Source organism: Nomia melanderi, chromosome 1 (assembly GCF_051020985.1).
Source record: "Nomia melanderi isolate GNS246 chromosome 1, iyNomMela1, whole genome shotgun sequence".
Taxonomy (NCBI): Eukaryota; Metazoa; Arthropoda; class Insecta; order Hymenoptera; family Halictidae; genus Nomia; species Nomia melanderi.
In genome coordinates, this window is record NC_134999.1 from 29,444,661 (window position 1) to 29,516,749 (window position 72,089).

General features: G+C 38.1%; 1 protein-coding gene across 1 annotated transcript; it reads right to left on the reverse strand.

Moving 5' to 3' along the window:
- Nucleotides 1-23,459: 23,459 nt before the first annotated feature.
- On the reverse strand, nt 23,460-28,476 carry LOC116428569 (uncharacterized). Its single transcript, XM_031980357.2, has 2 exons — nt 27,542-28,476; nt 23,460-24,439 (listed from the first exon to the last, which is right to left on the reverse strand). The coding sequence occupies exons 1-2, from the start codon at nt 28,474-28,476 to the stop codon at nt 24,094-24,096; spliced, it is 1,281 nt and encodes a 426-aa protein (XP_031836217.2). The 3' UTR covers nt 23,460-24,093.
- Nucleotides 28,477-72,089: the final 43,613 nt, after the last annotated feature.

Genomic DNA, 72,089 nt, shown 5'->3' on the forward strand with positions numbered 1-72,089 from the left:
GCACGCGGCACACCCCCGTATGCACGCCACTCCGCTCCACGGGATTCCTGCGGGATTCCGTCTCTCCGCATCTACCTTTTTCCTTCCCTCGGCCCTCCTCTCTTCCTCCTGTCTTCCTACTCTGTTGGCCCGGCACCGGGTGACCGGGCTCACCGAAATCACCGTCCATCGAGCTGATTTCATTATGAATGCTTCTTTATCGTGTTGTCGGTATTGTTGTTAATAAGACAGCCTCTTGGTCTTCTGGGCCTCGGGGCCGCTCTTCGGAAATTTACGAGCGAGGAATTTGTACGCCGTGGAATACGAGTCGTATTCGATTATTAATTCCTTCCTCCTTCTAATCCGAATGACCCGTGTCGCAGCCAGACGTTTGTTGGATTGTTTCGAATAAATATTTATCTGGGATAATTAGCTGGATGAATTCTTGTGAACGTAGCTTTGGAGGTAATTGTTTTTGGTATTTGGGGTATTTTGTGCTTCTTTGAATAGTTCGGTTTTGTGAGGTGACTTTGATTGTTCGCTGAATTTCTGGTTTAGGAATTGAGATGGTGGGTTTGTTAGGGATGACGGAGTGAATGACAGTTTGAATGATTTGGTATTGTTGGAAGGAATTATGTGTACCTTCTGCGATCTTGTGTAGTTTGAGAAAACGAAGTTGGATATTAATTGAATTGTCTCAATGGAATTTGTCGCGATGTCAATTAATCCAGTGAAGTCTTGTTACTTAAACTCATTATTTGGATTGTGGAACTCTATTAATTCGATAAATACTCCAAATAATTTTTATTTGGTAATCTACTCGTTCAAGTAGTTAGCTACAATACTCGAATGTATTTTTATTTATTTTTGCATATGTAATAACCCCTTGTGAACTATAACCTCAATATGTAGTACAAAAATTAGCCGTTGATTTTTTCGAAAACGGATAGTCAAATAAAAATATATATTTTACACTCGGAATCTACTTTTTCATATAAAATCGTGCTCTTCCAATTTTACTATATTCGCAACCACCCTGTAAAAGAGTCATCTAAATATAAACTCACTTAATAATTTCATTATCTATTTCAAATTATACAAAGTAATTAACTTCTTCAGGGCCGATTTATTTTTGAGAACAGACAAAGATGATTTTAATTACCATTTGACTGCCGTTTATTTTGTCCAAATTGATACGAATCAACGAAAAACAACAAGTGTCCATCCGATGGACGTCAATGTTAACTCTCTGCACTGGAGAGGCACCTTTCAGTCGCCGCCTGATTCGACGCAGCAAACTTGTAAAATTTTAAATTCAATATTAAACCTTGTGTAACGTATCAACACGTAAAACATCGAAATGAAATAGTTCTGTCTCTTAACTTAGATAATCAATTGTGTTAGTTGCGAAAAAAAATCGTTAATATTTATTCAGAAAGTGATGAATATTTGTAATGAAAAATATTGTCGAGCGCAAAGGGTTAAACTAACATCAAATGTATACATATATACCGGTATCCTTGAAGAGGTTAAACTACATTTCCTATTTTCATTTACAATCTTTTTCAGTGTAGTACTTCTATCAATAAATAACTATAATACCGATCGAAGTCCTAGGAAGGGTTAAACCACCAGTTACAGTACACCCTGTGCATGACACAGGAAACTTTCCGACTTCGTGTAAGTGGAAACTATCCTTCTGCCGTTGCTCTCCTCATGCTCCGTCTCCATTTTCTTTCTCCCATGTGATGCAGTAAAAACAGGCGAAACGAGTCATTGGCAGTCGGCACGCATATAATTTCACCTATAACTTCCGCCTTGTACCTGATGGGCCCTGGTACCCCGATAGAGGCGACGGGATCTCTTTCTCTCCGTCTCTTTCTCTCTCCCTCCTCTCGTACACCCACGAGACGAGGCAACAGCTCGCCATTAAGGGACACGGATATTTCATCTGCGCAGTCATCGCATATTTCGATTTCTTCCCTGTCATCCGGCCGGCTCGTACGGGTCACTTCAAAGGAGCTGCGTTCGAGCCCGTACAATATACCTATGTACCCCACCCCGTCCACTTCGGGGTGTTCCCCCGTCCGCGTCGTTATTTTTCTTCGACTCGGTGCTTCGATGATTTTCTAGCGGGCAGCGGGGGAGAACGAAATTTACATCGATCGATATTTTCTGGGGTACACGCTGGAGTCGTTCCCTGTGCCGTGGTTAACCCATTTGCATCATTAAACGGAATCATCCGCACACAATAACTGTTGCTTATCACTAAGAGCGCAATATTTCGCACGCGATTACTTTTAGTTTTCTATGTGTTACTCGGCTATATCGGTCGGAGCGGATTAATTTCAGTCGAAAGCTTGAAAGACTTTCAGTTGAGCATCTCTGATTTATAAAGTAAGCTTCACGTTTAGAGCGAACATTCAAATGGGTTAGTCTAGAATATTTCTGTAACGAGTATAGAGGAAGTTTCTCAAAGTTTCTTTTATTGAAGCAGATTAATTTCAATCAAAAGCTTGAAGGACATGCAAATGAGTTAATTCAATGGATATACGGAATAGGATGAAAAGTACAACATTTTGAATGTTTCATGTATTTTTAAAATTGTCTACACTCTGTGCATTGAACTTTTTCTACCTTAAATGGATAACAATTCGTGATATAGTTGTTAGTTTTCAACAATACAACAATTAGGTGTTAGTACTTTATTAGAGGAAATTTTAAACAGGAAATTATAAATAAAGAAATATTGAAGAATATCGAGTTGATTTTTAATTTTCGGGGAACAACGTAGAGTAGACCGAATCAGATGAAAATAAGAATATTGGCTATATTTGTTACGTTGTTATAGAAATAAGCATGCTGATTGTCCATATTCTTTCGTACACCTTCCCTACACTTAATCGAATAACTTTAATTATTTCAAACCGTTGTTTGCCACCAGCACGTGATAGAATCGAAGCGAATGTAACTATTTCGTAGTATATTTTGGGGTGAATTTGGAGCGAATCGGATACTTCTCAGTTTTTTGCGTATAAAACGAAGGTGTTTATACTTTTGAAAATCTTTTTTACTGATATTGGAGTTGAATGAAAAAATAGATACAAGAATAACATAGACAGAACAGAAAGTGTTAACAGGAAACCATTCCAAGCAGAAAGGCAGGAATTATGTATAATAAATAATAATAATAAATTATTAGTCTGTTATTTAGTAATGTCTGGTTGATGAGCACTATTTTATTGTTGATAGTTTGCGTTTTGCATAGGAAAAATGATCTCTTTGCTTTTCCATTATGTACCTACGCTCCGAAATGTGATTTGACTTGTTCACGGTCATGTCCATTTGTGCGCCAAATGAATGTATCTACCCACATCTTGTAGCCCATCGGGATCTTATTTAAACCTTATTTAAAATATAATATACACATTGTCACGATTTTACTATTTTGTATTATATATGTCCATATATTCAGAATACAGGAATTTGAGAGTTTTCTGTGATCCGATTCGTATTAGTGATGGCTTCAAACGTGTTTACAGTAATTTTAGTTCATTCAATCTTACATCATTTCCTCCAATATAAATCATAGATTTGAAAAGAAATTTAACGTTTCTTATTTAATTAAAAATCCAACATACCAAAGAAAAACTTAAATATCATGTAAGATTTCAATCATGTTCTAAAAGTTATCTAATACAAAAGGTCTGCTACCATAACTTTATGAATTGAAATTAGAGTTAAACATTTTTATCTAAAACACGAGATAACAAATAATGAAATATAAAAACGTTCTTCTTATTTGTAATCAAAATAGTCTTTAAATTAGTAATGTAGACTCGAAATAGATTACATGCTATTTATGAAATATAGACTAATCGATTACATAATATATTACTATTCAAGTGATGTAATGGATATTTTCTTAAAATCACAAGAAACAATATTTCTGATGTGCTATCCTTGTCGTGTAAAGACTGAAACTTTACTAACTTCGTTCGGTCTGGTCTGAAGTCAGTATTTTATAAGAGTAAAAGGATATGTCGAATAAAAGTCGCCCATGCAAAAACTTGTTAAAACGTGTTGGGTCTCACTGCGATTGTTTCTCCAAAATACTGGTGTCAGAAGCGATTCACGGATCGACTTAAAGACTTCGTGAAACCCGATGCCTCGTCTCTATTCATTTCTTTCATTCGACACTGAACTCTCTCTCTCTCTCTCTCTCTCTCTCTCTCTCTCTCTCTCTCTCTCTCTCTCTCTCTCTCTCTCTCTCTCTCTCTCTCTCTCTCACACTCTTTCTTTCTCTTTCGGATTCCGAAACGCATCATGATTATATAAATCCCTCGAGGAATTTTAAAGTAGACACCTACGTCGGGAAGCGGAAAGTGTGAACATGCCTGTGAGACAACTGGTCAACTCGACTACTTTTTAATTATTAGTCATCATTCGTCTTCGCATGTCCGCGCTAAATTATATCCCTACAGATTTATTTATAAAAGCGAGAACTGCGTACAAATTTATTAGTCTTCAGTTGAATAAAAGTGAATCATCCTCTGGATTCTTATTTATATCTTATTTTAGTCCTGTGCTATTGTTGAGTGATCGTCGAGTTGCAAGATTTATGGATTCATAATAAAAAATATAGTAAAAATCTTCAGTTTAATTGGAACCCAATGGGACTTTTGTTTAGATAAACAAGTTTCTATTTAGGAAATTTCAATTTCTATAGAGTGATTCAGGAAAATTTACGTTTATGTATATATTTGCCGTTTTACTAAATATTTTCTATGAAAATTGTACAATGCTTGTATAAGATAGAAATATAGAAATAAGTAAAAGTTATAACCTTGTAAAATTCTGAAAACATTATTATCTGTCGATTATTTCTTCATTATTAATCTACTCACAATTCTGCCTTATTTTCTTCAATGGTGGCAAAGAACTATTTCTATAATTTACTGACGATATTTTCAATATAAATTTCCCTCGAGATCTAAATATAATTGTATTCAATATTAATTACAAATTTCAAAAAATGAACTTAACTTCTTGAACTCTTCTTATAATATCATTAACAAACTTCCAATTCAAACTCACTACAGTATTTCAATTAACACAATTCAAGACTTAAAGAAATTTGAACCCATTGACCTACAATGTTGTATCAGACTCGCGATGAAGGTTTATAACTAAATTTAACAAATCTAAATGTTATTTATTTCGTTCAAACATAGATGAAATATTACTTTTCTATTATCAATTATTAATCTTTGGTATAAACGTAGACACAAAATAAACATCAAAATCTTTTATTTTCCTAATAAATTATTAGCAATAAGTTGTATCATCAAATAAATCATAGAGCAAAGGATTAAACAAAGTTAACACATTGTTGATCGGCAATTTTACGCAGAAGCTATGCTCATGTCAGTTATTATTCCCTAATTAAGTATGAAAGTGAAACAATCTCAATAATCTTCAATATACTTTATTTGTACATAACAAATTGGAATGAAACTTTGGACTGATCTTCTACATAACTTTTAATATTTTGCATTTATTCTATATTACCCTTCGTTTCAAAAACTGAAATAGCTAATGCAACTACAAACACGAGATAACTCGTGACCGGTCATGAACTTTTGGGCATGAAAACAGGAATAAACCCTTTAAATTCGATATTTTCAATGTTGTTGGGAGTAAACTTGCATGTATTTTTAAGGAAATGATTTAAAGTAATTTGCAGTGGTAGAATTCAACGTTTAATATTTATTTTATTTATCATTATTCTAATAAGATGTCATTTTTCTACTCGAGAGGCGACTTCCAATCGACAGATGATTTGATACAGCAAAATTATAAATTTTGGTATTTAGCATTAACTTTTGTATACTGCAAAATAGCTTTGTTACCTAATTTATGTATGATTTCTTGTTAAATTCGTTTCAAAGAATCTTGTTTCCATCTAATTAAGGAGTGTAGAATATTTCAAGTAAAAAACTTTCGAATGCAAAGGCTTGAAGTGTGCTTCTTTTCCAAACAATTTCCACCGTTCTATAACAAATTTGTATTGTCATTTCCAGCATGACACATAAGTGGAAAGTGGTAACTCGTGACCGGTTAACAATGCATTAACAAATCTTCCTCGATAGCGTTCCTTAACCTATAAAACCGACAAGAAAACCTCCCCAGTATTATTTTCGACTGCATTACCCCGCGACACCCTGTACAGCAGCGTATCGGGCCGCATTCCGATTCGCCCATCCGCGTACAAGTTACAAATCCATGTCGTTTACATCTAAATATCAGTTACACGTCACGGGAGGGACTCGTCATGCGGCTAGGATAGACGACCGTTCGATCGGCGTCCGGATTCACACCTCGCCGTCTCAGGTTTCTCGTAAACGCCTAAAATCTTGGCTGGAGGCCTTCAATTTTTCCGGGTAACTGGAATCGGCCTCGATAACCGTAAAATCCGTGTCCGTCCGGTTCCCCGTATCGACCACCGCGAAAACCATCGCGTCCCTCTTTACGAGGACATACCCTTTAACGTCCCTCCCCTTTGATCGTTCGTCGGGTAATCGGGGCATATTTACGCACTGAGTCGCGCGTCCAAAGATGGCCGCTTGGACGCTTCCAACGGTGCCCAGGCATCCCTTCTAACGAGTAATTTCGACCTTAGAACGACGAAGCGCCACGTCGGAATTTATTCAACAGGTTTACGAAGTGATGACGCGCCGGAACATCCATAATGGTGGCTCGCGGTAACCGCGCGCGTTCGCCTTCTCGTCGCGCGATTATAATATAAATAAGAATTTATCGGCACCGTCGCGGCGTTAGGTTAAAAGGTTTACGTTTATTAATTCCGCTAATCCTCCGGTGAACGCGGGCCCAGGAAGAGCCACGGTTTTAGAGGGCGAGACGTGTCGTCGTTGCCTTCTTAAAGAGACAACTTCTTCCTACCTTTCTTCTTCTTTTCTTTATTCTTCTTCTTCTTCTACTATTTTTCTTTTCTTATTATACTTTTTCTTTTTCTTCTTCTTCTTCTTCTATTATTTTTTTCTTCTTCTTCTTCTTCTTCTTCTTCTCATCTTCCTCTTTTTCTGCTGTCCTTCAATCGGCGACTTTTCGTCTCCTTCTTCTAAAGCGGATCCATTCACCCCCCCTGTTTTGTGCTCGCTGATCATTCACTTCTCCCGGGACGTTAATGCTATTTGGCAGTAGCTCGATAAAATATGAGACGAGGGCATATAATAGAGTGGGTTTTTGTTAGTCGGATGTTGCGCGGATTAAGGGGAAATAATGCGCGTGATTGACGTGAGATTAAGTGGGATTAACCCCTTGCGGTGTCGCGATGGGGACGCGGTGTTTTGCGTAAGGCATGCCGACTGATTCGAGCAAACAGGTTGATTCGAAGAGTTTTTGGTTTGTCTCTTTGATGAGAGATCGTGTGATTTGTATTCTGATAGATCAGTGTTATAAATTATTAACATATTATTGACCGGCAATTTTACACAGAAACTATTCAATGTCACCGATTATTATGTAATTAAATATGAAAGTGAAGTGAAACAATCTAAATAAACTTCAATATACTTTATTTGTACATAATGCATTGAAATGAAATTTTTGGACGTATTAATTACAAAAATTGTTTTCATGCCCCGACGTTGATCTTTCAATTTTTGAAACGCGGGGCAATATACAATACTACAAAAGCAAAATATTCAAAATTATAGAAAAGATGTCTAAAGTTTCATTTCAATTCATTATATACAAATAAAGTATATTGGAGTTTAGTTAGATTGTTTCACGTTCATATTTAACACAAGGTTTATGAAAATTTATCACGCACTTCATATCATTGTTCTTAGAAAGATTTATGTTCGTTCACTTCGATCTTAGAAATTATAAATTTAAAAGTAGACAATTCAGATACATATCCGTGTAATTGCATCGATCAAAATTAATGTGAATATTTACCAAATAATATTTGTAAAATTGAATATGCATCAAACTAACATGTTCAGTAAACCTAGTGTTAATTACGGAATAACAATAGATGACATGAGATAGCTTCTACATAAAATTACAAGTCAACAATACGTTAAGATCTCGATATACAATATAGCTTTCCACAAAATGACCGGTTCTCCAATTCGATTAAAAACTCTGTGTTCTTTCGTCCATTTAACTTTATCTCAGTTCTTATATCGTCAAATCAATCAGTTTTAATTTTCATCTTTCCTTTCACTTCTATTTTCACTAAGAAAAATTTATAATTCAATTTGCTTACCGTTATATTATAGCTAGTTATTTCATCGATTACAGTAGGAACAGATGTATACAAAATACCAGTACGTTTAGTGTTAAATACCTTTCGCCCAACAATTTCTGGTAGTATACATCATGCGACGTTATCACAGCCGAAGGTAATAAACGACTCGGTAGTGTTGACCGTCGAGCAGGGTCCCCGAAAGGGTTCCACGATTTTAATTAATAAGGGCACATATACCTGACCGTAAGATAAAGCGTCTGGGCGATGAATCAACGCTGTAAATTATCGGCCGGTGTTATCTGGATGTACTATTGGCTGTTCGGGTACCTGCTCTCATCCACGATCCCCTAACCATTCACACGTAGAATTACGTTATCTCGAGGTTCCTTGGGAGGCGAAAGATACATCCCGAGTAGTACTCGGATACAGGTAGATAGATCGTCGTACGGGTACGTAGAGGCGCGCGTAAAACGATCGAGAGAACCGGCAGGATCGCATAAACTCTCGAGATTTAAGCGGCCCGAGGGCTCTCAGACGAGGAAACCATCTTCCACTTCGACCACCATGGCTACGCTCTTAGGCCGCTCTTCGGCTATGGTTAACAATGTTTCACCTGAAAGGTGAGCTAAATGTCACGGGGCCCGTGACCGTAATGCTTTTAAGCGGAGATATTGAAAATGAAATCGTGAAAATAGTATTTCAATTACGGCGCGCCGAGGATGCTGCTTTATTCGTGGGAGTTCCTCGCGACCCGTCGCGACGGGTCGTCGAGCGATTGGCGACGGGCAAATGGGGTGAGAGGGAAAGAATGTGATAGAAGGCACACAGAGGTTTATTAGGAAGTACGTTGTAACGTGTCCCGTTCGAATGAGACGGTTTTACTCCTTACTTGGACGTTACTGCCCGTGGAAGTCTGAGTTATTGGACTCTTGGAGAAAGGAATGCATTTGCAGTCGCGTGGAATTATTCGAGAAATAGTTTATGGAATTTTAAATACGTTTGTGAAGGTTTCATTCGGTTCCAGCGGTGCTTGGAATATTTTCACTTTACCTGGAGAGTATTCGTTTGATTCGAATGTGGATCAGTGATGTGCGGGGGCGGAGAAATATCGATTTCTGTATTAGTTTATAAATTTTCATTGGTGGAAGGGTAGAAAAAATGTTTGGAGATTCTTTTGAAAATTTTTTTTCGACTGGGTTAACCTGTCTTGTAACGTGTTAGACATCTGGTGAAGATTTTGAGATGAATTCAACGGGCATAAATATTACTCGGCTCTTTTGAATTTGAATTAAATAATATTCTTCTAACATCAATAATTATGCTTTAGAGCGAACGTAGACGTAGAATATGTTTAGAATTTTTTACTTTTTTCAATGAATTATCAATGGCAAAGTATTTGTGTCGATCATAGTTAACACTAGGACTAGGATATCTTAACCAGTTAACTGCGTTCGACGAGTATTTATACCTGACACTTTGAAACGTAAAATGGTATTAATATTTCAACGTTGAATTATCTATTTTTTTAGATAAATGTGTAATTCTTGTTCGGTTTTGCTTTAGTTTCTCGTTAGAATGTATTATAGATGCATTTGCTCTGCGTTCGACGAGTTTACTATTATTTGAGTCTATTTTATTATTTGATTTTATGAGAGGTTTTTCAAACTAGATTCCACAACTAACTAGTTTAGAGCATTGAATATTCAAAATGATCTTGAAAATAAGTAGTTTCACTTAACTATTATAATGAATGCCTGAAGAAACTGAAAATAACCTATTGTTACAATTTTTATAGGGATTATATATTAATCTTGTTAAAAGCTTGGCAATTCTAGTGTTAAGAGACAAATTATAGAGCAAGGGGTTAAATAAACGAAGAAAAACGGAGAATGTTAACACTGGAACTACTACGGGTCAAATTGACTCACTTTTGAATGTTTATTTTGCAAGTATGTAAATTATGAAGCCGTTATTGTGAAAGATTTTAAATTAATTCTGATTCTGCATCTTGATTCTGCATATTTCTACAGATACACGCCAGGAAACACTTTAAATCTCAATAAACGTCATGTTCTACTTTTTATAAAAAATTGTCATTCTAATTGCTCAATAGTTTTAGTGTTAAATCAAATTTTTAATCTCGGCATTTCACCGTTAACGGTACGTTTAGTATTAACACCAGATTTACGGACATTTCTACAATTTATTCTATTGTTCTCAGAAAAATTGATATTCGCTCATTCAGATCCTACAACCGAGAGCTGTAAGAATAGACAATTAGCATAAATATTCATGTAACTGGAACAATCAAAATCGATGAAAATATTTGTCAAATAGTACATATAAAATCCAATATGCGTCGAATTGACGCATTCCGTAAATCTAGCGTTAACGAAGGAACGCCTCGAAATACCGAGTCTCCTCTGGAATACGCTAATAGTAAAAATGATTTGATCAAGCACGTTTTCGAAGTTATCACGAGGTTGCACGTATAAAAGCCGGAGAGGGTTAAAGGATCCCGTGCACCGCGGACGGCTCCTTCGTAAAAAGACAATGGTTCGTGGCCGGTTGAGCCTCTTAAGTGAGTTTATGCACAGGACGAGCCGCTTGTCACGGTGAATATATTCACTGTACTGACTTAAGAGGTTAACTATGCCCGGCGATATTTCAATAGGAGGCGAAGCAAATATCATGTTCCAGCCCAATCTCGCGATGGGGCAGCGAGAGAATAAACTGTAAAAGGTGTAAATCAATGAAGTAATGTAACGAGTAGAGGCGGAGGGATATATTGGTAACGTAATAAGTAGTCGGATCGTATGTACGTCGGCAACGAGCGTAAGGGTCCCTCCACACTATTCTTGTTTCTGTGCCCAGTGGAGTTTACTGACGTTCAAACGGGGAATTCGTTACATAGAATCCAACGATAGGTTGAGGATAAATACAGAATGGTGAAATTGACGATTATCAGCGGATAATTGATTTCATTCAGTTATAACGTGTACTTGGATGTATAAATAGCAATGAGATAAATAGTTTTGATATGGGTCGGTGGAATGTTGTATTTGCATTCAATTTTGTGGTATAAATTTTGAAGGTATTGCATCAGTCTTTTGTGATACATTTAAAAAGTAGAAGATTAAATGGTAAAATGTCCTTTCAAGATAGATTAATAGTTCTTTATTTTTTTCAAAGGATCGACGTTGTACTGAGAATTGGGTATCGGAATATTGTATTAAGAACTGAGTTAGAAAATTTATAGTAAAATAGAGTTTTATTTCATATTATAACAAGGCGTTATCAAATTTATGGAATCCATCAAAGTACTAATTGTTAAATTTCACAAACTTTATTTAAAGCTTTGCACCGATTTCAATTGGTACAACTATACAAACACGTATTCGATCCATTACAAAATTATATAAATAAACTATAATTTTATATGTATATAATTCATATTTAATTCAATTTATACAATTACATATCAAATAATATGATACATTTAATATAAATTAAATTAAATTTTAATTTAATTTCACATAATTCAATATTCATTTATAGATACAACACCTATTCTCCTAGTAACAATACACTAATTATAAGATTACGCAATAAACATCCACGAATGAGTCACTCAGAAGCCAATGCGATTAAGTCCATTTTTCGACATTCTCCGATTTTTCTAAATTTCAATGGAATAAATAATATTCTTTACAGTCATTAAAGGATTTACTCGTTTCTTCGTTTTTTTCTAGGCGAAAAAGCCCTCGTCTTCATAGCTTCTGAATATACTGCATAATAATTTCGCAACCCAAAACATTAACTTTCTTAATTTTTCTTTTCTGGCGACTTAACCGCGACAGGTTCTGAGCGACTCAAATCTTCATCGAAGCTCCGCAGGAAACTGCAAACCAGCAAAAGGAAGACAGCAACCGCGATAGTGTGAACCGAGCCTAAGGGCAGCTAGAACAGCCGTACACGCAGATGCGTGAAATAATAAAATAATGAAACATAGCGAACCGGGGGTATATATCGGTAATATAATAAGTAGTCGGATCGTGTGCGCGACTGTGAAAGGGTAGAGGGGAACGGTTCGGAGGAACCCTCCGCGATTTTACAGTCGTTTTGTACCGATATTACAGCAGTCCTCTGTTATCTTAAAGACGTAATATCGTAATAACATGCGAGTGTATTTTTTCCCCGGCGAACGAATTCCTTTTCGAGAAATCCGCGCGCCTCTGGCATGCGCGAGGGTGGTTCGTTTGTCTCCCGCGGGATTTTTGAAATTACGCATACCCGTGTAATTTGAAACTGCATCGGTACATGTTGCAAAATACTTGAGGCTTTCTGCGTTTCAGCTCTGTGCTAGAAATTTTATTCCCGGCAGGGCCATGAAAAGATTCGGTTTCGCAGATAAACTTCGCTGTCTTTGGATGCTGGTAAACAACAGAAGAGAGAAGTTGCGCTGCTTAGTAACGGGGCACGAATCTTAGCGAAAATTGTTTGCTGCTCGTGTAAGCACCTCGGCTTATGATGTTCCGACATGGGAGATAATTTGATTCCATGTGAAATGTAAGACAACAGTGTTACGGTATTTGTTTTCTTCTGGCGGCGGAATGTCGTGTGGATGTGGATCTCTGTTAATTGGAATTTGACACTGAAGGATTGGCAGACGTTACTGTTCCTTTTCTAGTGGTTCTGTTAATGTGAAAGTCAATTGATTGGATAATATTCGAATGGATTTGTTTAGTGTCATTCTTGTAGGATATTGGTATTCGATCATTTTAGTAGGCTTCAACATGGATGAAGATGGATAATACAGTTATAAAAGTGTAAATTAAAATCTTTCATTTTAATGACTTAGGTTAATAAGTGTCTGTTTTTATTATTTAGTTGAATAATACTTTACAGTGTAATGTATAAAGAAGTGTAAAATTATTGAAAATTGCGAATGATTATGTACGGAAATATAGACACCCAGTTTTATGGATTAATTTATCGACATTACAATTTTGAAGAAATGTCTTTACTTTGTTAGATTCGAATCATCCTTTTTTAAACATTTTATTATAAAGTACTTATTCGAAATAATTTATTTAAAATAAAAATATATAGAATTACAATTCATGAGTCCAAGTACTTAAAGATAAACATTGATCTAATACAATTCATAAATTTATCATATAATATATATATATATATATATACGTAATAACACAAAATGTGATTTCATTTAAAACGAACTATCAGTTCAAGGAGTAGTTGGAATTGACAGGATTGATTGCCAAAATTTTCTTTAATTACTTCTAATTCATACTAAAAACTCTATTCTGTTATTAATTACATCTACAAAATTATAAACATTATTATTAAGAAATAAAATTGTCTTTATCTTCCGAACGCAATGAAAGACAACCGCGATGACAATCAAAAGATCACTAAATCATTCAAATGTAAATTCCATGCGTTACCAGTGCCATTATTAAAACTGACGAAATATTCCATTTCCGATGAGAACGTTAATTCCCCTTTCATTAAAAAATAGTATGTATTCCAGTGAAATAACGCCACGCGTAAATGCAATTCAATTACGTGACAGAAAGTAAACGAAATTCCATTGAGCCGAAAGACAGGAGGAGGGTCAAATGGTAAGCCGTCATAAACTTTTCAAACAGCCTTCACAGTACTTACAGAAACTAATACGCGTGTTTCGTTTGAGTTACTGCCCCGCTGCTTCTCCACGGTTCATACATTTCACGTTTACTCCCCATTCCGTTACTAACTCGGTCATTTAGCGAGCAAGAAAAGGCGGAACGAACGGCGCAACGACGAAAGAAAGGGAGAGGAGGTCGAAGCAATTAGAGAGAAACAAGAGTGGCGCCGCGTGCCTACCTGAGTGCCTTCGTTCTTTTGCTTCTCGCGTAATGATACTTCCTCCTCTGATCTCGCTTCAATTTACCGCCGATATCACTCACACATTTATGACGAATTCTTGGCTACTTCCTAAATATTCGATAGTTCCTGCATTTCACTTTGATTTGAAAGTTTAATTTCGGAACTTCAGTATTAGTCGGATTACCTGTTTTTGACTGCTTTGGAAAACCAAATAGATGGATTTTTCACTTAAAAAAATGATATATAGTTAACATTAAAACTACAAACGGGTTAAAATCACGCATTCCTGATTTCTTCTTTTTGCAACTAGTAAAAAGATAACAGGTATTTTTTCTGAGAAATGATTAAACAAATTGATTTAGCAATACGCAAACTGAATTGTAAATCAATCAAAGCTTCAATAGATGCATTCTTGGAATTTCTATAGAGGAATTTTAAAAAGTCATTTTAACTGCTTGGTTGTTTTAATTTTAGACATATATGAAAGAGGAAAAATGCATTCATAGTTCTTCCGAGATTTAGTGAAAAACTTAGTGAAATAACAGTACCTTAATTTCTAGCAACTCTTCAGGAAATTCCATTTTCTGATCATTTTGCTACTCATTACGTGAATCCTGGCAAGTAGACAGAAACAAAACATTGTGAATGAATATGAAATTAAATAAACTATACGACACTCAATCATTTTACATTCAAATTAGGTACTATATTTTTATTATCAATTCTTACGTTCCACAAGAAACGGAGACATGTGTAAATTGGGAATTCTTTGTTGCTTTTAGGTAAATTATTAATGACAAAGATACAATTTTTGTTCAAAATTGTATCTATTTCTAAACTAAGTTATTTTGACAAAGTTTTATTAGTTCTGATTTCGCTTTAAATTACTTCTGGTACATTGATCATTCTTATGATATTGGTAAATAACAGAGAACACAAATTTACTAATTTCATACACTTTTGTTGCACATAAATATATTCTGGTGCCTAATTTCAATACCAAAGGTCGACCACAAGTTGTAACATATGACAAGAGGTCGCCTGTGCGACCGACCATGATCCCCTTGACGCAATTCCTGAGTATCCCTTAAGACAACGATGTTGGCAATGGTTGCTCTTTGTAGAGTACACTTGCGGCTGGCCACAAGAGGAAGGCTCTGAAAGAAGAAACAGAGAAATCGGCGCAGGTATTGCGGACAGTGCATCATAAATAAAATCTGCGATTTGCCTTTTCTTATTGCTTCGAGTCAGAAGAACATAATACATCATAAATATACGCGTCGGACAAAGTTTTACATCCTAAAATCTTCATTCCGGTTCTGTATTTCTTTGAGAACCGAAAAATAACCATTATAAAACCAATGCAGAGCCGATAGAATATCGATTTTGATGAACCAGAACCAAAACTGATGTAATTTTGAATCGATACCTATGCCTAATAACAGTTATAACTTTATTATAGTATAGTACAGACCCGAAACCGACATGATAACTGTTTGAAGAACCAGAACCAATATCATAACTGTTTGAAGAATCAGAACCAATATCATAACTAATTGAAGAACCAGAGCCAATATCACAACTGTTCCAACAACAAAAACCGATATCGTAACTGCTTCAATAACCAAAACCAATACCATAACTGTATCAACAACCGAAACCGATATCATAATAGCTTGAAGAACCAGAACCAGTATCATAACTGCTTGAAGAACCAAAACCGATATCATAACTGTTTCAACAACCAAAACCAATATCACAACTGTTTTCATCCCCTACTACCAACAGAATTACAAGGAAGGGTAAAAGTAGCAGGCAAACGACGAAAGCGAACAGAGGGCTGAAACCAAAGGGTAAATTCGACGAAAACCAGTAAGAAGGGTCGAAGAACGAAGAAGACGAAGCGACAAAGGAGTAAAAGTGAAAGAAGAAGGTGGAGGAGGCCGAGTTAAAGGCTCATACACGTGGGCGAGTATGAGCTTGTGTCGCGCGAGTCACCACTCGGTTGCCCAGGGCGTCCTGTCGTCCGTCATCCTGTCCGCCCGTCCGTATTTCGTGGGCTAGCACACTGCCAAACGAGTACGCGCGCGCGCGCGCGCGCTTGCACAGGGCCCCATCGTTCCGCCAATCAGGGGCCAACGTGAGCTGCGTCGCGCGATTTCTGCTCGTTCAAAGTGTCACATACGGGGACGGGCGTATTGTAATTTACTCGCTCATTCTTTCCTATGCCGGTAAATCACGAGCCATCGCGGGTTTGTTTTAATTGTCCGCTGAGATTAGAGGTGAGTTACGATAGTTGCGTTGACTAACGATCGGGAAAATTAGAGGATGATGCATAAGGGTATTAACCATCTATAGGCCCGTGTTACTTTGAAGTCATCAATATACTGAGCTAAATCAGTTTATTTAATTTTTCACCGCAAACTGACTAATGAAACTAAATAATTAATCGATTTAAACCTTTATAAACACAGGCGTAAACGTTCAACGTCACTGTAACTTCAAATTTACGAAATATATTCGTTTCAATAAGATTATTAAGACTACTGAGCATTTTGTTAATTTCTATTTATATAATTGAATTTTGTTATATAATAAATTTTATAGTCACAGTTAGGATTCAACCCTAGTAAACGTTCGGTAGTTCTGGTGTTAACCCTTTGAGGACAAATGTGATATTGACGATATCAAATTTTATTTAAAACAAAAAATTCGAAGAAAGTAATTTTATTATTTAAATGCCCGAAGATAAATGTATAGTTTCTTGTGTTCCAGTATTTAAGTGTTTAACATGTAAATCTTCATATGGAAAAGTCTTTAGTATTTCGAAAAGTCCTCTTCCGCAAAAGGTTAAAGATCTCTTCAGTCAAGTGCGCGGCGGTTCCTATTGATGAATGCAGTAGGAAATCATCGATATCTAAACATTGATTGGTTAGGTATCCATAGTTGATTCAGATTCACGAGTTACGCCTAAGTTGCTCTCTTGCCGACTCATCGGTGATTCTAATATAAATCAAGTTAAGCGTCGACCGTGACATCGATGCAAAGCCATTCGCACGTGGCCCCTGGTGCAGCTGTTAAACGATACACGCCTGCGGAATTGTGGGTGGCCACCTTCTGCGTGTGCATCCGCCGATCGTATATCGGCAAGTACAACTTCGTTCTGCCGGGTATGGAGACGTTATACCCGGTACCTCTTGCGCAAAAACATGTACAGGGTGTTAGTTATTTATTAATCCGCCGAATCACGCGAAAAGAGAAAATGGCACACAAATAATCGTGCGGCAACTTTACGAAATTTCGCTTTCGTGAAATAAAACGAATTTTAAATTATAGGACCCATGTATTCTCCTCTTAGGCGTTTTACAATTTAAGAGGCTACTCGGTGAGACTCGTTGTTTTTATTTTTGTTTTGAATAGTTCGTGAATGGCTTTGAATGTTAAAGTGATATTATTAAATCCTTTTTTCTTAAATATAAGGATGATTATAATTAATGATAAATTGGATAAGGTTGTTGTAAATTGAACTAAATAATTGTTACTATTGATTGTTATAAATTTAACTACATTACAATTAATATTGATTGTTATAAATTAATCTAGATAATCAGTACTATCGATTGTTATAAATTAGACTAGATAATCATTACTATTAATTGTTATCAATTAAACTAGATAATCACTAGACTTATAAGGAACCTCTTACATAAATATTCATGTAAAAATAGTCAGCAACTATAATTGAATCAATTTCAATTCCTATTACTATTATTGTATTAAACCATAAATTAATTACACGAACTAAAATAATTCTTCTACCACTATTTTCTATACAGAACAACTTATCGGAAATAGTAAGCAGTATTTTAATGTATGTAAATATCTCGATGAAAATAAGACAGCGGTAAAGCATAAAGGATATTATAAACTGTTAATTAATCTTAAAAAATTCTATACTCAATAAAGATTCATATCTATCGGCAATAAATTACTTTTCTATAAAAAATTCTGTTCAAAAGGTAATACAATGTAGTCTTCGTTATTTTTATGACACCTCGGTCAATGATGTATTATAGAGTATTTATTTATAAGTTTACGCTGAAGGTACAAAGGAATTGGACGTTGCGTACCAGTGAACTTTGATATATGATGAGCAACACATATTTTACGCATTGGAACATAGAAATAATTACAGCGTCGATACGCGATTACCATTTTGCGCAATCTGATATCTAAAGTTCAAATCGACGCCTTAATGGAAATTATTTGTGCAGGTCATCGATAGAGAGGTATATCGATGGGACGGAAAAATTCGAGTGCACGGCTGAGGATTATTGTAATGGAATTAGCATATTAATGGATATTCATTTTTCTGATTGTCCGCGATTTTATTCAACAATATGAGCCAGATATTTCCATACAATATGCAATATCAGTTGATGCGAAAGTCGTGTTGATATTTGCATAGATGAATAAAAATTTAGATAACCAGGCAATGCACGCTTCTATGCTGAATTTATTTGAAAGTGATTGTTGTCCGATTAGAATTACAATAGATAAAACCATATAAGTAACACACAGAACCATTCAGTTTATGTGAAACTCTATGAATTCGTATAATAACTGACTGATTCTAATATAAATTTCATATTTTAAGTAGAATAAGAAATGAAAGAATTAAGAATCCGTAAAGAGAAAGGGAAATTTTTTCTCACTTTTTTTAATTAGCGTATTTTTGAATCTAGTCGAAATGTGTTTGAAATAGTTTTTGTGCAATTCGAAGCAGAGCTTCATAAAATTTATTAAAAGTGCTAAACTAGTTTTCAAGTAACAAAATAATTATTTTCGTAATACTAAATTTTAGTTGCTTTTTATTAGCTATAAAGTAAACTATAAAGTGTAATTTAACTCAATTTTTTATACCCTTTTACTTTGTATGAAAATCTATAATTTGCATGTTTTAAAGAGTAAAATCAATCATACCATAGAAGATCAGCCAAGCTGAAAATGATTACAATAAGTATTTCATGAACTTTATCCAATTAAAAAGTATTAATATACATATTTTATACATTTATTTTCACAAGGTTCGTGAATATATTGCAACATCATTAGTATCGAAAACTGATCAAACATTAGTTACAGCTGACTTCATTCAGAAATGTTAATGAATTGCATCATCGTCGATAACAGCCAACACAGTAGTTAACATATTAAGACCACCCAAAAGTCCTCGCATATCTTCTAAAGAAGCTTCAAACAAATTCCACTTCATTAAATTAAACTTTATCAAACTACATCCATTTATTCAGCAACGTTATACCATTTTCCACAATACACATTAGTTTACAACATTCACAACCAACATTACTAACACAAACGCACCACACCTCGACCACAATAAAACCCACTCAAACATAAAAACCAGCAATACTGCCAACACCATCAAAGACAAGACCACGTGGAAGCCGTCGAAACCGAGCAAATTCAACGAATCCCGAAGGTCTTGCGCTTGAACAAACCGAGGGCGCAGGTCAAAACCCAACAGCCACAAAACGATCGTGTCATCGGTATCGCGGAGGAAGAGTAACCCAATCGGTCCGTTCCTCGAGGCACGCGTGTAAAGATATGTATACTGTGGAAACGAAGTCGAAGAAGCGGAAGAAGCAGAAACAGAAGAAGAAGAAGAAGATGATGAAGAAGAAGAAGTAGAAGAAGAAGAAGAAGAAGCAGAAATTCCGAAGGAGCAGAGTAGGGCTGACCAGACGTGTTATCGACGCTCTGCCAACCCCTTAAATCAGTAAAGGTAGAAGAACAGGCCAGGGGGGATGAAGCAGAAGAAGCAGCAGCAACAGAAGAAGAAGAAGAAGAAGAAGAAGACGAGGAGGAGGGTATTGGTCCTCCTTTTTCTTTCCCTGATCCCTCGATTTTTTTTCTCGGCCTCTCGTGACGAAGAGAGGACATGCGCATGCAGATCACGTCGGTTGTAGCCAAGTGATAGCGTATCTGTGGGCGGCGCGTGCGTGTGGTCCTTCTATGTCCCCTTTAACTCTCATCCTTTCCTTCGTCTCTTCCACCATACCCAAGGGAACGCAACGCAACGCGGCACGGCCCGTTCCAGGTCTGTTCCATCTCTTTTTCGCCTTATACCTGGCCACCCTCTCCTTCTCCCACCTTCCACGATCCTACCGGTTTACCTCGTCGCCTTTAAATGGGGAAATGACAGACTTAATATGCGATTTAATGCGTGTCTACCTGATGCTCTGCTTTCCACAACTAGCCCGGGATGCTTCTCACAGATTTTCCTATCCGCGACGCAACGCGACGCTCCCGGCGTCTAATCGACCCCCGATGATCCTCGGTTGATTCACCGTGGCCGGTGAAAGCGTTTGCGCGAAGAGAAAATTATAATTAACGCTGAAACTACCGAGCAGTTAAATTGAGTTTTTGACATTTCTCTATAGAAACTCCGGGAGTGCGTATGTCGAGACTGTAATTGATTTGGTTTGCGTAGTGCTGAATCAGTTTCTTTAATAATTTTTCGGAGAAACGTTGTCTTTTTAATGATTGCAAAGGCAGGCGTCGGGAATGAGTCATTTCGAGCTGTCTGGGAGTTTTAGTGTTAAATTTATCGGTGTGTGCTCGTATAATATCTCAGAAATTTCTAGAAAACAACGTTATTTATCTACAAAGTTGCAACAATCTCGTTTACAATTCTCTCGTTATAAGCGTGTACACTTGTCCAATAAATCTGAAGCAAAATCAGAAACGTGATACAGACTTACCGCGGTACGCAAATTAACCCTTGCGCTGGTAAGACGTACCACACACGTCGAGATGCTTTTGTTCCAAAAGTGCCAATGACTGTACACATCGATTATTTTGTTGCATTACACATATTAGATTATTTTAAAACATATCACTCAATACCAAATGATTAATAAACAAAGCTAGTGTACATGCTGTGTAAAATAGGTGAACACAAAATTCTCCATTCAAGATTTTGCGAAATCCCTGAATTAATTTCCAGCACAAAAGGTTAACTTCCTCCTCGAAGCAGTTCAAGCCTGAGTCGGCACGAAATTATGTAAATTCGCGTTGCAATCCGTGGACAATTCTTTTTGTTCTGGATCTGGATCGGAATTCCTTGAGTTACCAAGTTCGGATCCGACTCCTAGACCTCCGAAAGAGGTGGAAGTCGACCGGTCGTGCGAGATTCTCCTTATCGACGCGAGCTGGCCCGTCTTCGGCCCGTTCGTGGGCCTGAAATAGCGTCTTCGAGCCCACCTCGAGCCTTCCCAAGCGTCCACCATCGAAAAAGAAACGTAACCCTAGACGTATCGTGGTGTCATGTCCCGCGCACCTGGCGGCCTCGTTCTTTGTAACACGATACACGCGTTTCTTCTTCTTGTTTCTCTTCTTCTTCTTGTTCTTCTTCTTCCTCGTCGTCGTCGTCGTCGTCGTCGTCGTCATCGTCGTCGTCGACGACGTTGACGTCGTCTTCGCTGTAGTTGCATCTTCCCTGTCGTCTTCTTCTACTTCATTGCCGCGTTCTTCTTCGCTGTCACGCTCGTTTCGTGTTACAGACATGAAGAGTATCGATTGGAATGACGAGAAAAGAGATGTTCAGTGTTAATTAGTCGCTGGGATACGTTCCAAGGCGGGTCCCACGGATTTCTGAATCATTTGGAAACTAGCTTGTTCTCTTCACTGATTGATACATCTTTTGATCGTTGTAAAAATAATTGGGATGAATGTGTAGTTTGGAATGCAGCGGTTTGGAAGGATGATTTATTTTAATGAGTTCGTTGTTGTTTGATGGTTGTAAAGGAATTATTGGACGTTTGTAGGGCTTGAATGATAAAGATTATTCTTCATTCTAAAGGTATTATTGGCAATATTTTGTTGTGTTTGTTAAAATTCTAAAATATATGTGTAAATATTGTGAAATTTGTTATTTGATTGACTATTTTTACTTATGGATAATAAGTATCGACTTATTATTACTGATTGATTCAGTCATGCAGTTTAATTTTGCAATAGAAGTTTGATTTACAATATACAATGTTGCCTCGTTAAATTTATCTTGTAAACACATGCCTTATGAACACTATGTAGTGTTTACCTAGATTATATGAAATGAAGAAAAAAGTACGCACGAAATTTCAACATAAATAATATATTACTCAATATTTAACTATAGAATTTCTTCGACGTATACCATTGTCAGTCATAATTGTATTATCTATGCCAATTATTAGTCTGTCATAATTTGTATAGGAGAAAATATCTTAAGTCTATAATATTTACAAGACAGGTATTCATGACACTGAAAAAAGGTGAATTTCTTTTGCTGAGTCACGTAAAGCAAACGGTTAAATTTAGTCATGGTTCCACTGCATGGTCCGCTGCATTATACTGTACGGTGTAAATCCATTACATCAGACAGACGGTACAACGGAACGGCACGCGTATAAAAATATTTTAAAGAAGAATTTATGAAAATAAGACTAATGAATCGATATCGTAAGGTAATATTACTTTCCAGTATAATGATAACTGAAAACGAACTACGAAAATTGTAAAGAATTAGCTACTTGTTCAATCACTAAATATTTATAAGTTGCCTGTTCAAAGTTCTATTTTTGCCTAACAGAAAATGTTTTCGTGTATTTAAAAATGAAGACAATAAACTAGTGCAATATTTCTTGATTTTCAATGATCGATTTTTGATCAAATAATGACCTAATAGCCAAAGAATTATAGCCAAAGGATTGAAAATTAATCAGAAAAGTAATAATATTAATTTTAAATTTTAATATTTTTATTCAGACCTACAACGTTATACATATACTACGTCCATCGTTTCTTCACGTCCATCCTATATTCAATAAAATATTACCAACTTCCTTATCCTTTATATTCGTATTTTTTTAAAAATATTGACAGGTGATTTAAAAAGTGTATATAAACAGATATTATAAAAATGTTTATTTTTGTCTTGCGGTAAAATTACAACAATACTAATTAATGGAATTGACTAGTATTTTTCAATTCAGTTAACTGTTCCAAAAAAAGAATAATAGTACGATCAAAAACATTAATAAAAGACAGCAGAGAATCAATAAAATAGAAAATTTCTCAACCCATTCAAATTCATTTATTTTTCCGGAGAAACTTTATATATCCCCATCGAGAATAATTCACTAAATAGTCTTTCGTGGAAGGTGTCTGGGTGATCGAAGCATCAGACAAACGACAATTTAAAAAATAATATAATAAAAGTTTATTTTACACGTACAAACGAAACACAACGCGCACGTAGGTACACAGTGTAAATGCGGGGGACGGTCCTCCTTACAAAACTACTCCGGGGATGCCTATACATAAGAAGAAAGTCGAGCGTAACACAATTACAGATCTAACGGACGTGAATCCGGAAATAACACCATCGTGACATACAATAATCGTTACATCCTAATATTAACAGTTACAAATACGTACGCGGGGGGTAGGTAAACTACGAATCAGGGCTAGGACGTGTGTCCAACAACATCGGCAGCCTCGTTCAACGTCTCAATGCCGGTCACCTCGAATCTCGCAAACTCGGACATAATACCTAATCTCAAAAACAGTTATCGTCCCACGAGTATCGAACAAAATTCAAAAAAAAAACTTCGTCGACGAGTCCCTTTAATAGACAACACCACCAAGCATCCTTTCCTCGAAGCCTTCGAGTCGAGGGAGGGCCGAAACTTTCGTTCGCCGCCAAAGGACACCAAGGTCGAGACCCCGAACGAGCAAATAACCGAGAACGAACGACGATCGTTCCATGGCCTCTTCGTGGAGAAGCGTGATTCGTCGCGCGGGACGGAGCAAGCTGCGCGCCGCCGAATAAAATTTGCTAATACAATGCAGAGATTTCGGCCGGGTTCCACGGGACACTAGGACGTCTCCTGCAGCACAACGGTGCTAGAGCCAGGTACGGGGATCCCCGGCGGCGGCGGCGACGTCGATACGCCCAAATTATGAGTCAACGAGTGCCTCCTCAGGTCGCAATTCCTGCGGAAGACCTTGCCGCAGGAGGCGCAATGGTAAGGCTTGATGTCCGTGTGGGTCAGCAGATGTGTCTTCAGGTTGCTCCTCTGGTTGAAGCTTCTGGCGCAGACGGGACACTTGTGTGGCGACTCCTCCATATGCAGAATTTTGTGGACCGCGAGGGTCCTGCTCTGGCAGAATCCTTTGCCGCATTCCGCGCATTTGAACGGCTTTTCCTTGCTGTGGATGTACCTGGAAAATTCGAATTGATCGTTGTTTTTAGTTTATTTTCTTTGATTATGGGAATCGTGTAGGTTGAGATTATTAACTTGTTGCAGACTAGAATTTTTTGAACTTTTGAGAGCCTTTTAGGTGAAACAATTGAGTTGTCGAAGTCTTAGATACTAAGAAAAAGAAAAGTATATGTCAATCTCCCATTATTTGGATGATTAAATTATTCATTTGTAGATTTCGAATTTAGATATTAAACCTCGAAGTTTCTATTACAGCGGCATTCGACAGCAAAGGGTTTTCTCTCGTTCATTTAACTTTATATCAATTGTTACATTATCTGGTTAATCAGTTTTTCCATTTTTGTCGTTTGTTTCTATTTTCAATGAGAAACATGTATCATCTAATTTTTTACTTTTATATTGTAACTAGTTATTTCAGCATGATAGGTATTTACTTAGGTATAAAGTGTCGCTACGTTTAGTGTTAAGAAACTACCTGACGGGTCAAATAGACCCATTTTAGAAGTATTTAAATAAATTTGTGTATTTGTACATAAACAAGAATAACAGACCCTTCAGATTTTCGAGAAATGTATTGTTCTAATTTGTATGAAAAATTAAAAATGAGTTACTCCAATTAGTTCTAGTGTTAATGGTTACATTTATGTATATTTATAAATATTAGCTGTCATATAAATATTTAATATGTCTGCAATCAAAAGTTGTAAATGAAGAATTTAATTATTCAAATAACGAGAAATTGACATGCGAATTGTTTGAATGCTAAGGAACTTCCAGAAATTGCAAAAATTCTCTTTAAAAAAAGTAAATTAATATTACTGGCATTTAAAAATGTAAATATGGGAATATTGACATAAGACTGTAGTAGATAGTAGTAATAAACTATAGCACACATAAGAATTGATATTTGTACAGTAATTTGTGACCTATTAATTACAATGTGTGCTGTATTTAACTTATGATGTGTCTGTTCTGAAGTTACATGTAATTTACAGTTATTAATACAGTTAAGATACTATTATATCTCTCTGTTAGATAATTTTGTAAACTTCGATTGAAACCTTTTGGTGTTCGATTGGAAATCGAAACTTGTAATTAGACCAATCATTTGCAAGCTAGTATTACAAAAATAGGTCTTCTTTATGTCTGTTTTATTTATTACTAAGTGCTGGCCTTAATTTTGTAGAAATTATTGTATTTTCATTCAAAATATGTATTAGAATTTCTCTAGTTCGCATTGGATGAAAATTAGATAGATGTATATTGCATTTTTTTATTATATTGTTATTTATATCGATAATTATGTGCATCTGGTAAGAAATAGAGCATAGAAGTTTAATGTGCTAATAATTTGTGCTGCCATCAATACATTGGTATATTTAAATTTTATCAATAAGTATTCTACAACATTAACAATATATGTTAATTAATTATTTAATAATCAAAACAAACATTAGGAAGGTATTGACATGCTGACACTAGCACATGGCAAAATTAAAAAATTTAGTACTTCTGACATCAAAATGGACAGACATAATTAATGAAACTGGGTAAACCAAAAATAAACTAAAAACTATAAAAATAATTTCCAAAATATAAAAAAATGTAATTCTAATTTGAGTACTTTGTTGTATATACATATATACAAACAAACAAAATCGATATCTTTATAATACGGTAGCACGAAAGGCGTGAAAAGAAAAAATACATAACTCACAATGAAAAACTCAATTATAAATTATGTTGACACATTAGTATTTAATTGATACCGCATGTAATATAGAAATTCAATCATACAATCCATTGATTACAAGTATCTTCCATGTTTGCAATCAAGTCTCTATTCTACTTGCATGCATTAATGCATCCATTGTAAAGTAAAAATTATGGGAGAAACTAATCTACGTGTATCTACCCAGGAGAAGATAGTCAGAGATAATTTCAATACCTATCTGATAAATCTAAATTCTGAATACTTGTGAATATAATTCTATTAAACATATAATCACCGCAATGACTCAAACAAAAAAAAACCACTATGTAGGTACTGCAAACGAGAGAAATAAAGCCAGCGAGAGAACAAGCATTTCCAGTCATAATGCCTAAGACCAATTAATGGGAATTGCAGGCGTATCGATTGATGTCGTCACGATTGATGATCAAGATACGAAAAGCTCGATAAATTATCACGAATTGATCAACGTAATTAATACACTGCCGTGATTCTAGACGCCATCATAATTACAGGACTGGCAAAGAGACGCGTGTATTATTTTGTTGCATTTAGATGCAGCGAAGATTGCAATCAATTTAACCGCGCCGGAGAAGAAAGCGCGCTACGAAGCAGTCTGATTGGTTTAACCGCTTTTTCAGCGCTTGTATTACTTTATAAGCTAGCAAGCCTACATTGTAGCTCGTCGCATCTTCCGCCTTTCTTTGACAAACAAATTTTTGCGTCGCTGATGTTTGCCATTTTCTTTGAAAAATTGTTTAATTGAAATAATTTAAGATCTATTGATCATCAATATGACTACTTACAATTCATATTAATCCTATATTGATCCTTGATATCTCATAGAATATCTATTTCATTTATTTAGTATATATCATGCGTGGAATATTGAAACCTATGAATATTCCTATAACAATTTCTGATTAACAGAGGACTATTATAACACAATAATACACAACAGAAATTCATTTCGACAACCACGAATATTTACATTCTATTTACATTTAATCATCACAACAAAAACAAATATATTAACTCTTCCCAAGTAAAAATAAAAAAGGCAGTACAAGCGATCGTCATTCATACAAAATTAAAATTGACCGAAACCCTTTTAATTACCGGCGCATACGTTTCACTAAGAACATCATCCAACCGCAAATCAAATGAAAAATGAAATAAACCTACATTAAATACTACATTTAATGCTCCGTAACACACGTCTAAAATCAGCTAGCCTATCGCGCATAATTAAAACAAGAAATACATATAAGAAACTCAAAACCAAAACAACCTCTGCCCAATTTAGAAGATACACTCCATAAACGTAATCCCAATAAACCCATCCGCCTGCCACAATCGTCCGCTTACCTATGGTCCCTCAGGTGATCCTGCCGTCGGAAGGCCTTCCCGCAAATGTCGCAGGAGTACGGCCTCTCGTCAGTATGCGTTCTTTCGTGTATCAGCAGATTGTAGCTCTTGGTGAACTGCCGACTGCAGAACTTGCAAATGAACTGCTTCTTCGGCCGGGAGGCCCTGCAGGTCCGCGGTATACTCGTCTCGACGGAAGTGGTCGTGGGCTGCAGCGGCGAGGTGGAGGACAACGACGACGAGGACGACGAGGAACACGCCGAAGACGATGCCGGCGACGTGAACGAGGAGCCAGCGATCTGCGACAGGGACGTCGACTGCGGCGCATTGGTTCCGGAGGCAGCATTCCCGCTTCTGCCTTCCGATATCCGGCGCAGAAGCGTCTCGTGGTTCGAGGAAGCAGTGGCCACGGGTGTGTCGCGCAACAAGACTTCCTGCTCCTCCAGCAACGCCAGGTTCTCCTCGGGGTCCTCGATGAAGTCCAGCCTGCCCTCCTCCTCCTCCTCCTGCAACAGTCTCTCCGCCGCCAGGTGATCGTTCTTCGACGGTGTAGTGGTCAACGCGTTCTCCAGTCCAGTGTTAATCGGCGAACACCTCTGATTCCCGGCACCAGTCAGTCCCGGCGTCTGATTGACACCGGGCGCCGCGCTGCTCGCATGAAGACGATGCAGGGTCAAGTAAGTCTCCAACGCTTGTAGATTGAGAGCGGCGGCAGCGGCGTGACCAGGTGGAAGCAGAGCAGCTCTCTGAAGAGCAGCCAGCAGAGCACCTTGGAGTCCAAGGGCCACGCTCTGCAGCGTGAAACTAGGTAAGGCAGCATCGGTGACACTAGCAACGTCCCGCAGCTCGGTGCTGGTCGACGTGGACGTCGCCGAGGACGACGGGACCATTACGATTCCCCGCTCCTGGTCTTGGTCCTGCTGTTGCTGTTGCATCCTCCCCCGTCGCTGGATTCGTCCTGGGTCAGGCTCAGGGGCTGCCGACGTGTTGCCGGCACCATTGGCGGGGGTGGTTATATGAGTACTCGACTCCGGTTATGTCACTTATGGAGGTCTAGGCCGAATCCCGGGCTGCGCGCGGTCCGTGTCTCTCGTTCACCAGCTGATCGATCGGTCCTTGCCGGCGGGCCTCATGCCGCGACCGATTACGCGGTCCGATCGCGATGTCGGGGGATGTTCGCGGCGAGGGTGGACGCAGGAGGAAACGGCAAAGAGGAGAGACGCGTGCGATGCTGGCGGTGCGGAGGCGCCCCGACGACTGCTCCTGACTCTCGCTGCTGGGCACTGCTCGTGGAGACACCTGGTGGCAGGTATCCGAGGCGAGTTGGGACCGTCCGCGCGGAACGGGCCCCGGGATTCTGGAGAGAGAGCCCACAGCTGGCCCGCAATTGCTCGCCGTTTCAGCGTAAACGGCGTCGTTCGTAATCTCGCGTGTACGCGTGACTGCGTGCGTAGCTGCACGCGTGCGGGGCCCTGCGTTACCGGACCGTCGGGGACAACCCCTGATTCCCCGTGCTGCCTCCGCCGCCCCCCTCCCTATGCCGTGCTTCACGAGTCGAGCGTTATGATTTAATTCTTCGGCCGCTGGGAATTATGAAGCTGATGCGCACCCGACGCGTTTATAGATTGGGCCCCTGGCCGATCGGACCTTCTCCTCGTTTTTCAAGGGTTCGACGGCGTTTTCGGGGCTACGACGGTTCAACCCTTTCGATTCAGAGAGAGATTATTTGTTGGAAGAGTTTTGAATTCACTGCTGTTTCCATGGTGTATTGAGATTGTTGGTAAATTAATATTTTGTGGTGGTATTTATTAACAGAAATGTACGCATGATTCTTCTTGTGAATTTTATTATTAGGCTGTCCGTTATGATGGAGTAAATAGTCGTGGAAATTTATTGGAGAGTAAGTTTATGCCTGAAAGGATTGAGGAGAGAAAAGAGTTGCAAAATGGCAATATTTGAATTATCCTTTTCTTTGGTGAATTATTTGTTTTTCATGTGACGTTATCGGTGTAAAAAGTACGTGTCTTAAGCTGGTTGTGAGGAAAGTTTCATTAAGAAAACTTAATATTCTCTTTAACATTACAGGCAAGTATTTTTTATATTTTCTTTAAAGTCATGAATTTGTGCTCCTACTGATGTATTATTTTATCATTATTATTTTCTTCTACTTCGTTATCGTATTTATTATTTTCTTGTTATGACAATAATTACTAATACAATCAGTAAACATGTTCATAAACCTTATGAAAAGAAACTAAGAACCTAATGCGATTTTAAATTCCTTTTCAACCAATACACGTTTCGATCCAAATCTTTAACAGAACATCAGAGGGTTTAACATAATTAATACGTAGTCCTAATGAAAATTGTAACAATAAATTTTCTTCGGTTTCTTCATATATTAATTACAGTAATAAAATGAAACTATTTATTTTACAAATCATTTCGAATATTTAACGCTTTCAAGGTATTGATAATCGCGAAGTAAGAAAACTGAAAGCCATCATTTTGATGGATGCGATTCTTCTAATGTTAAGCATTCTCAAATATTGAATTTCAAAAATATGCCTTAAAAAATAGTAATTAATTAACACGTAAGAGGTAAAATTGATGTCTTTAACTTGTAACGTGGGAATACCGCGTTAACGCACGGCCCGGAGACTTGAACGGTCGCGCAAGCGACACTATCGTCGACGGAAACCCGGCGTGCCTGAATTTTTCAAAGTCCGAATGGATTTTCGCGGACCTTGTAAGGCGTTTCATTCAATTACACGGACGGTTAAAGCCCGAAGGTTAAATTGGTTTCTATCTAGCGACGTATCGGTAAATCTCCGTGCTTCTGTGTTCGCGGCTATCATTAAAACGTCGCGAATTAAGAATTATGAGGTACTTACGTAACATACTGTGAGCCGTGAAAGTAATGAACAGCAGATTCAAGCATGGCGTGTGTCACCGGTGCGATATGTACGCCGGGCAATAAACAATGTAAATACGACGTTGCTTGTTCCCTTCTGAGCTGTTCGCGCGTTTACAGTCAAAATCTAAGAATACACTGTCACGATGATAGAAACGTGCGGGGAATGAAATAGAAAAGCAAAAGTAAAACCGACAGCAATGGGGAAATTGTTTATTTCATCATAAATCATTGGGCACGTTGGTACCGTTAATACGGGGTTGAGCGCGTTGCACCGTTCTAACTAAATTTCTTCGTATCGGCGACAGAAAATTTTGTAATACTTGTCTAGGAAAAATGCGAACGTACGTGGGGGGGTGAAGTTTTTCGTTTCATAGGTATTTGCAGCAGCTCACAGCTAAAGGAGATTCAAACATTTTTGTGGCGAATAGTTGAATAGAAATGTTTGCAAGGCACTTAATCTCGATAAATATAACGGCAGACATTCTGTGAATGAAAGTCTTCTTAGCAATAGCTGGTTTATATTGTATTTATGCTATTAGATTATGTTACAAGCAAACGATGGAATTTTAATACTTATGTCTATAGTCATACGAATATTACGGATATAGTATACTTGAATGTTTACTAAAATTCGATAAAGCTTACTTTATTAAAAGTTGCTTAAATAAATATTATATTGTATTTATGTAATACATGTGATTGCCGCATGTTTCATATATTTAATTATAAATTGATATGTATATTCTGAAAAATCAAAGTCATGTTTCCAATGATGAAACCATCAATTCACTACTTTCTAGGCAAAAAAGTATCTCAAAGTATTAAACAACTCTCAAATGCTGCCTTGATAACAAAAAACTCTATGGCACTTATATTAATGATATCGATGAATAATTTCACAGTTGAAAAATATATCTCTACTTCTAAATCTATACTAGAATACACTACGATCAAATGACTCATGACGACTTTCTAATTAAGGCATTTTTAAAGTTAATATAATTTCAAAGTATCTATTGAAAATAATATTAAAAATATCCATGATGTTTAGCTCTGAATCTTTGAAGTACTTAACAAAACAAACAAGTAATAAATAATTACTAGACGTAATAAGTAACGAAACATGGGGTTCACGATGTTTCCACGATATAATACAATACTATCAAAGGACATCAATCTATCGGATTCCGTGCACCGTTTACACGATGTCCAAACCGGGTGATCCGTTTCCACCTTCGACGGGGTGCGGGGTGCTCCGTGAAGCACGGGACATCCGTGGCACCGCGCCCTACGTGCCGCCGCGCCGCCGCCGCCGCTGTGTTTCGACTCGGCTGCAAAGCCGCAACAATTTACGACGGCAATTAATGCGCGCGAGTAAACCGTGTATAGCGCCTATAGTTAGCTGCCTCTTCGCCGCGACGAGCCGCGCAGCGAGAAAGAAAGACGGACACGTTCCCTGCACGCGCTATATCGCGCGGGAAGAAGCGAGTCAGATGAACTTGAGGGATTCAAGCTGAAAAGAAGGAAGAGGAAGAAGAAGTAGAAAATGATGTGGAAGGAGAAGGAAAAGCAGAGGCGGATAACGTTGATGAAGAAGACTAAGAAGAAGAAAAGGAAGAAGCAAGAGAAGGAGAAGAAGAAGAGACGGAAGGAGAAGTGGATGATGTAGACGAAGAAGACGAAGAAGAAGGCGTAGGAGAATGAACCGGAGAAGTTGAAGAAGAAGAAGGGAAAGTAGGAGAAGGCAACGGAGAAGAAGTTGATGCAGAAGAAGAAGAGCAAGAAAAAAGAGAAGAAGAAGATGAAATCGATGAAGAAGATAAAATCGATGCAGAAGAAAAACTCAATGGAAAAGATAAAGTTGATGAAGAAGATAAAATCTACGAAGAAGATAAAGTCGATGAAGAAAATAAAATCGATGAAGAAGATAAAGTCGATGAAGAAGGCAAAAAGGAGAAGAAGATGAAGTCGATGAAGAAGACGAAGAAGAAGAAGAAGAAGAAGAAGAAGAAGAAGAAGAAGAAGAAGAAGAAGAAGAAGAAGAAGAAGAGAAAGGAGAAGAAGAAGTCGATGAAGGAGACAAAGAAGAAGAAGGTGAGTAGAGAAGCTACAGGACAGAAGAGAGAAAACGAACGTACGAAGGGAACAAGGAACAGAGAGAGGAAGAAAGAAAGAGAGCGAAAAAGAGAGAGTGAGCGGATACGCGAGAAAAGAGAGGAGAGACAAAGAGGGACAGCACAGGAGAGAAGAGAGGCTCACCGAGGCAGACTAAATAATATTATAGGTGGTGTTCTCACGGTCCCGGGACGCCCGCGGGCCAACTCGTCACCCCCTCCGCCCCTTCCTCGTCTTCTTATTCTCCTCTCCTCACGGCCCACCTCGTACCTTACCTCTTACTCCCCCGCGCGTGAGTTTCGCCCACGCTGGGGCTCCACGGAGTCGTCGGGCCACGTGGGAGGGAGAAAGAGGGCCCGAGCGACCGGGAACGAGTATGGACGACAACGGACGAAGGGTCAGGGTTCAGCTCGCGCTCGCTGACCGTCACCGTGGACGGTTTTCTTTCTCTTTTCGGCTGGCTTCCTTCTTCTTCTTCTGCTCCGTCGTCTTCTTCTTTTCCTCTTCCCTCGTTTGATCCTTCTTCATCTTCTTCCAATGACGTCCCCTCGCTAACACGTAACCTCCCTTCTAAAGGTGCGCGAGAAACCGAAAACCTCGGGAACCGATAATCGGGCCGGTCAGTACTGGTTTCCGAAAATATTTGATGCCTCGGAAATTTGGAAGTAGGACTGAGTCTTACCGTAGTTGTCCAAAATGTTTGAATACTAGAAATTCAAAAAAATATATAAAAGAATACTAGAGCCCGATGAATCGCTTTCGAGTTCCCGGAAGAATTGAATTTGACACTAGAACTGCCGGGTGGGTTAAATGGCCCGTTTCTAATTTCTTTATTTCCAGTTTTTGAATAAATAAAAACTGCTTCTCTGAAAAATTACTATGGAAATTGATTTAGCAATACACAAACTGAATTGCTAACCAATTGAAGTCTCAATAGTCGCACTGTTGGGGATTCTACAGGAAAAAATCGAAAAAGCAATTTAACCGCTCGGTAGCTCTAGTGTTAAATAACAGTTAGGTTGTCCAATCAGATTTCAGTACAGTAATGAAGTTTTAATAAAAAAAGGCTTGATAGAAGTTCAGTAAAAAAGGGGACAACAATGATCAGAATAAAATGATAACGGTATATTGTTTAATTATTAGTCTTACTCCATATTCTACTCCTCGTATATTGTTCATCATAAATTATATAATTCATTACATTCGTTATTACAATTACACAAATTCTTTACAATTTCAAAAATCTCAAAAACCCAGGTCGGACTCGATATTTTCGTTTCCCCTCATTCTACCCGATTTCCCTATTCCCACTCCATTCCATCAGTTTTCCCTCACGCGTTTTCCTCCCACACTTTTGTTCCGACACCATTTTCACCCGGATACAAATTCCGCCGACTTCCGCGAGATTTTCACGAGCATCAACCGCTTCGGGCTCGCCGTTCAGCCATCGTGCGTGCGCGCGCTCGATTGACGTGCCGTGGTCGGTTAATTAAGTTGCTCGACGATGGAATCGAGCAGTCTTCTCTTCTCTCCGTCCGCGTGCCGGGCCAGGTGATTGAAAGAAGCTCTTGACACGCTTTCCAAGGGAACGAGATGGATAAATGGGCGCGAGGGTGTGTGAATGAAGAGTTCAGGTTCCTGCTTCGCTGACTCGCGAGAGGAAGCGCGCGGTCACTCGCGGCCCGCGCTGCGCTGTTCGGATACGCGTGTCCGCGAGCTGAGTAATTTGCTACACGGAAAGTTATTTTCTTGGTCGGTCTAACGAGTTTCATGTATCAGCGAGCGCCGCGTGCGTTTTGTAATGAGCTTCTATTTGTACGGTCCCCGGAAGTTCCACTGGCTGCTTCGACTATGAAATGTTTCGATAATGTTCTGAGATTACGATTGGATGCTACAATTTTGGAATTTCCTTGCGTCGCGATATATTGGAAACGGATTTGATGAGGTTCAATTAGTTATGACGGGAAAGTATTGTGGAAGTTGCGGTTGTTGATAAAAGTTGATGCTTTGTTTAGAAAATGTGATTATAAGTTTCTTTTTATTTTATAGTCTTATAGAATGTTAATAAAATTTGCACTTGAGAAGTTCGTATGTTTATATATTGAAATATTTATTAATCTATTGATTTATTATATAAGTCATTAAAAAGGACTTTATTTCTGGTAAGTAATTTCAACAAGTAAATTATTGTTTCGGAATTATACACGGTGTCTGTCATTTCCAGTCGTACGTCGTAGCTTTGAAACGGAGAACACGAAATTGAGTCCTCGTGTTTATATCAGGAATTGCATTACGTCATCGTCGCTGGAATTCCATTCTGGAGATTTCGACGTTTGACCTCGACAACTATATTTGGTTAGTGCGAATGATCGAAACTGTTCACTATGCTCCGATTGTATATGGAGCTCGTGAATGTTAAAGTCGTGAATAGCAGAAAACCGTAAACCGATTGATGTAGCTCGTGACAAAGATCTCAGAAACGTAGCTCCTCTCTTATAGATCCATTAAAGCTTCTATAATTTAGATATCGCGTTAAGTATACCAGATGTGGTATAAAGTATACCTACTTAAACATTCTATAACACATTATAAAATAATTTTAAAATAATGTCTTCTGTGTATATTCTCTCTCTTTATTAGACAAAATTCATGAAACATTCACAGAGTAATGAAAAAGGTCTAAAATAGGAATTAACCTTTTCTCCTATAACATCGAATCAGACTCGTACTGAAAATTTTGAACCGAATTAGAAAATAATCTATTGTTACAATTTTCATAGGGATTACATATCAATCGTATCAAATACTCGGTAATTCTAGTGTCAATGATTTACTAGAAACAAGATAGAATTCCGTGTTTATTCAGATCTGCGATTAACCTTTTGCACTCGACAATATTTTCCATTAAAAATATTTATTACTTTCTGACTAAATATTAACGATATTTTTCGCAACTAACACAATTCATTATCTTCTATAACTTAAGAGACAGAACTATTTTACTTCGATGTTTTATGTGTTCATACATTACACAAGATTTAATATTGAATTGGAAATTTTATAAGTTTGCTGCGTCGAATCAGGTGGCGACTGTAAGGCGCCCCTCGAGTGCACAGGGTTGAAATCTAATAATTGATAACAGAAAAGTAATATTCAGAGTTTTAAGATGACGCGTGTACTCGTCAAACGCAGTTAACTGGTTAACGCCTTCACCTTGCATCCTGTCCATGGTCGGAGCGCATCAACTGTAGCCGATGTTCTGTTTCCAGCGTTTATTTATCGCGCGATCAGCGATACATTGTGATAAAAGATCGACGAACTACGTGGTAAGACAGAAATATCGATTACTTGTTACCGAGGTTGGTAGGTAGGTGTCTCGAGACAAGCAGCGAATCGTAGGAGTGTCTTCTCGCGGAGCGGGCCGTGATCCATTGATCGACTTCAGGCGCCGGAAAACGTCAAGCCTGCCCTTTAACGTCGCAGGGTAAAAGGTTATGGAGCGTCGTTCACCATCGATAAATAATGTAACACGGCGTGACATGAGAAATTCCTTGCGATCGGCGACCCGCGTTCAATCGAAAACGAGGGACCGTCCTCCCAATACATACCGACACGTTTTGCCCGACGTATAATTGATTCGACGCGTGGAGAAAGTTAAATTTTATTATGGACCTGTCCTTTTCATATACTCCGAGCTTCACCTGGTTAACACCTTGCATCAGGGCTATTTATGGTTACTGCACCTGACTCGTCGTAGGCGATTTTTGACAATTTGCCAGATTTAAAAAGATATTATTATTATTAGTCGTTTTAATGTCTAATATGATGTGATTTTTAATTAAGGTTTTTTATTAGTTCACCATATAAGGTCCCTTAAACCCTTGCCCTATGGTTCATTTCTCAACTATGATTGGTACAACTACTTTGTTATTAATTCTAGGCACATTCTGTGGTTATGTTTGGCCCAAAGTATGATAATTGATAACAGAAGAATATTTAATTCGAATTCACAGGAATTGAATAATATTTGTAGTTTATTATAATAATTTATTATATATATTTATTAGAAATATATAATAACTAAATATATTTGTTCAGACTATTATCACGTAATACAGGGAGAGTTTATTATGAAAATTAATTTACCTATTTTAATTAATTTCTTTGTCTAATGGTTAATTAAACTAATATTACAAATACTAACATCACAGTACAATGAAGATTAAATAGCCATTAGCTAAATAATTAATCTAACTCTTAACTTAATACCCATTCAAGTTTTAATGTTTGCACATCTCTAATTTCTACCACCAACTTCCAGAGTAAGCTAATTTTTCACTACCAAATAACAACAGAAACTCATGACCATCACGCACACTATACACACCTCATCTTCTTATTTAAAAACTGAATTATACACACAGTGTATAATCCCTTTCCAAAACCTCCAAAACAAACTCACCAAAAACTATCAAGAAAAATCTCCAAAAACCCCCTCACAATCAAACCAAAATCAACCAAACCGAACAACGACCCAACAATTTCGCGGCGCCTTTGCTCGCCAATAAAAACCCAGGAAACAAATTAGTCCAGTTACCCGGTTCCATTTATCATTTCCCTCTTTATCCGTTCACCGTGTTTACACGTGCTCTGGTCCCTAGGTGGGAAGGCGATGTGCAGCGAGGAAGAAGGGGGTGGGGGCCGACTAATTCGAAAGTGTTAGTTCGATCATGGGGAGGAGAAAAGGGTATCCGATTGTAAAACGATCCCGCCTTAAGGTTCGCGCGTGAGGATCGTTCGGCCGGAGACGATCGCGGGTAGGTATTTACACATGTATCAAAATCGCCTGACGATCCTCGAAAACGACCCCTCTCTAGCTCGCGCGCGCGCCCGCGCGTTGCGCCGGTCAGCCATTCAGCCCCTTTCAATTTGCTCTTGTTTCCTGAATGCGGTGAAGCGCAGAGGGAGGCCGCGACTACCCGCCGAGTAGATAATTAGATCGCTACTAACCACCTCCACTTTCACGCATCTTCACCTCCGCGGCCGCGTACGCGTCGTTTCTTCTTTCTCGTACTGGCGGCGCGGCGGCGTTCTCCGGCTCGTTCCTCGGCTCCCTTTCGCCCCTCGCCGCGCCGGTTCGCCCGGTGTTTCTCGCGCTTTACTCGCACGCTCCTTCGCGGCGTGATGCCGATAGACGCCTCAGACGTAACGGGCGGCCCTCGGCCCGGCCTGAAAGGGGTAGATGGTTCTACTTGATTTCCGACGTGCCAAGATTCTTTATGCTCGAAACGCGAACGGATTCATTTTGCCGATCGGCAGAGTAGCGCTGACTGTATTGTGCAGGTTGGAGTACGGGTTTCTGCTCGTGGGAGGATACGGTGATTTTTATAGTTTCTTGAGTCGCTCAGAAGCCAATCCGGTTAAGGAGATTTTTTTGCTTTCTGATTTTTGTAAATTTTAGTGGAATGAACAATATTCTTTTTAGTTATTCAAGGATTTACTCGGTTCTTCGGTTTTTCTGGGTTAGAGGGCCTTTCTTTTTATAGCTTCTGAATATGTTGTGTAATAATTTCAGAAGCCGAAACATTAATTTTCTTGATTATTGTTTTCTGGGCTTAACAACATTGGTTTCTGAGCAACTCATTTGATGGTGTCGGGAGGATATGATCGAGGGGTTTTTTTATAGGAAATACTGTAACCAATAGTGAATAATTTTTGTTTTTTCGTGTACTGTTGTAGGGCAAGTTGGGGATGATCCACTTCTTTTTAATTATTCGATCGTACATGTTATTGATAATTAGGTAGAAAGACATATATTTATGAAAATAAATACATGTAAGAAAAACATTAATATTTAATATAGATATTTATTAAAGTATAAAAATTTTAATTACCTTATTTAATTTTAACACAATTTTCCTTTTTGTAAATTGTCATCGATAATACTGACAATAATAGCATTCTATTACAAGAACAACAAAGCTATTATAGAGCTAATGAATATTGTAAGAAGATTCTCTCATTCCCAATAATTAAGGTATACACTATAACCTCAAGTTCAATCAGAAATACCATCACCCCTCTTCTAATTGTAACTATTACAATATCAGCTACCATGAAATCCCAACAAACATATATAAATCTCATTTACCAACAAAAGAATCCACAAAGCATTCTCATTCCCATTCGATCACGTACCCAAAACGCAAGACACCCCTCAGCCAACGATAAAAAGTCAACGATCCGTCCAAGACGATGAAGATAGAATGTCTACGGCGCCTGGTCCGTAACAAGGAGATTGATTCGTTCAATTACGCTGAACAATCCTCGCGATGATTCGATCGCCGCTACCCCGAAACCGCTCATGATCATCCAACCGGGCAGCTAGTAAGTTTTAACAATTTTCGAATGTAAATTTCAACGAAATCCGCACCACCGAGCGGCAACACTGAGACAATGGATTTAACGTGTTCAGAATGTACGAGTCATTAGTACGGCGAACAGGCTGATTAATGACTGAGCCACGCCCTGCTAAAGAGCTAACTTTTGATAAGATGAATGCGTCACCGTCACCGTGCATCCTTTGCGTTTCATGCGTGTGTCACCGAACCCGCTCGGTGAATCTATTACGACGACCAGTGGAAAGTCGCGCGACGATTAAACGCGCCCCTTATGAATGTTATTCCATTTTTTAAATTAATGTCCGAGTTGTCGTCGGGTATGCCGGTGATTTATACACAGGACTCCTATCCTCTTACCTCTCTATACCCCTTACTTGTTGGTCGGAGTCAGCGAGAGAAGGGGCCGAGGAAAAATTGCTTTGATAGATCAACGAACCTGACGTTACGGAAAGAGGATAGATTGCTTGTAGACAAGGTGATACGAATCATGTAACTTTGGAAGTCATGGACGGTCCTAGTGACTTTGGTTAACACATTGACTGCTACGAGAACTTTGAGCCTTTTATATTATATTAGTTAGTGTTATGGTGCTTAGGTTACACTGCTATCTCGTTACTCATGCTGGATTTGTGGTCGATGTTAATCTTCTTATTATAGCTCTTCTCAAGCAATTCGGAAGACTAGGGTATCGGCGGCTATTATGACAATTGAAGTATTACTTTCACGCTTGTGGGAGTTATTATTTTTTGATATTTTTTTATATTTTCTTTCATGAAGTTCTGTGTAGTTGAAACAATTTTCTTAATGAAACAGAAATAGAATTCGTGACATTCGACGTGTTATCGAGAAAATTGATTTATTTAGATTCTTAATAATAGATACAAAATTTGATGTTGTTGAATATGTTTTCATGCGAATCATAAAGAAAACAGTAGTGAAAAATATGTTTAAAATTCTTTGAACATACAATAACTTGATAATTCTTCGAGTTTGTTCATCGAACTTAATCTATAATGTTTTTAAAATATCCAAAACCTTTTTATAATTTTTATTATTTCTAGCAATATAATTACAAAATATTAGAAGAGAATGTTATTCTTTCTATTCATAGAATTAAACGAATGCCGCAGAAGTTAAGTATATTATTCACATTTATTGTTAACATTTTTTAAGCAGAATACACCATTTTTCAAAATATATTTACCTATCCATATCAAAATTCTAAAAACTATTATATGATATTTTGCTTCGTAATATGTGACAATAATACTGTGGAAAATTGATAGTCTCCGGTGTTTTTAGTATTGAGTTATATTACAGGGTAGCATAACCAAAAGTTATGGTTTTATCTTAGAGTAATATACAGACACAGCTCGCGGTCTTTAAAATAATTTATGGATCAGTCTCGTCCCTACAATCATGAAGTACTCACCAGTATCACCTTCAACTCCAAACTTTATTGCCGTCGCAAAACTAACTTGCGCTGGAAGAGTTAATACCCTCATACTTTTCATTTAAAATGGTATGTTAACGCAACATAGTCTTGAAAATGATTTACAGCTTTGTGTGTATTCCTGTCTCGCGCGTATAACTTTTTAAATATTCATATTCGAACGACGGTGTATTTATTTAATTATCGATAAATTGAAAGTGAATGAAATTGAAAATATAATCATAGTGTGAAGGTGACAATAAAATTATTTTGAGGAAGTATCATCGTAAGAATAATCATGAATAAGTAGAAACAACATTTTACGTATGAATATAGAAATATATTTTGATTCTCAGTGGAAAGTAATGGTACTTTTATTCAGAATATACTTATCTATACAGAAAGAATATTTATGTGAAGATGATTTAAACAAAAAGTTCAATCGTTTAAAAATTTATCGCTTCAAAATTGCTTAGCAGAAACATTATACATTATCATTTAAAAACAATCTTATAGAATTGCTATAAGAACTACCATACAGTTGCATATTAAAATAATATCCTACTTAATTACAAATTATAAATAATATCTACCTTTCACTACATTATGGGAAAGATGAAAATGATCTACAAATCTGCTTCTATAAACCTATCTTATTTAACCCATACCTTTTTTTTAAACCTAATATTCGTCTAAAAAATCGAACTTGAAAGCTAAACATCTCCAGCTCAACATCTTTCAGAAATTCGTCTTCTCATATTTAAAAAGTTTGAAAACCTAAAAGAAATATATGTAACACATTTTTCAACTATACACTAGCTCAGGTATCTTAAAATTCCTGATTATAAAAATTGCTTACCAAGAAATATCCTTTTAAAAATAAATCTCCAAAGACCAGTGCAACACGACCAACCCCATCGCGTTAACATAACGCAATTATTTGTCGTAATAAATACCTAGGAGATGGAGTCAAGACAGGGCCAATATAATACAAGAGTAGGTACCAATGATCCTAGCAGCGTCATCCATGTTTTTCAGGGTGACACGGCCCCTACTGTTTCTCAGGCGACTGGATAAAGTGCTCCCTGTCACGCGTTCGAGCCTTCAAACCGGGCCAATGAAATGAATGTGATACTTTCAGCACTGCCGCCTCGGTTTAAGTCAGTCTCGCTGGCCGCGCATAAATAACGCATAGCTCTGCATCCCCGATGAAACTACCCTGTTAGGTATCCGAATGCGAGATGGGATAGGTGGTTAGCTAGAAACAGTTTATTCTTCGTCCGGAGGAAGACGAAGGGCCTTGAATAGGCGGTCGAGTCGAAAGGGCCGAAGAGAAAAATCTTCCATGGATGGTACGTATCACCAGGAGGCAAAGCGTGATTCCATTAGTCAGAACCTCACCACCGACAACCACGGTTTAAAGCACCGTTTACACACCTCGGCTACTTGCCTCGCCCGCAGCGAATTATTTTTCGCTCGGTTTTTGGGATCTGCAACTGGTTCAGTTGTGTTTTCAAATGTGCTTTCTAGAAATTATCACGTACAAAAGAAATTTCGTTATATAAACTGATTTGGAAAGAAAAGTGTGCAGATATGATTTTCACGCATGAGAAAGACAAGTCGGCATTCGGTTTGATTTAATGGTTAAAGCAAGATGAAATAAAATTCATACTATTTGGTAGTGAATATCTTTGTATATAGATTACACAATTTTTGTTTAACACTAAAACTACCGAGCAGTAATATTGACTTCTTGAAATTCCTCTATAGGGACTCCATGAATGCATCTGTTGGAACTTGAATTGATTTACAATTCGGTTTGCGCGTTGTTACATTAATTTCTTTAATAATTTCTTAAAGAAACATTTGTTATTTTTTTAATAATTGCAAAAAGATGAAATCAGGAAGGGGTCGTTTTGACTCGTTTGGTAGTTTTAGTGTTAATTACAGGAAGACATTAGTGTTTAGACTTTCTTCTTTCTAAGGAAATTGGAAGATCAAAGATGTGAATGCTAAATTCTGAGGGTAGCTAAGTCATATAGTTTTTTTAATACGTTTAGTTCTGTGATTTTGTAATAGAATAACAATTGTTTTTGAAATAATTATTATTTTAGCTATTTCAAAATGTCAGATGATTAAATATATATTACAAACTTTGGAACATCGAAAATAAGGTTTTTGGAAGTTTCATAATTCTGAATAGGTATCAATAAGTTGATTGCATTCAACCACTACAACATAGGAAATACACCACAGCCCAACTAATTAGTACAAAATATATCACATACCAAAAGTAATTAAAGCTTCACACACCATACATTAAAATATACTCACCAACAAACGCATGCATTTCATAAATTTCCCCAAAAGCCAATTCATTCCTCCACCGATCAGAAAGCAAATTTAAAACGACTCCAACTTCAACAGATCAAATTCCAGCAAAGAAAAGTTCCCAATAAATCACACCCCAACAACGACGAAGCCAACGGTCCACCTCCAGCGCGACAATCGTAGTGCGATACCTCGTCGCCCCCAAATTACATGCAAACAGTCGCAGCCGGTCCCTCAAGATAATCAGACACCCTGTCGATCTACACGAGACTTCACTCCGAAGCTCCCGAACTGTATTTCACCGGGACTTCCCACGGCAAACGCGAAACAACGACGCAACAAAAAGGATCCCGGTGAAATATTCGAGAAAGACAGGAACAGAAAGAGACAGGGGGAAAGAGAGAGAGAGGGAAAGAGTGAAAAAAGAAGAAAAAGGGAGGACGAAGGGAAAAGAAAAAAGGTAGCGCCTACCTTTCCACGTGGAGGCATCGAATTGCGTACATTAACACCACAACAGCGGCGCAACGGCAAGCAAGGAAGCAGCCGAAGAAGGATGCATCAACAGGCGTTGACCGCATGCGGTGTAAACTCGCCTTCAGGGGACCTCGAGTTACCCTCGAAACCCCTGGCAGGGGGTCCGTACACCGGCTTCTCCTTCCTCTTTTTTAAAAGTAAGGATGCCTGTCACCGATAGTGATTTGTTGAGTGTATTTGCATTTTAGATTTAGGCTGCCGCGCCTGCTGCTCTCTCTCTCCTTCTCTCTCTCCCTCTTGGTCCCACCGCCACCCTCATCCTCCCTTTCTCATCTCGCTTCTCAATACACCCCCATCCGACGCGTTCCTTCTCCGATTTTCGTTCGTCCTGCTCTGTCCGTAGGCCGACTGGCCATCTTCAGATTTCTGGTTTCTGGCCCCTCTCACGTGTCCCGCGGGGGATGGAACACGGGGGTGGGACGTCGGGGATGAAAGAGGGGAATTTCGTTGGCCCAGGAATGACATTAGTCATATACTATGCCCGGACTGCCGGCCCGGAGACTTGTTTATGCACGTTTAAAGAATGATTAGGCGACGGAGCCGCGGCAGGGGGCGCGCCGACATCCCCCTTTCTCTAGGGCCCTCCTCCTGCCCGCTCGCTCCCTCAACAGCCGACTTTTACTCGTGATTTTTCTTTCCGCTTGCGCCGCGCATGTCACCGCCGCCTGCCGCCTCCCGGGCCCCTGCGTGAAAATGACAACACACTTTCTTCGTGGTCCTGGGAATCCTTTCCCTTTCGCTTCAGCTTTCGCTTTCGTCTTTTGAGCTTTTTGGTCGGTTCTCGGAATGTTGATTAACTGAAAGTATCGGACAAATCGAAATCATCTATTCCTGATTTCTTTTTGCAATTATTGGGAGGATGAACATGATGCTCCGAGAAATTGCCGAAGAAATTGATTTAGTAATACGCAAACACAATTGTGAAGTAATGGAAATCCTAGTAGACTCACTCTTAATGTTCCTATAGAAAAATTTGCGTTAACACTGAAACTACCGAGCAGTTAAACAGACTTTTTCAAATTTTTCTATAGAAACGCTAAGAGTGAATTTATTGGGATTTCTATGAATTTAATGGGTCAAAATGACTTGTTGCTCATTTCTTCTTTTAATTAGTAAGAAACTGTATACACTTCTTCGAGAAATTACTGAAAAAGCTAATTTAGTACTAGGTAAACTGAAATATAAGTCTATTGGTATCTTAATCATTACATGGTTAGAGGTTCTGTAAAGTAATTTTGAAAAGTTATTTTGAATGCTAGTGTTAACCCCTTGACCTATGATTTTCTTTGTAACTGTTCTCGTCGGAACTATTTTGTGTAATAATTTACCAGGAAATGAATTTTGTGCTCCATCTATGTTTACAACATTGTTCAAATTAATAAATATTATTTATACAATATTGTTTAATTACATAATGTGCTTATTCAGAAGTGAGTAGAATACTAGTAATTTTTCTAGTCCGTTCTCAGTCTACAATGTGATAGGAATCCCATTGAGGTCTAATACGATTCATTGACACAGCAAACCTTATTCTTACTACAGTTGCAAGAACTATAATCATGTAATCCCGTGCCGGTAGGTTCACCAGGCTTAACGGAGACCCCTTTTTCTCGGATGAACTTGCGTATTTGCCCGCCGGGAGGCTCCAGTTAGCAGCGCCTTTTACTACGTAACCTGCCGTTATTATTATTAATTTTAGGCTTTTTGCGGCAGTCAGTAGTTACTCCTCGGTTTACTGCTGTGAGAAACCTCGGTGAACTGAAAATTGGCCAGGACCGTACCAACAAATTCGTTCACTCATTTCGATTGTTCACCTTTTTTGTAGTTAACTGGTTTACGGTCGTAACTTATTTTAACTATTTCCTTGATCATTTCGTATACTATTCTGTGATTCCATATGCAAATGATAGTTCAATTATTTTTTAACAAATATACATAAATACACTCTTATTCACTGTTTAATGGTTCATTCATTCTATGTTACAATTAACGTATATGACTTCTTAAAAGAATAATTAATATTATTTTTATTTAATAATGTTTATAATTGTACCTAATTTAAATCTGAATTGCAGATTTAAATTCTGAATACTAAATACTGATTAAATGAGTTACATGACTATTCTGCTTACAGGAAAGTAAGATACAATAAGACTAAATGTTCCACGCCCGATCAAATGATCGGTACTCCCAAATAAAAAAATGCATCCACAGTTTTCCATTCTCGTTAGTAACAAATGAAAATATGTAATCCTTTCCTTATTATCAAAGTAAAAATTATTTTGTGCATTGTTTCCGTATTAAATCAACAATCGACTATACTCCTTTCGAAAAAATATAATCGACAGATGAAGTGCCGATACGTTTAGTGTTAATATGAAAATACTATTATTACCAAAATATTATCAAGTTTCATTATTATCAATTCTCATTAAATCTCACTAAATACAAATACAAAAAGAGACACCTAATACTTCATCACACTCTCGAATGTTCATTTATAAACGAAACTAATCGCTGCACGAGGAAACCGGCCGATCGAAAACCAATAAATCACTTTCCCGAATGGCATTTATAAAATGCGACTCTTTATCAATAACGTTCGTAGGAGTGCGCACGTAACTACGAAACTACGGGTCTCGTGGATTATTAACACTTTCCATGAAACCCTGGTAAAATGCCAAGCGGATCGTTAAAGAGTGGATGAGTAGGTGATTGAAGGCGGTCTCGGCCGAAGAAAGAGCTGCGAAAGATGAAGAAGGAGAACAAGAAAAAAAGAGTTCGATTCGTCGTGCATTCCGTCGGCGTAGCCTTTGAATGACAGATCGATAATTGATCATTATTATCGTATGACTGGGCCCTATTGTCGAGGTATTTCTGCGTCCACTCCTCCGTCTGCTTTTCGGACTGTGGATCCTTTCCTTTTGGAGACTTCCAGCGCCGCACCCTGCCCGGAGCACCATCTCCGCCTGTCGGGTTCAAAGGTCGCCCGTGTTACTTGAACACCCGCCGCGAGTGTCGCGCATTCCGGCCCAAAATCGTACTCGTCTATGTATTAGGTGTAGTAAAAAGTTCTCTTTGACAAGCTTCGATTGGCTAGATGAATTTATTTCATCGAAGACACTGAATCTCTACTGTGATAGTCTCTATAGGCTCTTAAAAAAACAGCAAATGGTATAAATAATAATATCGATCATTTCGGTGGTTAACGTTTATGCTGTTTTGAATAGTACTTCGATTTTACTGGAAATAATTTGTTGCTGCTAAAAGAATTAGCTGTGATCATCATTATTCTTCAGTATAGGATAATTATATTTCTTTTAATTTCTTTTAATCAGTAATTTCTTGATCGATTGGTGTGATGATGTAATCAGAAATATAATGTTTGCTATTAACTAAACGTAAATGTCTCGATATCATTAAATACATTACTATTACACAATATGTAATCTAATTAAGCTACCTATTGACTGACTATTCAATGATACATAACTTCAGGATGTTAATCCATTAAAAAACAATTCAATAGTGAGAAATTGGATATAGCCTTGTTAAAAATAGCTGCTATCTAAAATATAAATATCTCTAAAGTCAACAGTGCTAATGTTCTCCAAAGTGATAACTATAGTACAAATATATAATGTATCTATTTATTTAATAGTTCGTTTATAATGTACCTAATTACCATTTAATCATTTATATATTAATACATTTTTTATTACAAACCGAAACGTGCGGCCTACATCAATCATATTCAGAGCCCCTTGCCAACGTCGAATTTCATTTTAACCAGTTAACTACGTTTGACAAGTATACACATCATCTTAAAGCTTGAAATGATACTAATTCTTTCAACGATGAATTCCTTGTTTTCTCAAATAAACGTGTAGTTCTTCTTTGTTTCGCTTTAGCTTTTCATTAAAATACACTCTAGGTGCGTTCGTCCTGTGTTTAACGAGTACACACTTTACTTTTTGACTTTATTGCGCGCAAAATAAGAGATTTTTCAAACTAATTCCACAGTTAACAAGTTAATCAGCATTCCGAGAACCGACGAGAAAGCCCAAAAGCTGAAAGTGAAAGCTATAGTGAAAGGGAAAGGATTCCCAGGGCCACAAAGAAAATGCGTTCACATGCTCACAGTGTGTTTTCATTTTTAAAAGACATGCGAACAAGAAATGACATCAAAATATATAAAATTCACCAAAAAGTATAAAAATGTGATTCAATATTTTATCAAAAAAATGAATACAGTTTATAAGCAAAATATAACCATTCCCAGTGGCACGGAACGTATTAACCCTTTGCACTCGATTTACTTTCAACGTCGTATGGTGTGTGTAAACTTGTCTTTACTTTTAAGGAAATAAATTAAAGTAATTTACAGCGCTAAAATTCAACCTTTTTTTATTTATCTTATTTATTATTATTACAATAAGATTTAATTTTCATAATCTTTTAGAGTGTGGTACTTTTTAAAACACTTTCCAGCGTTCTATAAGAAATTTGTATTGTCATCTGCAACCTAACATACGAGTGCAAAGGGTTAAAGAAGATCCTCGAATCTCCGATACGCGTCGTATCGTAAAAATCGATCTGTTCGGAGGATCTCGAGTCGCGTTTTCAGCGAGTAGTCTTCTAATGTAGACGCGGCCCCCGCGCTGTTGCAGAGATGTAGACCCGACTTTAAAGACGCATAATCGTATGCAGCTACTGCCTTGATTATGCAGATTAGCATGACAGCGAAGCGTATGTGTGAACAGACAGAGGATAAAGTCTGGAATAGAATGTTTTCCCTAGCGCAGCACGCTGATAAATTGCGTTAACCGAAAGCATGTTAACTTGAGGGCTACCTGTACGCTCAACATGTCCCTATCTACAATTACAATTTACATGCTGTTGATGCGACGTTAATAGATGTTTCGAAACGGGACATATTCTACAGGGAAGGAACAATCAATGTCTCAATTGACTCCTTACAGGTATAATACATAGGCAATTCAAAGATTTTTGTAATTCGAATGAACAGGCAAGATAGCCGTTTGTATTGCCCTTGAGAACTTGCTTAAGTATACTTCTTGTAATGCAAAGATTATTAACACTAAAACTATCAGACAGGTCAAATTGGCCCACTTTAGAATTTTTATTTTGCAAATATTCAAATTATGAAGACATTTTTCCCAGATTTTTAATTAAATCTGTGTTGTACAGATACAAGGCCAGGAGATTCTTCGAATTTCAAGAAACGTATTTTTCTAGTATTTATAAAAAGCTAGAAAGAAGTCACTCTAATTACTTGGTAGTTTTAGTGTTGAAGAAAACAGAAGACAGTTTCCGGCCAATGTGTTAACACTTGGTCTACGGAGCGTGTTAATTCGGCGCGTATTGAATTTTATGAGCACTATTTAGTATAATATAGTCTAATAAATGTCCGTAAACCTAGTGTTCATACGGTTACTTCAAAACAAAGCAAAGTTATAAAAACTCAGTACGAAAACAAAGAATTCTTTCAAACCGTTACACCATTCGACCGCAAACACAAAAGACGGTCATTCGTAAACAGCTAAAGTCTTCATTGGAAGGCAAGAGGATAGACCCACAATCCCCGCATTCATCAATGGATCGAAATGGATCAACGAAAACAAACGAGTCCGCAGCTCGTTCGTGCCCCCCACGATTAGCCGCGGGTGAATTCCGATGTTTCGCTAGACGTATCCCTTCCCCCGTTGCTCGTCTATGGTTTACGTGACATTTCGGAATGAATATGGCAGCGTGCAAGGGGGGCTGCGGGAGGAGCAGTGGTGTAGGGTGGAGGAGAAGGACGTCCGTATGGCGAGCCTCCGTACATATTTTGGGAGAACACCACGCGGTCGAGCCGGTCATGTACCGCTGTGGGCAACAATATTCATAACTAATAGATCGCCGGTCCCTGGGTGACAGAGCAATACGTCCTGCGTTTCGATGTTCCTGGCTCAGAGATCGAGCGAGCCCGCGTGCGGGGTCGTGGCCGGATCCGTCGCTTGGTTAGGTCCGCTTTACACAGGCCGAGCATTCCGGGAAGTCCGACTCGAACGTCCATAAACAAGCCAGCAGCCCTCTTTCCAGCTTAACCGTCTTCCTTCACCTGGCTTTCCTGATTTCCGTGTACCCCGAGCTGACCGGATTTCCGGAAACTAACGTCTACCTTTGTTATCTCTGCTTCCGGAAGATGAACGGATTCACCCCTTTGCGTGATAAGCTTTGGGATTTATCAACCTTCTGCCTTATGATTTATTTGTTAACACTACGCTTACGGAACGCGTCGATCTGACGTATAATGAATTTTATAAATATTGTTTACCGAATATTTACGCCGATTTCGATTAATGCAGTTGCACGAATATGTGTCCTGTTTTTCCACCCCTATTTCTCGAGATCTAAATGAACGGATGTTCAGTTTGGTGGGAATAAGAGGATAAACTGTACGATAAACGTCCGTGAACCTTAACACTAATCTACCGAGCAGTTGAATTGACTTTTTGAGGCTGCTCTATGGAAACTTTAATAGTGCCTATATTGAGACTTTAATTGATTTACAATTCAGCTTGTGAAATACTGAATTCATTTCTTTAATCATTTCTCGAAGAAACATGCGTTATCTTTTTAATAATTGCGAAAACGAGAAATCAGGAATGGATCGGTTTGACCCGTCTGGTAGTTGTAATTACGTTCGATACAACTATTTTAACAATGCAAAAGGTACGAGAAAGAGAGAGAGAGAGAGCACGAATGGAACGTGCAAGGAATGTAAATTCGAAAATTGTAGAATCAAGTCCATTTTCTTCGGCTGAATTCCTTATGGCTGAAAATAACGATTATTCTTATTATTAGAACTACTTTGTCTTTAACAATTTATTAGGAAAAGACAAAATTTTATTATATGTCTACGTTTGCTCGAAAGGTTCAGGATTGCTAATAAAAAGATTATTTTATTTATATTTAAAAAATTTAAAGAACATTTAGATTTATCTAATTCTATTGGAAATTTTCGTCGCGAGTCTGATATGATATTGTATTGTAGATCAAGGAATTAATATTTTGCGGTCGAAACTGGAGAACATCTATTGTTACAATTTTTATAAAATTTTCAAGTTAAGAATGTTAAACGCTCGATGCTTCTAACGTTAACAATTAGGTATCCCTTGGCTTTGTTATATTGTTTTTGGCTTTATTTAGTAATGATGTTAGTATGGAATATAATATAATATAAAACGTCCGCCTGACTAAATTTGTACGAAAATAGACTGTGAAATAAAATATCTGTTAGAAAAAGGTTAATAAGTAATTAAAAATAACTAATTAATAATTAGTATTTTTCAAATTTTTGTTATAATACATTCTGTTTTACTATTCAACTTTTGTTTGTAGGAATTATTCCAATTCCTGAAAACAGAAACATAAAAACTGAAGGTGGACAGTTTATAAACGACGGAATTATTTCAACGAAAAAAAGGAAATATTCGAAAGCCTGGATAATTGACGACCCATTTTCATAATCATCTGTTTCTTCTATTTATCCGCCGTCACTCACAGAGCAGCCAACTATTAATTATGAATATTATTGCCTATGGTACTACATGACCGGCGACCGCATGGCGTTCTGCCAGAAATATGAAGGCAGGACCTCCTACCCCATCTCTTTCCCCACGCATGTAGTCGTGGTTGTTCCAAAATATTGTGCATATCCTCACAAACATTGACAATGTTTTTGATGAAAATTCATTGTGCAAAAATGTTAAAAGTACCTTACAATTAGGAACATTTAACTTCACTTTCTTAGAGATCCATATGATTCTTGTATGTCTTCAGTAGCTCGAAAAAATATTTCCAAAATCTACACATTGCTTCATATTTTGCTTCTTTATTGCGAATTTCAAAATAAAAGTATATTTTTTATTAGTACTTGTTTCTTGATCCTAGTTAAATGAATAGTGGTGTTTCAAATAAAATTTTCATTCGGTTTTGTATACCATATTTTTAATATTGTAAAACTTAATCGAACTGATTTCTATCAATTATTATTATTAATAAAAATATCATGGTAACTATTAAAATATTTCATTATTGTAAATAATCCTTAAAAAGTAATGAAGGTTTGTTCTCAACTATGTAATTTATTCGTTACAATTAAATGTATTTTTTTTAAGGTGCAAACATTGAAGAGTAAATTATGAAGTAAGAAAAGCAAAATGTATGATAATAGTTCTAGAATTTGCGTCTTGAATGATAATTATTTACACGTATAAGACGTACGTTTTTGTTTGAGAAAAATACCGCTTTCGTCACGATCTTCAATGCCGCAGTTCTTTTAACCGCACAGAACAAACTAATGCGACGTTACGGTTTGGCGACCGCGAGAACAATAAATCTGGTCAGTGCGGTTGTGTTCAACCACTCGCAGGATTGCGGTTGTCACGACCATCATCAATTCGTTCTTTTGTTTTCTTATTTCGTTCCATTTTACACACATGGATTTCACAGACTACAAAATGCAAAAACAATTTCCTTCTATCAAAGACACAGTAATTATAATAAAATTAAAATCAGATTCATGAAATATAATAATTTATTATTACATAGAAAACAATTAGATAATTTATTTAACGATGTTGCATTCCATTGCGATAAGATATCATTCCCTTTCCATTATACCAATGAAACTTGATATTATAAACAATGCCACTAGTTCTTTTGATTTAAATAAACAACAAAAATTCTATTACATTAATAATTAACCCTTTGCATTCGTATGTCATGCTGGTAATAACGACAAAATGAGTTATAGAACGTTGGAAATTGTTTGAAAAATTACCACATTTAAAAAGATTATAAAAATTAAATCTTATTATAATAGTAATAAATAAAATAAATATAAAACATTGGATTCTACCGCTGTAAATAAGTTTAATTTATTTCCTTAAAAACAAATACAAATTTACACTCAACAAACAGGGAGTACCAAAACCAAGTAGTCGTTACGAAGAAACATCGAACAGTCGATCTATTTCAAAAGCCTCCGAATTTCCGTTCGCAGCCACGTTTCCACAAACGAATCGCAGTACCCAATCCAAAAAGCACCGCTCGACTCCATAAATCCCCATTACCACAACGAAAAGATCGAAACTCGTCCCGATTAAACCGTGATTCCAACCTTCTGGGTGGCGCGCGTCGGGGCGCGTTTAATATTCATCGAAAGATAATTGCCGATCAGGCACAATTTCGCGAACCGAGGGCGTCTAACGCAAAAAACGTCTCGGAGTCGAACCCGGTCACCCCCGCAGTTAACCTCCCCCGACAGGCAATTCGCGGGCGAGACCCGGCTGCAGGATGATCGATCCTCTTTCGTGTCACCGGTGCTCGTCAGACGCAAGAGAAAAAGAAGAAGGAACGAGGAATAACGTGGCCCGTAGTGGGAGGAGGATAAAGGGGCAGAGGGAAAAAAAGAAACGGAAGAAAAGAGCGGAAGGGAGAAAGAGAGAGGCAGAGGGAAAGAGAGAAAAAAGAAGGAATACACCGCGTTGGCGGTGTCGGAGGACCCTAAAGAATCGGTAGAGAGACGGCGGCGCAAGAGGAGGAGGGTGGATGAAGGAGTAGAAGAAACGGCGGAGAAGGAGGAGAGGACGAGGAGAAGAGTATAGGGAGGGATGGCAGAGGAGGAGGAGGAGGAGGAGGTGGAGCGGTGAGTGCGGGTCGCCATTAAGCGGACCCCCTGCCGCGTGGCCCGCGGCAACCCTTCACAAAAAACTGTAATTGGAAATACTTTTCCTCCTTTTTTCCTGAAATAATTTATGAATCTTCCACCGGTCAGCCAGCGAAGGATGTGGCTGCTTCCAGGCTCGGTTCCCCTCGGTTCCTCCGGGACCCGGCGACGAGGAACCGTTCGGGGAACAGTTTCGTGAAGGAAATATCACGACTATCCTCGCTGGCCCCCTCCGCCTCCCGCGCCATTCTTCCACGGCCTGTGTAACGAAACGAACGTAGAGCACTACGAGAACGTTCTCTCGCCGGGAATATGGCAGAACTGTAAAAGGAGGTGAAGGACAGGTGAGGGATCGAGAAAGAGAGGGACCGAGATCGGCGCTTCTTACTCGGCCCACGGCGACACCCCGCGGCGAGAAGATTCCATTGAACTGTCTTTGAGGCTCTCTTTATTTTACGCGGGACTTTACGGCGTCATTTGGATGTTGTCGCTTTCAGCGGTCCCCGCGCCGGCTGATTGGTACCCTGCGAAGTCTTTTATTAACACTGTCGATTGCGGTTAACTGGCTGTTTAGAGGGGAAATGTATCGGGATTATGGCCACCCCCTTTTGTATCGGGCACCAGATGAAGTTTCAAACGAGTCGAGTGGACTTCTCTCCTTCCTCGTCGCTCTCGGCTTTGCGTTCATCTCTTTTGTGGCGACATTTCGGTTTCGTTTGATGAAGAAATGATCGAGCACGATGCTGGTGGAGAATGATTATTTGGAATTTTAGCCTAGGTTGTCAGTGGTACCGCTTGTCCTCCGATTAATAGGGGTTGGATTTCTTTGTAGGCTGTTTTAGCAGCAGTTGTAATTAATGGGATTATAGTAATTCGTATCGTTACACTTTGAATAAGTAGTGTTAATCTTGCTTATAGCCGCCCTAACCGTGTAATCGATGCTGCTTTGCTGATCTATGTAGATCTCAAGAGGTTAGCAACTTAGAGGATAATTACTGAAGTATTGAATTGTTTCTTACAAAATAGACATATTAGACACTAATTATAAAGACGTGTTATTGAACTTAATAAATAATTGCTGAAACACCATACTAGGAAGCAATGAGAAGTTTCACTATGCATAGTCCATTCAGCTAAGAAATCCACAAAGAAGAACATTCTAGTCTCTAACAAGACTCAAACGAACATTATTTTACTGGAGTCAACTCAGCTAAACGTCCTCGCTAACACTTTTATTCTACTTATTTCCTAACGAAGCTGCAGGCTACTCGTTTAGGTATTCCTTAGATCGCTATCCAACCCCAAACTGCACTCAACGTCAACACTTCACGTGTTGTTCCGCCGCGAAACCTCCATTCGTTTTATTACCGTCGAAATTCCGACGTTCTATTCACGAAACGTTTTCGACATCCAATACATCTCTGTCCTACCTAATTCACATTCTTCGAATAATCGTTCGTCGTTCGTCAAACGGGTCGCCAAAACTCTCGTCCCCCTGACAACTGCCCAAACAAATTATCCACAATATCATTCTCATATACAACGAAACAATTGCGATCGTTCAGAAAGATCATACGAAAAATCGATTAACAATCAAACATCTTTATATCATACAGAAAAGCTGACACATGACGCGTCCCTCCATTTACACGATACTTTTTCACACCACTTCCTTCTTTACGCAGTAAATCATACAACACTATAATATAACATAATAGTATATACACTGTATTGTTCATACACAATTGGAATTCAATGACACCAAATAAAATCCACGTTTATTCTCCGAAACGTCATTAGCATTCGTTCTTTAATAACCTATGTATACATTTATTCAACATATTTCTAAATGATACATATATTTCTAAACCTCGCAGCTTTTCCTCTTAATATTTCGCTTCCTTCCGAACCGACAGACAACTCGATTTTTCTTCGCGCAAAACGGATCCACGTGGAACGTATACTCCGCGTAAACGGAGGTAGGGTGTATCATAACCCGAGGTACAATCGTTCCCGAGCGATCCGTTTCGTTTCGTCACGTGGAACACGATCGTAACTCTCACGGATCGATCGAAGAAGTAACGAAGCTACACCTCTCTTGAAACCGTTACAGGGTGGAATGACGGCGCGGCGGAGGGGGTGAGAGGAGCGGCGAGAGGGAGGAGAAGGAAGAGGAGCGGACGAGGGGAGAATATACGAGCAACTGAAGGAGGAGAAGCGAAAGTGGCCTCTTCTTATTTCGTGGCTGGGGACACCCCGCTGCGTGAGGGTGGAGGTGAACCCTCTTTAGAGTATTACGAGGACCCTTACGGCAGCCTTCGGATGCCGTTATCAATTTGGGTGATTCTCAGGATTTATAATGAAGACGCAATGCTCTCGCGTCCGTCCTTGTTCGTCCAGGCGGTTTCGCCGTCCTTCTGTTTTCGGTCCAGGGGAGGGCCGGGGTAAGAGATCTTCGTCATCGCGAGCTTTGATCACCCAATCAGCGGACGGGCCTGTAACCTCGTGTTAGTAATTACGCCGGCGTGCCACCCAGGACGCGGGATATCAGATTTGGTGAAGACAATGTCGATAATGCGCGGATAATGAGGAGAATAAAACGAGAGGTGGTGCCAGCTTTTTTCACCGAGAGCTTCTTGACGCGGTGACTTGTGATGTTTCTATGAGACGGCTAATCGTTTGTCGGTGCACCGCGAGGGAGGACGTCCGGTTTACCTCGGTGATTTTAATAGATTTTTATTACCGTTCGAGCTGTTCCGTGGTTTTGTACGGAAAGCTTTGTATTTGGAATGTAAGAATATTCGAATGCTATAGGATTCGTTGGATAATACATTTAATTAGGCGTACATTAATTAGAACAGTGAATTGATTAAATTGTTGTTTGAGTTTTGGGTTATGTTAGTCTTAATGTTAATTGTGAGTGTGAAGATAATATTGATCTTTTATGGAAATTTGATTTTTCTGTTTTTAATATTAATTATTGTTAATGTTAATGTTGTTTAGTTTACGTTTCGGGTATCTGCTTTTCATTATTTAAATTCATCACTTTTCTGTATGGAATCCTCTATATTATTTTAGGTAATAGAAGTCAATAGTAGAAAGTAGAAAGTAGACAAATAATGTGCAGTCAAATATGGAACGTTCGTAACGTAACGTTTACGATGAGATGAAGTATTGCTTCAAGGAATATGAAAATTAAAATATTTACCGATAAACTAGGTACTTTTAATTATGAAGATACTGTATGATTACATATTTTACTGAAAATTTGTACTTTGAAAGATTTTGAACTGCAGTGAAGGATTAACCTATAAAATGACAATCAGTTCTTGACAACAATAGGCATTAGATCATAAATTGATCCCATTATTTGTTCATGTTGCAACATCGTGAAGACTGAATGATAAAGACACAACTTTCCCACAGACTCGATAGCAGAAACTCAACTGCGCCCAACAAAATATGACCCTCCTCCGTTCCTTCGCTTATTCCTTCAATTCACCCTTCCCATTCAACTTCTTAAAATTCACCTTTCACTTCTCGTAACTTTTAACTTCATCATTGCAACTCTTTTACAAATGGTTAAACCACTGATCTATAACTCATTCGCTAATTCCTCTGGAAAACCATCAAATTCTTTACTTTGTTCGATAAATCATGAATAATAAAGTACTTTTATGAAACACAGTTGTGAGAGAAGTTGTAGAACAAGGAGCTAACCCCTTCAGACCCGGCAGACATTGTAATATACACTGTTTTACTACTTCAGTATCCGACAAAATATTAACCCTTTGCACTCGAAAGTTGTTCACTGGAGTTATTCAACATTCTCCAACGTGATATAAACGATATTCAAGCTAAGTAACGAGAAAACGTACACAAATTACGAAACAGAGCTATTTCAATAACTCACACATCGATGCACTAATACAAAGCTTGACACTAAACTACCAGGCACGTCATAATAACCCACTTCTAATGTCTCCTTTTAGCAATTATTTACGAGATAACAGACATATCTCTAAGAAGTTATTAAAGAAATCGATTTACCAATACGCAAACTGAATTGTAAATCAATTAAAATCTCAACAGATGTATCCTTGGTGTTTCTATAGAGGAATCTCAAAAAGTCAATTTAACTGCTCGGTAGTTTTAGTGTTAACATTATACTTACCTACATGAAACTTCATAATTTTGGTATATCAAATCAAGTGACTCAAAATCACCTCTCGACTGCAAAGGGTTAAAACTATGGTAACCGTATATAAACTTTAAGATTTCTATAAAAAAAAAACTAGTACCTATACTACCACTATTTTATTCGAAATAATATTACTAATATTACATTGAATGGTGGTCCATTGTTAGGTATATGAGCGTAATATTCTACAAAAATTAGGCCTGGAGGAGTTAATTTCCGAACGATCTAATTGCAGCAGAAGCGACGCTCGCAGGTCAGTTGTTCTAGCCCGGCCCAGTTCATTAGCGGCGGGCTCAACGTCAACCGGCGAGCGTGACACGCAGCCTTTCACCGTTTCGATAATGAGCATGCAAGAAAATCTGAACGAAGCCGCACGACCGTCCTCGTTACGCCGAATGAAGCAGACCGTAGACGTAGTCTCCGCAGGAATGAGACACGACAGGTCGCCGGACGACCCTACGTCGCGACCTCTATGCATCTAAATTGGCTGCGCCCCCATTCGTCATGCAGCGGCTCGCTTCCCCCATTGATCGCTCGCACACTTCGTGGGAAGTGCTGCCCGATCGTACTACCTTTTTTGCATCTTCCTCCACGGCATATCCTTCGGCCGTTTCGAACGGTACACCCTGAGATCTCGCCGGTGTCCTCCTTTAGCGAGCCGCGGCTCCACCACAACGTTGCGCTCCGCTGTACGTGTTCTCCGGAAGATCACTCTTCGGATCGCGTAAATCTGTGCAGGGTGTTAAAGGGGGTCTTCTGCCTCGGACGTGCTTCCTTCGAGCAATCTTTGGTATTTTTTGGTTTAATGGATATCACGAATCTTCGGTCTGGAATTCATTTATAGTCAACTTTGTATCTTCAATGTTATACGTGTGTATATTATTAGATGTTGAATTATCTTTTAACTTCATTGTTTTGACAAGTTAGGTGAACTATCTTTGAACTGTGCTTTTATGTTCGTTAGAAGTGGTAATGGTTTTATCCGTTGTATCCTTGAAAATACTTACAAAATTGAGTCTTTGAAAGGAATATGTCTGTTATTGTGAATAGTTACACGTAACTCGTGGAATTTTTAGTAGCTTTTGGTATAGAGTCTTTTATAACTTTTACAATGTTGATCCATTCTATATTAGGGGTTTTTTTAAGTCCTCAGTAGTTAGTACTTGAAATCATCATTTTTACTATTACTATTTTTTATTTCCTCCATTTAACTTTATATATTTCCTTCTATTTCCATTCCCACCAACGAAAATCGACAATCCATCTTGTTTACTTTTACTTTGTAACTAGTTATTCGACTGGTTACTTTAGAAATAGGTGTCCACAAAATACATTTAACACTTTGACTGCCAAGTAAACACTCATCAAAACTCCTATGCAGTTGAAACTGTTTTCTGAATGAAACAGAAACTAAACAGTCAAGATTCTTCGTAACGATTACTTTACTATTCTTCTTATATCTCGCACATTCCATAAAACTTAGTCCGTTCGATACGTCACCAGGAAAATGAATGTTCAAGTTTACGTTGAAATTGGTATCACCCGAATTCAGATGATATGGCAGTCAAAGTATTAACGTTAACTCTTTACTGACGAGGATTCTTTGAAGTAACCTTTCACACAAGAAATTAAACTATACATCGAAGTCTTAACACTAAAACTACCAAACGGGTCAGAATGACCCATTCCTGATTTCTTCGTTTTGCAATTATTAAAAAGGTAACAAATGTTTCTTTGAGGAATTATTAAAGAAATTGATTTAGCAATGCTCAAACTGAATTGTAAATCAATTAAAATTTCAATGGATGCACCCTTGGGATTTCTATAGAGGAATCTCAAGAAGTCAATTTAACTGCTCGGTAGTTTTAGTGTTAAATGACAAAAAAAACGAATACTACGATCTCCTGTTATCCGAAAAAATCAATTATTTATTCCCAACCTGGTATACTAAATACGAATGTCTGATGTCGCCAAAGTGATGACATTCGTCCTCAAAGAATCAAACACAGGAGCGTTAATCATTACCCTACTCGTTTCCCGTGGTTACCCGGCAACTTCCAAAGCACCGCAAAGTCCAATCCCCGGAGAAACTGGTGGGTTCATCCTCTGTCATCCTCGATAATTATCGAAATCAGCACGCGTCCCCCATCATCGCGATGAAAAGAGCAACCGGCCATAGTCCACGGGAACTGTCAGCTCCCCTTGTCTCATTCCGACTTACTAGACACGGTTTATCGAGCAGCATTGTGTTACGTGCGACCTAAGACAAGGTGTTTCGTTTCTCGCCCCGTCTGACAAAGGCTACCACCGGCACCAACAAAGCCTGTCCGCATCGGAACCGAAGGCGACCGCGTGAAAGACGAAAGTCCTCCCTTTCCCTTCTCCGTTCACGTGTCGCGCCACGCCGCGGCGTTCCTTCTGTTCCCGGTCCCGCGGCGCGCGCGCGCGTAAAACCTTTTTCTCCGTGAGATGTCACTTATTAATTCTCCCATTCTCTCCGAAGGCAGCAAAATGAATAGCGGGAGCTGACCGAAGCCCAGGACCCCGCCCCCTACGAATCGGCCGCTGGCGGAATTCTTTCGGTGAGAAAAGACAGAAGGTGGACAGGAACGAGACGTATCCCGCAGGACAGCCGGTGGAAAGGTCAAAGGATCCTCCGGCTACCTGAGCATCCTTCCCTCCGACGTCAGGTAGACGATGGCGTACTCCTCCCGGCCCGTCCTCGCCGTTGCCTCTTTTCACCGGGCCGCGCGACGATTAATAACGTCTTTCCTTTCTCTTTCATCCTCTGTCTCCTTCCTTTTTTGAAAAGGGGTGAACCTGCCGCAGCTCGGAAACACGAGGAAGCTGCCGTTTAAGGAAAACCACAAATTTCGAGCAGCCAACGCACGGGAATAATTCTCGACTCCGTCGTTTCGGGGACCAGCCTCGGGAACCCCCGCTGATCACTTTTGAAGAATCCTCCGATGGTACTCATCGTCTCTCGGATGCACCTACTAAGCTTTGATATATAGATTTTCGCGAGCTGACGTCATGGGGAATTGAAACTCGTAAATTTCCAAGGAGGAATGCGTTCGAGGCCGGGGTTTTTATACGGTACTGTTCATCAGTTTTATTGGTCTTATATTATTGCCGCGTCGCGACCGTGATGTTTACGATAGCGCTGATTGGATAATTTGTTTCTTTCGTGATGGGAGAGTCGATCGCTTTGAGTTTCTCGCTATTTCAGCGACTTGCTCGTGGGAGTGATTTACCGATACCTTTTTCCTTGATTCTTTCGGTGCTACGCACTTGCATAAACTGTGTAATTTAGAAGAATGTTTGTGGATGAATGTCTACGGTTTGGCGAGATGAAATTTTCGTATTTGGAATACTAAGTTATAAACGATTGATTTGATTACTCAAACAGCAAGAGATCAGTGTATAGTTTCCTTTTCTTCTATTATTTAAGCATTCGATGTATAATTTAGCTTCATATGTTGCAAGCTTTATATACTTTATAGTCTTCCTCCGCAAAGGGTTAAAAATATTAGATTTTAGTCGAGCACTGCGCGAAGATGATTTAATTGATTATTAATTCAGATGAATTATACGTCTTCGTATCATTACGTCGATCAAAGTCAATGTGAATTTCTCGAAGAATGTATTTACGACTTCCATGTCCTTAATCATTGACGTCAGGGATCTGTCAAGTTGACGGGTTCCGTAAATCTAATGTTATATAGGACTGATGGTAAATAAGCGATTGTAACTTTTCAGTAATTTGTTTTTAAGTAATCGTAAATACTTCCTTTATAACGCTGCGCGAGGCCTGTGTAGTATTTATGTATTCATGCACTTTCTTCGATTCAGCGTGTCCGCGTCTGCTTTTCCACGCATTGAAGTCGCCCGTACCGCTGCGCGCATTGAAATCACCGACAAGCGGTGCGTTACAAGGTTTTCATTGCGATCTCGCTTTTATTATACAAGAGCCAACCACGTTATAAATTTTCATTCTACAGTTCACGATGCCTCTCCTCTCTACAAACGGAACTACGTTCGCTGAAGCTTGCGAAAAATTTCATAATTCTCTATTAACGAACGCAGGTAACCAGCACCGTCATGGCCGTCCACTGGTCATCAATATCAATCAAGTCATCAAGAAACAAGGCAGCACGAAACAAAGCAACGATCCCACGTAACGTCAAGCTCCAGCGAAGTTAGAGTATTTACAATTTCAGCCACCTCGTTTTACTTCATTCAAAAATCGGAGACTTCTGTCGAACTAAAACGTTGTTATGCAAAATTAACGACTTTACGTATGTTATAGTAATATTTCTTTTATGGTGATCTTCATTTAATATTTAAGATAACACTTATTTTAAATAATGTTCACTGTTCCATATACATTACGACGTAATTTCTTGCAATTTCGTATTACTTAAAATTATTATTACTGTTAATTTTTATCTAACTGAAACCTAAAAATTTTCTTCAGCTCTCTATAATCTCTTTATAACGGTTCCACAAAGTACTAAAATTGAACATCATAATAAGCACGCGAAACGAAATAAATCGTAAGTGGTTAATCATGGTAAGCAATCTGTGAACATTACACAAACCAAGTTCCATTGCCGGCAATGTCTCAGAAACCGTGGCGTTATTAATTTGGCAAAACTAAGTGGCTAAAACCGTGCGGCGCGTTGCCAGGATGCCGAGTGCTGGGGCCAGCACGAGCCACTAAATCTCCATAAACAAATTTTCTCGCGCAATTTCGCACAAAGGGGCACGCACGACGACGCGGCCGGTCGACCGGCCGAGATTTACGATATTATTCATTACTTATTTCGAGAAAGAATGGAGGCAGAGAAGAAAACGAGGGAGAATAAGCTGAAATATATATCTCTTTCGCCACTTTTGACGCGAGCCGACGCAGCCGAGTAGCAGCGAGTATAATCGAGAAGCAGGTAGTCGTATATCGGGCCCGGATGAATAATATTGCGGGTCCCGGGTGATCGTGTGTCCGTGGAAAGATGCATATACGTTGAGAAACGGAGGAGGGGGAGGATGATCGCTGAGAAGCGAGGGTGTCGCGATACCCCGCTGGGCGCTGATGGAGCCCTGGGTCCTAGGGGTCCCGGGTGCACGATTTCGGTAATTAGCTTTTTCGTTCAGTGCCAATTACGCCGCGACTGATTTACATAAAGCAGGCCCTGGAAACCCACTTGTCGGATAGCACCGAGCCGACTAATGAAGGCAACTCTACCCTTTGACGGATGTCTCACGCATCTGATCTTGCGTCCTCGGAAGCGATACTGAGGTATTGGCCGACAGGATGGTTGTAAATATGCTTCGTGCGAAGAATATTGTGTAAAATTTTACTCGTTACTAATACACGATTGTTTTTTAAGTACCTAACTCCTTGCCCAATAATTTCTTCCTCAATTTTAATCGATACGACTATTTTGTCATTAATAGTTTACTGGAGAAAGAGAGAAATTATAGTCATGTTCTATGTTTATGTTTGCTATTAATTATAATAATTCATTACAGAAGAATAGTATTTCTTTTGAATTTGAATGGATGGAGTAATATTTATGTTTAATAATTCCTCTTGAAAATCTTCACCTCGAGTCTCACACGATATTATAATACCAAGAGGTTAACACGTTGAATACCGCATGTTTCATAGAGCAAAATGGAGAAAATGGAAGAAATATACTCTTCAATCATTTAATTGAATTGTATTATTACTACTGCACGTTCATCTAGTTGAATGTCGCCGCATTAGGTAGCATTATTTATAATATAGAAATGTTTTCAAATAATCGCCGTTTAATTGAATGAACTATAGTAATTCAAGACTAAGTTTATTATTTTTTGCATGTATATAGGAAAAGCTTTTGTTACGAGGAATCGAATGGTAAAAATGTTGTATTGATAATTAAGTAGTTATAAGACTATTATTTAACTTGAAATACGTATACAACAAAAATTTGTTCGTTAAAGGGTTAAATAACAGGTTTTGATTAACCGCTACCGTACGAAGGTAAAATAACAGACGCTCTTTATTTACAGACATCTTTAGCTACAAGAAATATAAAAAATAGTATAAGATATAACAATTTCATACTACTTTGTTTATCGAAATATTAATCACTTTTAATTTCCCAATGCATGAAATACTGAACAAGAAACGTTAAGGTCTACAGATTCGAACATCAGTCGTTTCTAAAATATTCAAATGTACAAGGGACACATTCCCATAACAATCCAATAAAACATTCGTTATTCAAACATACCGTCCACATAATACGTTACCATCAAAAATTCATCGACAAAAAGCAGGCGGACGACGATTATCCCTTCAAACCACGCGCCCGGAGAGCCAGAGGATCCAAAGAGTTCCCAACAGCTCCTAAAAACGCGAAGACATTGACATTTGCCGGCCATAATTTAAATAATACGTTGCCTAACGTGTCAAAAGGTCCGCGAAATAGATTACTCGGCCCGTATTACATCACATTACTGCATCGTAAATGTTCGCGGAATTGCCAGCAACTTTTAAAATGCCTATAATTTATCACCAACCTCCGTTCGGCTGGGAGCAAATCGGCTGCAACGGGATCGGAGGAGTTACGTGATAGTTCAGGTAGGCAGTAGGTATATTGGAAGCAGCCGATCGACCGGCGCGACGTGAAGTTAGGTTTCCGTGAAAGCGATTCAGCCTCGTGGCTGTCGATTTCGTAGGGTAAATAGTTACCAGAAAAGAAGGCTGCCACCGGGTCGCCAGGGACGACGGTGCCCCGCTGCGTAAAATTGTCTTTTGCCTTCCGCTAACCGCGACTCGCCTCGGACCCGAACCGTGTAATTATTCGAACGCTCGTAACTTATATCCACGTCATGTGGCCAGAGCAGAGAGCGAGCTCTGGAAGAATCGAAGATAGCCGATCGCTGCTCTTTCCTTGCTTTCGGACGGAAATTATTTAGCACCTGACTCACACCGCAGACCTTTAATCCTCCTTTTTTGTTCCTTCCGGCTACGACGACCGAAATATCCTCCTGACTTCGCATTAGATCTTAGAACTGGCCGAACATTCCGATCTACATTCTTTTTGTGCTTAAAAATAGCGGTCTCCGAGTGCCCTTGTGATTAGACTGGTAATTTATGCGGGGTGTACTATGGTTGGTGTGATTTTGTAAGAAAAAATGGTTTGGAAATATAAAATTGGATTATTTTTATTTGAACATTTTGATCTTCATTCTTTCTGTGCTTGGAAATAGCGGTCTCCGCTATTTCAAATCGTGCCAAAAACAACCTGCGATATAAATATATCAAACAATCAATACAAACTCAAAATTTTAAAGTGTCACATAACTTTTTAATACTAACAATAAACATTACATTATTAATTCCTGTAGCCATATAAATAAATTTCATTAACTAATCTACAATATAAAATACAGATGAATACAATCAAATTGATTAAAACCAGTAATTTTACAGCCAATTCATTTACGAACTAAATCGTGCAATCATAAAAGTAGGTTTACAATACAGTTAATCACAATTTTTAATTTAGCTACACACAAGCGAAGACAGAATATACATTCGACGATCAGCAGCTGTATATTTTTTTACCATTTTTCGATTCCCCCAAACACAACAATTAACTGTAATCGTACCACGTGTTTTTATAACAAATCATGCTACGATGTGACCCTCAGTCACTTATAAGAATAAAAGGAATGATTAAAATGTTATTGTTTTTGTTTACAGGGCCAAAATTTTAAAAGCCCAAAGAAACCTTTGGAAATGCAATCTGAAATAATCAAAAAATTTAAATAAAAAGTTCAAGTGTGACTCGGAGTCACATCGTGGCCCGATTAGGGTTAAACGACTTCCCGTTTCCCTGCAAACGAAAAGAATAAGAAAGACATTCAAGCACCTTCCAAGCATTTACTTGTTAGCCGATCGTTAATTCCACGGGCAACTGGCCGAAAAAGTGAATTAAAGCACGCGCTGTTCGCGTTAATTCCCGCTCGTTAATAACTCCCAGGCGTTGCGTCATAAACTCCGCATTTTTACAGGATACTTGCCAGCTTCGGTGCGCGACGACGTAATTGCTGAATCGTGAATGAATCCTGAACGTTCCACGGCAGATTCACAAGATCATTACGGCCTTGCAAGACACCTTCATCGGGCTCCGCGAGGATAAAGACGGCCCGCTGAAATTTCTACGCGACTTTTCATGCACCGTTCATCAGCCGCGACGGAAATACCTCTCGTCACCGCGGAGAACATCCCTTGATGGTAAAACGCGCGTGCGTATATACTCGTTGCATTTTATACAATAATAAAACACAGGTATCCGCAGTATAAATTGGATGACGTGAAACCTCGCCATATTTTTATAGCGACGACATGAAACCGACAAATACGGTAATGACGGTGTAAATGGTAATTTTTAATTAAACGAAAATTTCACCTATTTACGAGGGATGGTGCCGAAGCTTTATATTTTCATTGAACTAGGAAATTTTGTTTTGTAGAAGATTGTGACGTGTTGCATTCTTATTGGCTATTATCTGTATTAAAGAGGTGATATTTGAAATTTTAGGTTGAGAGATATGTTTAGACAAATGTTTTGTATACTATTGTGTATGCTTATTGTTAAATTAAATTTTAAGTCGCCTTTTGATATGATCTTTAACAAAAATGTAGCAGCGAACAATTTCGAACTATTTTTCTTTCATATATTTACCATTGATTAAAGCCTATTTCTATTAACCTGAACATTACATACATTTTTTGACATCATTCGAATAGAAAAGATAGAAAAATATAATACAAAGCTACTAGTAAAACCGAAAATATTCTGCAAAATCTTTACAACAATATTTTGTACACAACAACGTACAAACTAACTAAAAAGTACTAAAATACAGTAAAAAATTGATACATTCCGTTGATTCAATCCGACGCATAAAAAGTGTATAAAATTGACCAAGAAACTGACAAAATAATCGTATTTTAACTTTTCGTGACATCAACATATCCAAGCCACGTTTAAACATTAGAAACCATGGAAATTCATCGCTTCGTTTTCTCCGATTAAATCGGAAGCAATATTTAAGTGATCCGACCAGGCCTAGCCAGAAAATAAAGACAGTAGAACGCACAATAGGGTGTCCATTAAAATTTTATTCCCGGACACGGACGAACCGAGACGAACGTATTCGTGAACCCGTAAAAAAAAATTGCCATCGGATTCACAAGACCATTACGTCGTTGCGAAACAAGTTGATGAAGCCCGACGACCAGCTGAAACCTCTGTCCAGGTTTTCAAGCAGTATTCGTCCGCCACGATAGAAACACCTCTCGTTGGCGTCGGCCCGAAGAAAAGGTAATTACCGCTGAATTCCCGAGGTCTTCTAGGCTAGATGAGGCCATCAATGCACAGCGGGGAATCGCGACACCCTCGTCTGCCTTTCTGCCTCGTCCTCGTGAGGGTAGCGAGAACCCATATTACTCATCCATATTTCGCTATCGCTCTCCATCCCACCGTAGCCTCTCCTCCTTATCTATGCATCGTTGGTTTAAGGCCAATGGACACTGATTATACGACTGCCGCGATTGTCTTTTGCTTTTCAGATGATTTACTATTAACCTCTTGTGTTATGATGTCTTTTACAACTGTGCTCGATTAAACTAATTAATCGCGAATAATTTATTAGGAAACGAAAGAATTTGATACTTGTTGTGTGACTAGGTTTACTTCGAAATTTGACGATTATGGACGAATAATATTTAATTTATGCTCGAAAATAAATTAATGACGAGATTTAATATACCGAAATGTTACGTTGGTTTAACACTAGAACTATTGTACCAGTCACGATGACTGGTTTCGGTTTCCTTGTTTCGCAATTATTGATACCGTAAAAGAGTTGAATATTCGACATGATTTTAAAAGTCGGTAGTTTCACTTGAATTCTATAATGAATGTCTGAGGAAACTGAAAATAATTTATTGCTACAAATTTTATACAGATTACATATCAATCATATTAAAAACTCGGTAGTTTTAATGTTAAGGCCAATGGTCACTGATTATACGACTGCCGCGACTGTCTTTTGCTTTTCAGGTGATTTAGTATTAACCTCTTATATTATGACGTCATTTACAAGAGGCACTTGATTAAACTAATTAATCGCGAATAATTCATTAGGGAAAGGAAGAATTTGATACTTAACGTGCTTTAACCTCTTGCCCTATAATTTCTTTCTCAATTCTAATCGATACCACTACTTTGTTATTGATCATTTATTGAAGAAAGAGAAAAATTGTAGGTACATTCTATCTATATCTAATCTTAAGTATAATAATTGATTATAGAAGAATCTTTGATTTCGAATGAATCGAATAATATTTATGTTTACTAAATCATGTTGAAAATCTTCACCACGAGTCTGACACATTGTTATAAGACAAGGGGTTAATATCCCATAGCAATACATAACCATTAAAGTATTAAGTTCATAAATAATTAAATTGTTGCTCTTCTTAGTCTCTATTTACATAAATAATACACAATTCTCATTTTTTCTTTACACAATAAGTACATTCTTATTCTTCCCATATTCTTCTCTCAAAACTATCTCAAAATTAATGCTACACCCAAGAAGCATAATAATTCACAAGTACATTAAAGTCTACATAAACACAAAAATCATTTACAAACCTCAATAAAATCAAAAGTACTTCAACTTCATTTCAACGTATCAAAAAACAACGAAAACTTCTTCCCACGTAGAAATACAACCAGAAAACCCCCCAAAAAAATTGATTGATACGACAAAACTGATTGTTCTATTATCCGAGATATCCTTTACCCTTTGATGCCTATTCGTTCGTGTACGGGAGGTCCTATGGTGTCGTTAATAAATCATAAAGGGAACGAGCACGAAAGATCGGAAATCACGTCGGGCCGAGACGGTTCATTTCGGTGAACATCCCCAGTGTGAATTGGCCTTTATATATCTCTAGTGGTCCTTATGGTGGCCGTAGTGAAGAGACCGAGTGCCGTCCTAATTCTTCTGCCGTCACGCGGTTTTATGATACCGACATAAAATTTGGATTCCAACGCGGGACACGAGCAAGCTCGCGGAGGATGATCGCCCCCTTAATTATATCGGCGGAGCCCTTCCTCGATATCGCTTGTAATTCAGCGAACATCGTCCGAGGATTTATGGGGATCTCCTGCTAGACGATCTGTCCCTCTCCCTGTCCCGGCGGCCTCGTTTTTCGTCAAATTCGACGGATTTAAAAGGAGCCCGCCGAGAAATGTAGGTATTTCGGATACGTTAATTATGGTAATTAGCCGCGATCCGCGTAACGTTAGATCTGTTAGTTTCCTAATGACTCGTAATGTATTTTAACGCTCTTTACACTCGTATGTCATACTGCAGATAACGCTATAGATTTGTTATACTTTACTTGTGGTACTTTAAAAAGTACTACATTTTAAAAGATTATAATAATTAAATCTTATTATAACAATAGTGAATGAAATGAGTGTAAAACATTGAATTCTACCGCTGTAAATGAGTTTAAATTGTTTTTCTAAAAATAAAGACAAGTTTACACCTAATGACATTGAAAATAAATCGAATACGGAGGGTTAATAGAATTTTCCAATTTAATTAGATTTCCATATTCGTGCAGGAAATATAAATTCAAGTAGACAAGTCAGAATATTCAGATTTAGAGGGAAGAACAATTTTTAAGGTTAATAATCATGAAAAATGTATTTAATTTTCAGCCTTATAGTAGTAATAATTTTTATTGTCAAGGAAAATAAATTGTAATGAAAATTAGTATTTTTATAATGTAAGAAGGAGATATAAAATAGGTGAAAGTATGTGAGAACTGGAAACATTGAATTATTGCGAGAATGTTAATGTTTGTTATTAATGACTATATTTTTATTATTTTCATTGAAGAAATATCTCAAGAAATATCTATATTTGCTTTATGAGCTAATGCTATAAGTGCTTAATGACACCAAATCAAGTATGCAAAGAGGAACCACCTACAAAGGTCAATAATTACATACATCCTCCTTGAAAATACCAAGAAAATCCTTTAAAGCTCGTAGTCCCTTGTTCATTCAAACTTCGATGAAATAAAACCAAACAACATTAAAATCGGTTTTCCTTTTACCTCCTTCACTACCTAAAAATTCAAGCACCGATCATTTTATAAAAAAGAAGACGACATGAAAGGTAAACAGATTCCAGCATAATTCAAGAAAATACGCCTTTCAGAGGTTGTTCACCCGAAACTTCGTGACAATGTATTATAAATGACAAATTTGATCTCGCTTCACAAGATAGACACTATTCGAACAGCGTTCACCGAAAACACCAAATAATACTTTATTCTCCGGTTCCTTTAACGTCGATCAACCCCTACCGACGCAGAGTTTTAAGGTTCTAAATGGAATTAATTATACTGTCTGAAGTTCCTGTCCATTTTGAAACGAAATATGTTTAATTAGAATTATGACTGACTGTTGTCGGTGCATTTCTCGATTACCAATTGTTTACGTATTGTTTCTCACTTGTTCCCAGATATAGTCTGAGAAAGGTTAACCGAATAGATATCAGGATAATATTAACTTGAAAAATGTACTTAATTTCAGGTTGATTCGCGGCAAGCAGATTTTTTGATTAACCCTATGCACTCGATTTATTTTCAATGTTGTTCGACGTAAACTTGTATGTGTTTCTAGGAAAATGAATTAAAGTAATTTACAACGGTAGAATTTAAGATTTTATGTTTATTTTATTTATTATCATTATAATAAGAATTAATTTTTTATAATCTTTTAATGTGTGGTACTTTTTAACCCTTCGACTTCTATCAATTCATTATACACCTAAAAACTTTGTCTCAGTTTTAATAAACTTATAAGCAGAATACAGCATAAAATAAGCTGACAAACAATTAAAGTCCTTTATCGATTGCTTTTAATATACATTGATTAACTGGCGTGCAAAAATAATGAAAATGATTATGATTCTTAAATTTGAACTTACTGCAAGAAGATGTTATGTCGAGTGAGACTTCACGTTGGACCGCAAAGGGTTAAAACAATTTCCAACGTTCTATAACAAATTTATATTGTTGTCTCCAGCATGACATACAAGTGCAAAGGGTTAATTCCACGACTTTGAGGAAACGAACTACCGTGCGTCGCTGCGATCGGCGCAGAAAAGGGTGCCAGAAACCAGAGTGCACGCGAAGATAAGCGAAGATCCGAGAAGGATGGGGAGGGGTCGAGAAAGGGTGGAGCAAGCTCATATCCACGGAGGTCATCGGGCTTCAAAGAGACAATTAATGTGCTGGGAATACAATGGCGGACGAATGGTCCATTGTCAGGGCCGCGCGAGAAGAGAGTGTCCCTGCAGCGTCTTGGTCACTTCTTTTCGGTACTGCCGACATCCACAAAGGTGCACCGAGTGAATTCGAGGCGAGGGGAACACGAGAAAAAGGGACGCGTATCTATTGACCGAGGAACATCCGACAAGTGCCTTCATCTTGACCAGGGGTGAGCGAATCAATAGAAGACTTGCAAGCGAACCTCGGTCTGTTTTGTACTCCTAAAGCTCTCTAAATTGCATTTGACCTAGCATCTGTTGGATATACGTTGTATCACCTGGATATCTTTTAACTCTTTGCACTCATAGGTCTTGCTGAAGATGATAATGCAAATTTGTTATAGCGAGCTGGAAATTGTTTTAAAAAGTACCACACTTTAAAGGATTATAGCAATTAAATCTTATTGTAATGATAATACGTAAAATAAATATAAAACGTTGGACTCTACCGCTGTAAATTAATTTAATCCGTTTCTCTAAAAATAGATACAAGATTACAAATTTTATATAATAGAATTAATATAATATATATATATATATATATATAAATAAATTTGACAAATCTAAGTGTTATTTATTTTTTGTTAAGATTATAATTCCAGCAGAGAACAGAATATCAATAATTAACTCCTTAATAGTAAATAATAAATCTGTTACATTTTATGAAGTCAGTACGAAAAAATCGTTTAAGCTTCTCGTATTCAAAAGTAACTAGAGAAATTCATATCGCAGTATTGAATGTATCATCTAAAATTCAAACACACTATCTAATTGACAAAAATCCTAAGAAAATTTACCCCTTTGCATTCAAAACTCCCTTCCTGAAAGCTCCGAACGCAAACACATAAATATCCCCTTTCCAGAAAGATTCGCTTCGACAAAAATTCTACTCTCCACAATTCACCGGTCCCATTATCCATAGAAAATTGACTTAAATGTTGGCAACATTTCCGTACGCAACATAATCAACCCGGTGATCGTAGCAGCCGTTGAAACGAAATGCCGCGTGTGTCATTCATTCATCCGTTGCGCGCTGCACAACAAATAGACCCCGGCGAAGTTCAGGCCTCAAAGCAATCATAAATACAAAGACCGACTAAGATACAACGGATCGGGAGTGCGCAAAGGGGCTCAAAGGGTTAACATTCCACCGTTCCCACTTTTTGCTCGTTTATCGTGGTTGTACATATTTACAAGGACTTATCCCTCGGAATAATAAATGTTTGATCCCTCTCTGCCGCCCACCCTGCTCGCGGTGCCCGCCCAAGCGGCGGCGGTTACAATTAAAGAGAGAGGAGAGAGAGAGAAAGAGAGAAAGAGAAGAGGAAAGAGAAAGAGAAAGAGAAAGCGAGGGACACAAACGAACAGGCACACGGCCGAGTCGAAAAAGAGCGCGTGTCCCCGGGAACGCGAGTAATTTGTTTCGTTCCATTTCGAATAAAACCGCGCCGCG

What these genes read in the sequence shown, in the direction of transcription:
- LOC116428569 (XM_031980357.2), bottom strand. Translation starts at nt 28,476, where the DNA reads ATGCAACAGCAACAGCAGGACCAAGACCAGGAGCGGGGAATCGTAATG. An exon ending in GATCACCTGAGGGACCATAG is followed by an intron (nt 24,440 to 27,541) that starts GTAAGCGGACGA and finishes CGAATTTTCCAG; the next exon opens with GTACATCCACAGCAAGGAAA.